At 49.6% G+C, this 71,601-nt stretch overlaps 2 protein-coding genes across 2 annotated transcripts; both read left to right on the forward strand.

Moving 5' to 3' along the window:
* Positions 1–7,461: 7,461 nt before the first annotated feature.
* Positions 7,462–25,489, forward strand: LOC147093422 (uncharacterized). Its single transcript, XM_085974319.1, has 3 exons — positions 7,462–7,548; positions 8,483–8,617; positions 24,219–25,489. Exon 3 carries the CDS (start codon positions 24,327–24,329, stop codon positions 25,362–25,364), a length of 1,038 nt encoding a protein of 345 aa, XP_085830445.1. The 5' UTR covers positions 7,462–7,548; positions 8,483–8,617; positions 24,219–24,326; the 3' UTR covers positions 25,365–25,489.
* A 3,912-nt stretch (positions 25,490–29,401) lies between these two features.
* Positions 29,402–31,517, forward strand: LOC147093423 (uncharacterized). Its single transcript, XM_085974320.1, has 2 exons — positions 29,402–29,928; positions 30,041–31,517. The coding sequence occupies exons 1-2, from the start codon at positions 29,754–29,756 to the stop codon at positions 30,850–30,852; spliced, it is 987 nt and encodes a 328-aa protein (XP_085830446.1). The 5' UTR covers positions 29,402–29,753; the 3' UTR covers positions 30,853–31,517.
* Positions 31,518–71,601: the final 40,084 nt, after the last annotated feature.

Below are 71,601 nucleotides of genomic sequence, written 5' to 3' on the forward strand. Positions count from 1 at the left end.
GTGAAGTGGAGAGATGCATAAAGACACAGTTTATATAGTCAGAGAATAATGCCAGATGATTACAGGTAATCTTTCTAACTGCCATTTATCACACCTCAGCAGAGAGATAATCACAGCAATCAAAGGTGTGAATGGTGTCCAAACAGGTTAGTCAGGAAAACATTACATCAAAGAACAATGAGGTGGGGTCACAAGGGGTCAAATGTTGCAGATGCTGGGGTCTGTATGAAAAACAAAAAACAGACAAAAAAACATTTTTTTTTTTGCTGGAAATCACAGCAGGTCCGGCCGCATCTGTGTAGAGAGAACAAGGCAATGACGACTTGACTCTGGGTGACCCTACGTCAGGTGGGGTTACATGTAGCGTGACATGAACCCAAGATCGCGGTTGAGGCCGTCCTCATGAGTGCGGAACTTGGCTATCAGTTTCTGCTCGACGATTTTGCATTGTCGTGTGTCTCGAAGGCTGCCTTGGAGACACACGCCATCCTCATACGTTGCAGGAAAGGATGCCCCGGAGCATGGTACATCAGTGAGACCATGCAGACACTGCGACAACGGATGATCGGACACCGCGCAACAATCGCCAGGCAGGAGTGTTCCCTCCCAGTCGGGAACACTTCAGCAGTCAAGGACATTCAACCTCCGATCTTCGGGTAAGCATTCTCCAAGGCGGCCTTCGAGACACACGACAACGCAAAATCGTCGAGCAGAAACTGATAGCCAAGTTCCGCACTCATGAGGACGGCCTCAACCGTGATCTTGGGTTCATGTCACGCTACATGTAACCCCACCTGACGTAGGGTCACCCAGAGACGAGTTGTTGTTGGCTTGTTCTCTCTACACAGATGCGGCCGGACCTGCTGCGATTTCCAGCAAAAAAAAATGTTTTTTTGTCTGTTTTTTGTTTTTCCATACAGACCCCAGCATCTGCAACATTTGACCCCTTGTGACCCCACCTCATTGTTCTTGGATGTAATGTTTTCCTGACTAACCTGTTTGGACACCATTCACACCTTTGATCGCTGTGATTATCTCTCTGCCGAGGTGTGATAAATGGCAGTTAGAAAGATTACCTGTAATCATCTGGCATTATTCTCTGACTATATAAGCTGTGTCTTTATGCATCTCTCCTATTCTGCCCTTGCAGCGCGTTCCTATGCAGAGCTAGACAGGTAGCTAACAACTTGATATCTTCCCATAAAAATCACAAGGCTTGACTTTTCTTGTAAACTTTACTGAAAGATTCTTATTGTGAAACTGAAATACAATACAGAAATGGAAGCACACATTAGTACACAAGCGCATAACTGATATACATACACAAATTTAGGTACGCCTGAGCAACATGGTACATTTGGCATGTAACTTACCAAAACACGTGGAAACACAGCCTACTGTGAATATACATTTAGCAAACTGAAAGGCATTCTCTTTAAATTAGCCCTGTACATAGTGCATCAAAATACAGGTACAAGTTAACCAGCTAGACAGAGAGTGAGCACTTCACGGCTAGCTGCATAAGTTTGCTTACAGAGAAAAGTTACAAACTAAACATTTTCTGCAAAATATAGTGTACACTAATCATCTATAACATTCTCAAGTACTTACAGACAAATAGTGTCCAAGGCTGGAGCGTGACAAGAATACAAAGGGATCTGGGGGTCCTGGTGATCTGGATCAGGGAATTGGATGCAATATTTCCAAATTCGCTGACGACACTAAACTGGGAGGAGGGGTGGGCTCTGATGAGGATGTCAGGAGGCTACAGTGCGATTTGGACAGGTTGGGGGAATGGGCGGATACGTGGCAGATGCACTATAATGTGGATAAATGCGAGGTTATCCACTTTGGGGGTAAAAACAGGAGGGTAGATTATTATCTAAATGGCAATAGATTGGGAGATGGGGAAGTGCAGAGGGACCTGGGTGTTCTTGTGCACCAGTCACTGAAGGAGAGCATGCAGGTGCAACAGGCGATTAAGAAGGCAAATGGTATGTTGGCCTTCATATCAAGGGGGTTCGAGTATAGGAATAGGGATACCTTACTACAGCTGTACAAGGTGCTGGTGAGACCGCATCTGGAGTATTGTGTACAGTTTTGGTCGCCCCATCTGCGGAAGGATGTTCTTGCCATGGAAAGAGTGCAACGGCGATTCACCAGGCTGATACCTGGAATGGCGGGAATGACCTACGAAGAGAGATTAAATAGTTTGGGCTTGTACTCACTGGAGTTTAGAAGATTGAGAGGGGATCTCATCGAAACATATAAAATTATGGCAGGCCTGGACAGGCTGAATTCAGAGAGAATGTTTCCAATGGCCGGGGAGCACAGAACCAGGGGCCACAGTCTAAAAATAGCGGGCAAATCATTTAAAACAGAGATGAGGAAGAATTTCTTCACTCAAAGAGTGGTGAGCCTGTGGAACTCCCTGCCACAGAGGGCTGTGAAGGCTAATTCAATAAATATTTTCAAGAGAGAATTGGATATATTTCTGAAGGCTAAGGGGATTAAGGGTTACGGAGAAAAGGCGGGGACGGGGTACTGAACTGGTAAGATCAGCTATGATCTCAGACGAAGATCAGCCATGATCTCATTGAATGGCGGAGCAGGCTCGAAGGGCCGAATGGCCTACTCCTGTTCCTATCTCTATGAATCTATGAAAACTCAAAAAGTTAGTATGCAGGTGCAGCAAGTGATAAAGAAGGCCAATGGAATGTTGGCTTTTATTGCTAGGGGGATGGAATATAAAAACAGGGAGGTATTGCTGCAGTTGTACAAGGTATTGGTGAGACCGCACCTGGAATACTGCATACAGTTCTGGTGTCCATACTTAAGAAAGGACATACTTGCTCTCGAGTCAGTATAAAGAAGGTTCACTCGGTTAATCCCGGGGATGAGGGGGTGGTCATATGAGGAGAGGTTGAGTAGATTGGGACTCTACTCATTGGAGTTCAGAAGAATGAGAGGCGATCTTATTGAAACATATAAGATTGTGAAGGGGCTTGATCGGGTGGATGCGGTGAGGATGTTTCCAATGATGGGTGAAACTAGAACTAGGGGGCATAATCTTAGAATAAGGGGCTGCTCTTTCAAAACTGAGATGAGGAGAAACTTCTTCACTCAGAGGGTGGTAGGTTTGTGGAATTTGCTGCCCCAGAAAGCTGTGGAAGCTACATCATTAAATAAATTTAAAACAGAAATAGATAGTTTCCTAGAAGTAAAGGGAATTAAGGGTTACGGGGAGCGGGCAGGAAATTGGACATGAGTCTAGGTTCGGAATGGTCATGGCCCTGTGGGTAGCGGAGCGGGCCCAGGGGCCGTGTAGCCTGGTTCTGCTCCTACTGTGTTCTAATTCTGTGTTAGATTTCAGGAGATGGTTTTATTCCTGTTCCTGGTTGGGGTGGAGATCGCCTTTACAGAAGGTAAGTACTATAGAAAATATAGGGACAGAGTGATCTCCTGGACGAATTTCGATCGCCTAGATGGGTCGAAGAGGAATTTCCCAGATTTTTTTCTCCCAAATTGGCCATTGGGTCTTTTATCTGGTTTTTCGCCTCTCCCGGGAGATCACATGCGTTCGGGTGGATGGAGAGTGATAGAAGATTTGAGGTTAGGATCAGATCAGCCATGATCTTATTGAATGGCGGAGCAGGCTCGAGGGGCCGATTGGCCTACTCCTGCTCCTATTTCTTATGTTCTTATGTTCTTATAACTTCCCAGACCATGTGTGGCTGCAGGTCTGTGATATACAGTCGTTTACTTTACTGCACTTTACTGTGCTTTACTGCACTTTACTGCGCTTTACTGCACTTGCTAGGTACCAAATATCCACTAGGTGGCGGCACACAATGGAAATCGACCCAAATTACTCAAACCCCTGAATTAACTGGAAAACTAACATAAATTCCTAAAGGAAGGCAGCACATCTCCACTTCACCTGACGAAAGAGCAGCGCTCCGAAAGCTTGTGATTTCAAATAAAACTGTTGGACTATAACCTGGTGTTGTGTGACTTCTTACATTTGTCCACCCCAGTCCAACTCCGGCATCTCCACACCATTGAATACAAAAACAAGGAAGTTACACTAAACATTTACAAATCACTAGTTAGGAACATAGGACAGGAGGAGGCCATTCAGCCCCTCGAGCCTGTTCCGCCATTCAATGAGATCATGGCTGATCTGTGATCTAACTCCATACACCCGCCTTTGGCCCATATCCCTTAATACCTTTGGGTAACAAAAACCTATCAATCTCAGATTTAAAATTAACAATTGATCGAGCATCAATTGCCGTTTGTGGAAGAGAGTTCCAAACTTCTACCACCCTTTGTGTGTAGAAATGTTTCCTAATTTCACTCCCGAAAGGTCTGGCTCTAATTTTTAGACTCTGCCCCCAGTCCTAGAATCCCCAACCAGCGGAAATAGTTTCTCTCTATCTACCCTATCTGTTCCCCTTAATATCCTGAAAACTTCGATCAGATGACCCCTTAACTTTCTAAATTCCAGGGAATACAACTCTAATTTGTGTAATCCCTCCTCGTAACTTAACCCTTGAAGTCCAGGTATCATTCTGGTAAACCTACACTGCTCTCCCTCCAAGGCCAATATATCCTTCCTAAGGTGTGATGCCCAGAACTGCTCACAGTGCTCCAGGTGTGGTCTAACCAGGGTTTTGTACAGCTGCAGGGTTTTGGCCTCAGCTGGAGTCTTGTGTACAGTTCTGGGCACCACACTTTAGGAAGGATGTCAAGGCCTTGGAGAGGGTGCAGAGGAGGTTGACCAGGATGGTACCAGGAATGAGGGACTTCAGTTATGTGGAGAAACTAGAGAAGCTAGGATTGTTCCCCTTAGAGCAGAGAAGGTTAAGAGGAGACCTAATAGAGGTGTTCAAAATGATGAGGGGTTTTGATCGAGCAAGTAGAGAGAAACTGTTCACTCTGGCAAGTGGGTCGGTAACCAAAGGTCACAGATTTAAAATAGTTACTAAAAGAACTAGAGGTGAAATGAGGAGAATTGTTTTCATACAGAGGGTTGTTAAGATCTGGAACGCACCATCTGAAAGGATGCTGGAATCAGGTTCCACAGGAACTTTCAAACAGTAATTGGACGAGTCCTTGAAGAGGACTAGTTTGCAGAGTTCTGGGGATAAAGCTGGGGTTTGGGACTAAATTGGACAGCTCTTTCAAAGAGCCGGCACAGACACGATGGGCCGAATCACCTCCTTCTGTGCTGTTAGATTCTATGATCAGTGTGAAGTTGCTGGTGTGTCAGCAGGTTGGATGACTGAGTGAATCCCTTCCCACACACGGAGCAGGTGAACGGCCTCTCCCCAGTGTGTAGGTGTTGGTGTAGCTTGAGCTCCCGGGAGCTTTTAAAACTCATCCCACAGTCAGAACATTTAAAGGGCCTCTCGTCAGTGTGAACTCGCTGATGTGCCAGCAGGTTGGATAACTGAGTGAATCCCTTCCCACACACAGAGCAGGTGAATGGCCTCTCCCCAGGGTGTAGGAACCAGTGTCCCTTCAGCTCCCGGGGGCTTTTAAAGCTCTTCCCACAGTCAGAACACTGAAATGGTCTCTCATCAGTGTGTAGGAGCCAGTGTCCCTTCAGCTCCTGGGGGCTTTTAAAGCTCTTCCCACAGTCAGAATACTGAAATGGTCTCTCATCAGTGTGAACAAGCTGGTGTCCCTTCAGATACTGAGCGCTTTTAAAGCTCTTCCCACAGTCAGAACATTGAAATGGTCTCTCCCCAGTGTGAACTCCCTGGTGTGTTTGCAGGTGGGATGAACAAACAAATCCCTTTCCACACACAGAGCAGGTGAACGAACTGTCCCTGGTGTGACTGCGCCGTTGAACTTCCAATGCAGACGGGGAACTGAATCCCTTCCCGCCGTCCCCACCTTTACCCGGTTTCTCCCCGGTGTGACGGTGCACGTGTCTCACCAGGTCAGGCGATCGGCTGAATCCGCGTCCACACACTGAACACGTGTGCGGTTTGTCTGCGTTGCGATCCCTGCTCTCTCCTTCCATGTGCAAAGGCCGATGATATTCAGGTCCTGATGAATCCAGCGACTCTGTCAGAGCTTGACGTGATGTTTGGTCTGAGCTTCCCGCCTGTAACTGCTCCACTTCTATAACCCTGTAAATTGAGATCAGAAAAGGATCAGAGGCAAACTGTTGTTTAATTTTCCCCTTTCCGAACCTAGGGGCAGTGAAGTTGATTTTCAGGCCCCAGCTGCTGCACAGGTTGGTTGAAAGGATCAGCAGTAATGGCGGCTGTAATACCCACAAGCCCCCGCGCTCCAGAAAGTGCTCTGTTGACTCCGAGTCCCGCGCATGTGCTCATGGCCCCCGCGCTCTCCCTCCTGCTCCACAATCGCCCGTCCCGATCGGTCCGCAACACGCATGCTCAGCACACAAAACCCCGCGGTTGGAACATCGGGCGTGCATGCGGAGCCGCAACATCTGGTACTGGTGCGCGGCTCAGGTGGGGGCGAGTCGGTGTTTCGCCTCAGCCGCCAGGGAGGTGCGCATGCGCAGGACGACCCAACATTCTTCCCGTCAGCAATCACTCCCTCGTTTCTTTAATAAAAACAGAAAATGCTGGAAATACTCAGCAGCTCAGGCAGCATCTGTGGAGAGAGAAACAGAGTTAACGTTTCAGGTCGATGACCATTCGTCAGAACTGCTTGCTCTTTAGTGTCAGCCAGTGGCTCAGTGAGTAGCACTCTCGCCTCTGAGTCAGAAAATTGTGGGTTCAAGTCCCACTCCAGAGACTTGAGCACAAAAATCTAGGCTGACACTCCAGTGCAGTGCTGAGGGAGTGCGGCACTGTCAGAGGTGCCGTCTTTCGGATGAGATGTTAAATTGAGGCCCTGTTTGCTCTCTCAGGTGGATGTAAAAGATCCCATGGCATTATTTCAGGAAAGAAAGACTTGCATTTATATAGTGCCACCAGATATCCTAAAGGGCTTTACAGCCAATGAAGTACTACAATGAAGTAGTCACTGTTGTAATGTGGGAAAGAGCAGGGGAATTATCCCCAGTGTCCGAGCCAATGTTTATCCCTCAATCAACATAAAAAAATGATAGATTATCTGGTCATTATCACATTGTTGTTTGTGGGAGCTTGCTGTGCGCTAATTGACTGCCGCATTTCCTACATTATACAACAGTGACTACACTGCAAAAGTACTTCATTGACTGTAAAGCACTATGTGACGTCCGGTGGTGGTGAAGGGCGCTATACAAATGCAAGTCTTTCTTCCTTCACTGGTCTCACCAGCGACCTCTTCTGGCGGTTGGTTGATTGACAGACGAGAGTCGGCGCATGCGCACGCGGGACGGCCGTTTGGGCCGAGTCCGGCACTGCGACCCCTCCAGGTCACCAAGGGTAATAACCGCGCATGCCCAGAGGGGACCAAAACCCCTCCCCCACTCGGAGCTGCGCCTGCGTACTCGGATGCTGCCGGACGGAGTCGGCGCGGGGCCATTCCGGGGAAAGGACTTGGTGTCGGTTCCAGAGTCGCGATCGGTGACGCGAAGTGAGTTTTCTCCGCTCCGATTGGGTGGAGAATCGCGCGGGGTGGATCGGGAGAGAATAAAGAGAAATAGAAAAACCTCAGAGTCCGCGAGGACCCGGACCGAACGGCGGCACTTGGACGGTGCACGTGATCTCCTCGGGGAGACGTCACCCGGGCCCGCGGCCTGATTGACGGGAGCTTCCCACCAATAGGGAGCGAGCGGGGCGGGGCTGAAGGAGCGAGCCTGCGGCGGGTTCTCCAACTAATCGGGGAGCCCGAGGGGCGGGGCTTGCGGCACGCTGGGCGGGGCTAAAGGAGCGAGCCGGCGGCGGGTTCTCCAACCAATTGGGGAGCCCGAGGGGCGGGACTAGCGGCACCCAGTGGGCGGGGCTGGAGGAGCGGGCCGGCGGCGGGTCCTCCAAGCAATCGGGGAGCCCGAGGGGCGGGACTAGCGGCACCCAGTGGGCGGGGCTGGAGGAGCGAGCGGGCGGCGGGTCCTCCAACCAATCGGCGAGCCCGAGGGGCGGGACTAGCGGCACCCAGTGGGCGGGGCTGGAGGAGCGAGCGGGCGGCGGGTCCTCCAACCAATCGGCGAGTCCGAGGGGCGGGACTAGCGCCGGCTGATTGTCTGATCCGCAGGGCAGCGAGTTTCTGCAGTCCCTTGTCCGGGGCCAGGGGAGGCTGTGGGCCTTTATTCCCCGCATTGGACACAAGGCTCTTTGGCTCACAACACACTGACTCAGGTTTTAATAGAGACTTTTTAAATTCATCAATAAAAGCAGACAAACCTGTTCTGTGGAACAAACTTTCTAATATTTTATAGAATCATAGAATGGTTACAGCACAGAAGGAGGCCATTCAGCCCGTCGAGCCCGTGCCGGCTATCTGCAAGGCCACTTTAGCTAGTCCCACTCCCCGCCCTTTCCCTGTAACCCTGCAAATTTCTTTCCTTCAGGTACTCGAGGGGCCGAATGGCCAACTCCTGGTCCTATCTTCTATGTATCTATTATCCGAGGCGCAGGTAGGCCCCACAGTGGCAGCGGACCTGTGAGGAGCGGCGGTGGTGATATAAGGCGAGGTGGTGGAGCAGGTAAGCCCCACAGCAGCGGACCTGTGAGGAGCGGCGGCGGTGATATAAAGAGCGAGGCGACGGAGTTTATAGGGTGTCTGTAATTCTTGTGAGACTTCCTGTGTCCCTGATAACCATGTGTGCGGGAAGTGTATCCAGCTGCAGCTACTGACAGAGCGCATTGCGGCGCTGGAGCTGCGAGTGGATACATACTGGAGCATTCGCGATGCTGAGGACATCGTGGATAGCACGTTTAAGGAGTTGGTCACGCCGCAGGTAAAGGCTGCACAGGCAGGAAGAGAATGGTTGACCACCAGGCAGAGTAGTAGGCGCAGGCAGGTAGTGCAGGGGTCCCCTGTGACCATCCCCCTCTCAAACAGATATACCGCTTTGGATATTGTTGGGGAGGATGGCTTATCAGGGGAAGGCAGCAGCAGCCAACTTCCTGGCACCGTGGGTGGTTCTGCTGCACAGGATGGGAGGAAAAAGAGTGGGAGAGCTATAGTAATAAGGGATTCTATTGTAAGGGGAATAGATAGGCGTTTCTGCGGCCGCAAACGTGACTCCAGGATGGTATGTTGCCTCCCTGGTGCAAGGGTCAAGGATGTCTCAGGGCGGCTGCAGAACATTTTGGAAGGGGAGGGTGAACAGCCAGTTGTCATGGTGCATATAGGTACCAATGATATAGGTAAAAAATGGGATGAGGTCCTAAAAGCTGAATATAGGGAGTTAGGAGGTAAATTAAAAAATAGGACCTCCAAGGTAAGTAATCTCAGGATTGCTAGCAGTGCCACATGCTAATCAGCGTAGAAATAGAAGGACATTTCAGATGAATACATGGCTACAGGAATGGTGCAAGGGGGAGGGATTTAAATTCCTGGGACATTGGAACCATTTCTGGGGGAGGTGGGACCAGTACAAACCGGACGGTTTGCACCTGGGCAGGACTGGGACCGATGTCCTCGGGGGAGTGTTTGCTCGTGCTCTGGGGGAGGGTTAAACTAAAAAGACAGGAAGGAGAAAAAGAAAGGTGGCAGTCAGAGAAATCATGGGTTTAAAGCAAACATGGCCACAGTAAATAATAATTCTAAAAGGTGTAAGAGTGTTAAAAAAAAAAGCCTGAAGGCCTTGGCCTAGAAATTCAGTGGGTTGCGCCAGCCGCTAACGCCATAAAAGGGCTATATTTCCGGCGCTAGACACTTAGCGCCTGAACGCAGACCGATCTGCGCCGATGCCCAAATTCAGTTGACATTTAGCGCCGGCGCAAAGTGTTTGCGCCCGCTCAGGTGCGCGCGCAGCTTATGACGTCATATCGTCGCACAACGCTGTTTGTGCGCCCCAAACCAGAAATTCAGTGGCGCCCGCCCAATGTGGGCATGGCGCTGCTAAGAACTGTGAGGTGGAACGCAATAGAGGCCCTGTGGGCCTCGGGGAGCGCAAATTAAAGGGCACTTACACTGACCTATAAAGCCCAGCCATTTTGCTGCAATGACTTTACTGCTTTGGATTTCTGGACAGAGACCAAGGGACAGAGGTTACAGATTTGGGACAACATAGGAGAGGTATTTTTGGCTTCTGGCCAGTGCTTTGACATTTGATTCATTGTGATTTATCTGTTCTCCACTTTATTATGGGGGCTGTATGGGGGGCCAACCCTCAGATGCAGCATTATGTGCGAAGGGCTCGCAGACGCTGTGAGAGAGGGCCAGCCATGCCTAGATGCAGAGGGGCCATCAGGCGTCGGCAACGTAGGCCTTACCCACTCAGGCAATACCGGCAGCAGGTGTCCTATCTCACCATGACTGCGGCGCATTGTGTGAAGAGGCTGCGCTTCAGAAGGGAGGTGGTTGCAGAGATCTGCCAGCTGCTTCACACAGATCTGCGTCCACAGCTGATGTACAGGACGTCTCTCTCGGTGGAAGTGAAGGTCACGGTGGCTCTGAACTTTTATGCAAGCGGCTCCTTCCAAGCCGCTGCTGTGGACATAGCGAACATCTCCCAGTTCGCCGCGCATCGCTGCATCCGGCAGGTCACCGATGCACTTTACGCGAGGAGACACCAATTCATCTCCTTCCCCATGACCCGACAGAGGCAGGAGCAGCGTGCAGTCGGATTTGGCAGGATCGCGGGCTTCCCCATGGTGCAGGGCGCCATTGACTGCACGCATGTGGCTATGCGGGCACCTATCCACAATGCCGAGGATTACCGCAACCGGAAGGGCTACCATTCCCTAAATGTACAGCTGGTGTGTGACCACAGGCAGCGCATCCTAGCTGTCAATGCCCGCTTCCCAGGAAGCAGCCACGATGCATTTATCCTGCGCCAGACTACTGTGGCTGACATGTTCGAGGCACAGCCTCCACCAAGGGGATGGCTTATCGGGGACAAGGGCTACCCTTTGTGTACATGGCTCATGACCCCGCTCCGCGCGCCCAGGACCCCAGCGGAGGAGGCATACAACGAAAGCCATCAAGCCACAAGGAACATCATCGAGCAAACGGTAGGCGTCCTCAAGCAATGGTTCCGCTGCCTGGATCGGTCCGGAGGATCTCTTCAGTATTCGCCGGATAGAGTCTCCCAGTTCGTCGTCGTGTGCTGCATGCTGCACAACCTGGCTATCCGCAGGACTCAGGCACTGCCACCTGGCATTGCACCACCACCTCAGGAGGACGAGCAGGAGGAGGAGGAGGACCAGCCCAGGAGGGAGCGACAAGGGCCAAGGGCCGTCCGCCGGGGGCTTATTGATCGACACTTCTAGGCCCCCTGTCAGGGAATGGCCTCTGGCAATGAACGCACCTGAGGCAGCCGCTCCGCAAGCCCTCAGCCGGTTAACGCAACAACCACTTCAAACATGACACCTGGACATGCTGAATAAATCAAAAGCTTTATTTCACAAACTCAGGGCCCTTCCCACATGAAACAGAAAAACAGACAAGACCCCCAAAAAACAGTCAAAAACATCTGTCACTCCCAAAACCTGGGGAGGACTAACAAAACTTGCCCATCCAAGAGGCCTTCAACAGCGGCCTTACAAAAATAAGCCCCCCCCACAACAGAGACACCCCCATGAAAACAAAAAATGCCTTGATCCTCGGCCTTAACAAAATAATGCCCCCCACAACACAAGCCCCCCAATATAAAAGAAACCGCTCTCACCACACTCTAATGGGTGTTCTGAGAGGGCGAGTCCTTAGACAGGCTTCTCCGGCCCCTGGCCGACCTGCTGCTCCGCCTCAACCTGGGCCCTGCGGGTGTGGCGAGGCTGGGGGAAGGCTCATGAGGGCCACAAAACGTGTCGGCAGATGCCCTTGGGGGCCGGCCTAGACGAGGCCTGGCCCGGGAGGGGCCGGCTGCTGACTGCTGCAGCTGTGGCTGGGCAGCATCAGTCTTAGCAGCAGCTCGTCGCACCTTGGCTGGGGGAGTGGCAGTGTCGGCAGCACCATTGGGGGCAAGCTGGCTGATGGCAGGTGGGCGCTGCTCGCCAGAGACACTGGCACTCGGCCGGGCTGGCAGTGTAGCAAGCGCAGCAATGTGGGGGAGGCCAGACCACTGTGCTGCAGCAGGGCGGCGGGTGCCATGGCGATGCCTCCGTGCCACAGCGAGTGTGGCAGAAGTGAGTGCCCAAACTGCCCTGGTATGTGCCCGCATCAGCTCTGCCAGTGTGTGGACGGCACCACTCATCTCGCGAGTCGCGTCCTGCGCTGCCGCCAGTTGCTGCACACCCGCGTCCTGCGCTGCCGTGAGTTGCTGCACACCCCTGTCGTGCGCTGCGGCCAGTTGCTGGACACCCCTGTCGTGCGCTGCCGTGAGTTGTTCGAACCCCCTGGCCTGTGATTCCCCGAAAGCCACCACACTCTGAGCCAGGGACTCAATGGCGTGAGGCATCTGTTCGACCACCCCCATGAACTCTTGGTGGCGCCGCTCAGACGCCGCCGACATCTCATCGAGGACGCGCACCTCCTGGGCGAGGACCGTGTCCGGACTGGAGGGCGGACTCTCCCTCCGGGGAGAAGGCCGCCGAGCTGGCCGACCCTTCCCGCGTGCGTCGACCCCACTTGGGCCAGGTTCTGCCCTCCCCTCCAACACCTCCCCCGTCTGGGGAGAAGGCTGGCGTGCTGCCGGAGCCTTCCCACGTGCGTCCACCCTACTGGGACCAGCTTCGGCCCTCCCCTCCAACACCTCCCCCTGGCTCTCCTGCAGGCCAGACGTCTCCCCTCCATTGCCATCCCCTGGCGCGGAGGAGGGTTCCCCCGATGTGCCGCCTTCCTCCTGGTCCTCGACGTCCTCCTCCTCCAAGGGCCTGGCTCTCTGCGCTTCAGGGACCACCTCCTCCTCACCAGCTGAAAGCAGGAAGGCACAAGAGTAGCTTTAGAGTGAGGACAGGCCGTCAGCGAGGGAGGCCTGAGTGGTGCATTATGCGCATTTGTCGGTCAGTGGGGAAGGATGTAGATCAGAAGCGCGAGGGCAACGAGAGAGGTGCAACCGGTCATGTCCTTACCAGTGGGTACCAGTACAGGGTCCGCCTCGCCGATCGCGACAGGGCCAGTCACCCGGCCACGCATGAGTCGTGCCACGCTCTCCTCCAGATCAGTGAGCGCCTGGTACTCGGGACGGCCTCCACCAGTGACAGCCTGGCTCCTTACATTGCTCGCCAGCTTGGCCTGCAAGAGAAAGGACGGCCTCTAAGTACAGTGTGGTGCCCTGTCGCTGTGTGCACTGCCTCCCATGGTGGAATAGCTTGGCCAGTGTGGTGCCCTGTTGCTGGGTGCACTGCCTCCCATGGTCGAATAGCTTGGCCAGTGTGGTGCCCTGTTGCTGGGTGCACTGCCTCCCATGGTCGAATAGCTTGGCCAGTGTGGTGCCCTGTTGCTGGGTGCACTGCCTCCCATGGTCGAATAGCTTGGCCAGTGTGTTAAGTGCAGAAAGTGCTATTGATGAACATGCAAGTGCCATTGCTGCGGGTGGAGGGCTGCCCATTAGGCCTTTGAGGTCCCTTTGCCCATAATGTGAGGTGCACATGCAAGGATGAGGGGGACACTGGAAAGGGTACTCACCTTCACCATCCGAGTGAGGTCGTTGAACTTCTTGCGGCATTGGTCCGCACTCCTGGGGACATCACAGGTGGATGACACCCTGCGGGCGATTTTGCCCCAGGCTCTCCTGTACTGGCTCCTGGGAGCCTTCCTGCCACTGTCCGGGCACAGGATCTCTCTTCTCTTCTCCACACCATGAATGAGCACACTCAGAGCATGCTCTGAGAAGCGCTGCGCTCGCTCACGGGCCCTCTCCATTGCTCCAGGCGCTATTTTGGCACACCAGTAGTGCTGAGGCCTAGCTGCAGGGCTCCAGTATGCAGGGCGTGGCAGCAGTCAAAGTTGACCCTTCCCCCTTTAAGAGCTGGCCGGCGTCAGGGTGTCTGCTGTCAATCAAAACATGACCGCACCTGCGCTGCGCCCGGCTTCGGCGTTATTAGGCCGCATCGCCGGCTTAGCACCGGAACACAGCATTTCAACGCCAGTTTCAGCGCTCGGCCAAACTTAGGGCCAACTCTACTGAATTTCGGCGATGTGGCCTACACTTTCCGGCGGGCGCTAACTTTAGCGAGCGCCCGACTTTAGCGCCCCAAAAGTGTCCAGACTGAATTTCTAGGCCCTTGTGTCTTAATGCGAGGAGCATTCGTAATAAGGTGGATGAATTAGTTGCGCAACTAGAGGTAAACGGACATGATATGATTGGGATTACGGAAACATGGCGCCAGGGTGACCAAGGCTGGGAACTCAACATCCAGGGGTATTCAATATTCAGGAAAGACAGGCAATAAGGAAAAGGAGGTGGGGTAGCATTGCTGGTTAAAGAGGAGATTAACACAATTGAAAGGAAGGATATTAGCTCCGATGATGTGGAGTCTGTATGGGTACAACTGAGAAATACCAAGGGGCAGAAAATGTTAGTGGGAGTGGTGTACAGACCTGCAAACAGTAATGCGGAGGTTGGGGATGGCATTAAATGGGAAATTAGAGATGCGTGCAATAAGGGCACTGCAGTCATCATGGGTGACTTTAATCTACATATAGATTGGGCTAACCAAATTAGTAACCATACTTTGGAGGAGGAATTCCTGTAGTGTATACGGGATGGTTTCCTGGACCAATATGCCGAGCAACCAACTAGAGGTCAGGCCATCTTAGACTGGGTATTATGTAATGAGAAAGGATTAATTAGCAGTCTTGTTGTGCAAGGCCCCTTGGGTTGGAACGATCATAATATGATCGAATTCTTCATTAAGATGGAGAGTGAAGTAGTTGACTCAGAGACTAGGGTCCTGAATTTAAATAAAGGAGACTACGATGGTATGAGGTGCGAGTTGCGTAGGATTGATTGGGGAATGTCACTCAAAGGGTTGACGGTGGATAGGCAATGGCAAACATTCAAAGATCGCATGGATGAACTACAGAATTTGTTCATCCCTGTTTGGCATAAAAATAAAACAAAAAAGGTGACTCAACCATGGCTAACAAGGGAAATTAGGGATAGCATAAGATCCAATGAGAGGACATATAAATTGGCCAGAAAAAGTAGTAAACCTGAGGATTCGGAGCAGTTTAGGATTCAGCAAAGGAGGACAAAGGGATTAATTAAGAGGGGGAAAATAGAGTATGAGAGTAAGCTTGCAGGTAACATAAAAACTGACTGTAAAAGCTTTTACAGATATGTAAAAAGAAAAAGATTGGTGAAGCCAAGCGTAGGTCCCTTGCAGTCAGAATCGGGGGAATTTATAATGGGGAACAAAGAAATGGCAGACCAATTAAATACATACTTTGGTTCTGTCTTCATAAAGGAGGACACAAATAACCTCCCAGAGATGTCGGGGAACATAGGGTCTGATGAGAGGGAGGAACTGAAAGAAATCAGTATTTGTAGGGAAATGGTGTTAGGGAAATTGACGGGATCGAAGGCCGATAAATCCCCAGGGCCTGATAGTCTACATCCTAGGGTACTTAAGGAAGTGGCCCTAGTAATAGTAGATGCACTGCTGGTCATCTTCCACAATTCTATGGACTCTGGCACAGTTCCCATGATTGGCGGGTAGCTAATGTTACCCCACTATTCAAAAAAGGTGGTAGAGAGAAAACAGGGAATTACAGACCGGTAAGCCTGACATCGGTAGTGGGGAAAATGCTAGAGTCCATTATAAAAGATGTAATAGCAGAGCACTTGGAAAACAGTGACAGGATTGGACAAAGTCAACATGGATTTACAAAAGGTAAACCATGCTTGACTAATCTACTGGAATTTTTTGAGGATGTAACTGGTAGAATAGATAAAGGAGAACCAGTGGATGTGGTGTATTTGGACTTTCAGAAGGCTTTCGATAAGGTCCCATATAAGAGATTAGCGTGTAAATTAAGGCACATGGGATTGGGGGCAAGGTACTGACTTGGATAGATAACTGGTTGGCAGACAGGAAGCAAAGAGTTGGAATAAATGGGTCTTTTTCCGAGTGGCAGGCAGTGATCGGTCCTAGGACCCCAGCTATTCACAATATATATAAATCATCTAGACGAGGGAATTGATGTAATATCTCCAAGTTTGCAGACAATACGAAGCTGGGTGGGCGTGTGTGAGGAGTGTTAAGTCTGTGAGTTGTTCAAGTAATTAATACTCAGACTTAATCAGTAACAATAAAACAGGTCTTTACTGGTTGGAGGTAGGGACTACACTGAATACAAGATTACTGCACAGTGCTTATATACCGGTGTGTTCACCCCCGGTATTACGTCTACAGCAGCCTGAGAAAGTAGTACATCTCTTAAGGTGGAACAGGCTTAAGCTCTCTTAAGGTGGAACAGGTTACATACACAACACTCCTCCCTTCTTAGCTTTATAGTCATCCCCCCATTTAACATAACGTAATAACATATATACATATATAACTTCATGTTTAACGTAACATATCACAGATTCAGTCTCTGCGGAAAACAGTTCACAGATTCAATCTCTGTGGTGTAGTTGGTTCACGTTACTCATTCAATAGTCCTTTCATGGATTTAACAGCTTGAACTTCCGAACTGATTTGGCTCCGTTCGGAGGGACCACGTGTGTGATCTGGTAGAGGTGATAATGGTTCAGATGGGTCATCTTCTGTTTTTACTTTTCCTTTTCTGCTTCTTGGAGACTCTCTGGGCTCCATTGTCAGCTGCCACAGCTGCCAGCTGCATGCGCAGTTCCTCCTTCTCTTCCTCCTGTTTCCGTCGTATAGCCAGCTTCTCCCGATGTTCCGTAGACTTTTGGTGCTCCTCCATGATTTCTGCACTTTGGGAGTCGAAGTTACAAGCTGGGCAGGACAGGACATCGTAATATTCGGTGTCGTCCACCAGGTCATGGTAATATTCGGTGTCGTCCTGAGCTAGACCAGTGAGAGGGTCGTCTATTTCCTCCATACCCAGCTGGACGTTAGCCAGCTCTTGTTCCAAATCCAGACATCTTTCCTGAAGAGACTTCTTCATGTGTACCTCTGCATCCAGCTTTTTCTGGGCTTTCAGCAAGTCGTTTACTAGTGACCTCATTTGTGATTTTGCTACTTCAACTTCTTTTGGAGATTGATTGATCGGACTATTCAATCTCTCTACCGGAGCAGCTGTTTCAGCGGTCTGTTGTTCTACGTTGACGTGAGTCAGCGTACTTTTGGCATCCAAGGGCTGCTCTGTTGCAGTCATCTCAGTCTGTGTTGCCACCTCAGCTCTTCCAATAACCTTTGAGAGCTCCGAACCCCTTTCGTTTGAATATTGAAGTTCGTGTTCAAGTTTTTCCCATTTCAGAGTCCTGTCCTTCAGCATATGCAGGAGTTGGCTGACCGTTAACTCCTCTGACATCAGATGTTTTGTGTGCTCCTGCTCCATTTGCTCCAGCAGCTGCTTCTGTTGTCTTTCCAGATGTTCCCACTCTATATCAAAGAACTCTTTCGTCGCATTCATCTCTTGCTCAAAATGGCGAATCATTTGTTCTAATTGCTGTTGCAGTTTGAAATGGAGTTGAGTTCGAGCCCGGTGTCCCTCAGAAATGTGCATGTCAGTAGACTGGACAGACTCAGAATTCTCTATCTCAGTGGAATTCTGTGCTGAAACTTTGTCTTTTGCACACGGGTTGGTCTTACCATCATCAGTTCCAGAGTCTGGGCTGATTATCTGCACCGAGTTCTCACTCTTTATGGCTTTTAGCGAATGCCAGTCCATATTTATGTTTCTAAACCACTCCCGGCCTAGTAGTGGTGGACCTCCTTCCGGTAGCACATATAAGTCCATTATTTGACTTCCTTCGCCCTTGTTGGCCACTGCAACCTTTATTGTCCCGATGGGGTACACTCTCTGCCCCGTGTAGGTTGTCAATATAATCTCCGTATCCTGTAGGGGAATATGTTGGAATAACCTTCTGTAATCTTTCTTATTCATGACCGACAATGCCGATCCAGTGTCCAATTCCATTTTTACTTGGACTCCTTCTATTTGAAGAGTAACCCAAATTGTCTGGAGGTCTGCACCCTTACCAACGTTGAGTACCCTTAAGCTAACCAGTTCAATACTGCTTAAGCCAGCCAGTTCATTATTGCTAGCGTCTGAATCGGACTCCTGTTCGGCCACCTTGTGTACTTTTGCGTATTTTCCTTGCGGTGACTTCTTGTTGCTGGTCTTCTTCCCTGACCTGCATACTCTAGCTATGTGTCCAAGCCTACCACAAGTTCTACATTCTTGGTTTTTAAACCAACACTGGTTCTGATCATGCGTTGTCTTTCCACAACGATAACATTTGCCAGAACTCACACCCGATTTGTGTGCACTGAGCTCCGGTGACCGTAGCTGCATTACTGCCGTGCCTCTCGCTGCGGCTTCGTGTGCTGCTGCCATAGTGACCGCCTTCTCAAGCGTCAGCTCATTCTCCTCGAGCAGTCGCTTTTGTGTATCCTGTTTAAATAAACCACACACAAATTTGTCTCGTAGTGCATCTGTCAGTCCCGTTCCAAACTGGCAATATTTCGCTAATTTACGCAATTCCAGCAAATATTCAGCATTGCTTTCATGCTGTAGCTGCCTTCTGTCGTAAAATTTAAATCGTTCCGCTAGCATCAGCGGCGTGGGGTTTAGATGATCTTTCAGGACAGTAACAATCTCATTGAACGTCTTATCCGCCGGTTCATCTGGTGATAACAGGTGTTTCAATTGCCCGTATGTCTTCGCACCCATTAAATTTAATAATGTTAGAGCTTTATCTTGGTCACGAATTTTATTGGCCTTACAATAATTTTTTACTCTTTCACCATATATGGCCCAATCTTCAAGGTCACTATCAAAGGTGCTAATATTCCCGTGTTTAGGCATTGTAGATTTGCAATTTCTCAGATTTTATTTTCTTTACTTGTTATCAAAGATGGCGGCTTCCCGCTCTTGCCGTCGTCCTCCGCCCACAAAATGGCGGTTTTCCCGCGCTTGGCGGTCTTCACCCGTCCCCCGACGCCGTCTCCCTTCAGCCCCCGAGTGCGGCCCTTATCTTCGCCGCGATCGCCCGAGTGCGGCCCTTATCAGTGGATGCGATCGCTGGATCGCGAAGTGGCTCCCGACCGAAGCGGCTCTCGGCCCTTATCTTCTGTGCGATCGATAGCCCGCGCTGTGCACCGCGGCTCTCGCACCTTGAGCTTCTGCAGCCGCTGCGCCTTTCAGTCCGGGTGCGGCCCTTATCTCCTCCAACTTCCCCAGCCCTGTCTTTGCAGCCAACGCTGCTCGGCTTACCCACCACCGAGGTTGAAAAAGAAGCTGCAGGATGTCTTCTGTCCTCCAGTTTTCAGTCGCTGATGGAGGCTTCAGGGTCCTAATGCCTGTCGCTTCCAGTGGGGTGGTGAGATTTGAAACCTCTCTTCAACGTCCTGTCTGTGGACGAAGCCGCCGTGGAATAACTGCCGCAGGGTAAGAATCTGACTCGTCGCCAGTGTTAAGTCTGTGAGTTGTTCAAGTAATTAATACTCAGACTTAATCAGTAACAATAAAACAGGTCTTTACTGGTTGGAGGTAGGGACTACACTGAATACAAGATTACTGCACAGTGCTTATATACCGGTGTGTTCACCCCCGGTATTACGTCTACAGCAGCCTGAGAAAGTAGTACATCTCTTAAGGTGGAACAGGCTTAAGCTCTCTTAAGGTGGAACAGGTTACATACACAACAAGGAGGATGCCGAGAAACTCCAGTATGAGTTGGGCCAGTTGTGTGATTGGGCAGGAGCATGGCAGATGCAGTATAATGTGGATAAATGCGAGGTTATCCACTTTGGTGGCAAAAACAGGAAGGCAGATTATTATCTGAATGGCAATAGATTGGGAGAAGGGGAAGTGCAACGAGACCTGGGTGTCCTTGTGCACCAGTCGCTGAAGGTAAGCATGCAGGTGCAGCAGGCGGTTAAGAAGGCAAATGGTTGGTTGGCCTTCGTAGTGAGAGGGTTTGAGTACAGGAACAAGGATGTCTTGCTGCAGTTGTACAGGGCCTTGGTGAGACCACATCTTGAGTATTGTGTGCAGTTTTGATTGCCTTATCTGAGGAAGGATGTTCTTGCCATGGAGGGAGTGCAGCGAAGATTCACCAGACTGATACCTGGGATGGCAGGAATGATGTATGAGGAGAGATTGGGTCGATTGGGCTTATACTCGCTGGAGTTTAGAAGAATGAGAGGGGATCTCATTGAAACTTATAAAATTCTAACAGGACTAGACAGACTAGATGCAGGAAGGATGTTCCCGATGGCCGGGGAGTCCAGAACCAGGGCTCACAGTCTAAGGATAAGGGGTAAGCCATTTAGGACAGAGATGAGGAGGAATTTATTTACCCAGAGAGTGGTGAACCTGTGGAATTCTCTACCACAGAAGGCAGTTGAGGCCAATTCATTAAATATATTCAAGAAGGAGTTGGATATATTTCTTAAGGCTAAAGGGATCAAGGGATATGGGGAGAAGGCAGGGACCGGGTACTGAATTTGGATGATCAGCCATGATCTCATTGAATGGCGGAGCAGGCTCGAGGGGCTGAATGGCCTACTCCTGCTCCTATCTTCTATGTTTCTATGTAATTCCCTTTTGAAAGCCGTGATTGAATCTGCCTCCACCACCCTCTCAGGCAGTGCATTCCAGATCCTAACCACTCGCTGCATAAAAAAGTTTTCCCTCATGTCGCCTTTGGTTCTTCTGCCAATCACCTTAAATCTGTGTCCTCTGGTTCTCGACCCTTCCGCCAATGGGAACAGTTTCTACTCTGTCCAGACCCCTCATGATTTTGAACACCTCTATCAAATCTCCTCTCTACCTTCTCTGCTGTAAGCAGAACCACCCCAGCTTCTCGAGTCTCTCCACGTAACTGAAGTCCCTCATCCCTTATCCCTGGAACCATTCTTGTAAATCTTTTCTGCAATCTCTCTAAGGCCTTCACATCCTTCCTAAAGTGCGGTGCCCAGAATTGGACACAATACTCCAGTTGAGGCCGAACCAGTGTTTTATAAAGGTTGATCATAACCTCCTTGCTTTTGGACTCTCTGCCTCTATTTATTAAGCCCAGGATCCCGTATGCTTTTTTAACCACTTTCTCAACCTGCCCTGCCACCTTCAACGATTTGTGCACACATACCCCCAGGTCTCTCTGTTCATGCACACACTTTAGAATTGTACCCTTTAGTTTATATTGCCTCACTTGGTTCTTCCTGCCAAAATGTATCACTTTGCACTTTTCTGCGTTAAATTTCATCTGCCACATGTCCGCCCATTCCACCAGCCTGTCTATGTCTTCTTGAAATCTATCACTATCCTCCTCACTGTTCACTTTACTTCCACGTTTTCTGTCATCTGCAAATTTTGAAATTGTGCCCTGTACACTCAAGTCTAAGTTATTAATATATATCAAGTAAAGCAGTGGTCCTAGTACCGACCCCTGGGGAACACCACTGTATACCTTCCTCCAGTCCGAAACACAACCGTTCACCACTACTCTCTGTTTCCTGTCGCTTTGCCAATTTTGTATCCATGTTGCCACTGTCCCTTTTATTCCATGGGCTTCAGCTTTGCTGGCAAGCCTATTATGTGGCACTTGTTGAACGCCTTTTGGAAATCCATGTACACCACGTTAACCACATTGCCCTCATCAACCCTCTCTGTTACCTCATCAAAAACTCAATCAGAATCAGAGCAGCCGGGCCCGGCGGACATGCGGCCAGAGCCCCGGCACCAGGAAACCCAGGGTGCAGCGCCTCTCCCATCCGAGCCGCCGCTTACCGGTTTCTTCAGCCGATTCCACTGAGTCTGACTTGGGACAAACGACAGGAGCCAGGCTCCCAGAATGGCCCGCGGCCCCGGGGAGCGTGCGCACTCTCAGCGGGGAAATCAGCGCGTTGGATAGAGCGGTTTCTGGGGCACGGGGGATTGTTGGTGCTGCGGCCGCCATTAGTCAGCGGCTGTCGGGAAGAGTTTTATTGCAGGCTGATGGAAGGTAGGTCCCTGGCCGCCTGTGCAGGTCTTTTTGTTGCTTCATTGTTGAGGATGTAACTAGTAAAATAGATAAGGGAGAACCAGTGGATGTTGTGTATTTGGACTTTCAGAAGGCTTTCGATAAGGTCCCGCATAAGAGATTAGCGTGTAAAGTTAAGGCACCTGGGATTGGGGACAAGGTATTGGCTTGGATAGAGAACTGGTTGGCAGACAGAAAGCAAAGAGTTGGAATAAACGGGTCTTTTTCTAGTGGGGTACCGCAGGGATCGGTCCTTGGACCCCAGCTATTCACAATATATATTAATGATCTAGACAAGAGAACTAGATGTAATATCCCCAAATTTGCAGACGACACAAAGCTGGGTGGGTGGGTGTGCTGTGAGGAGGATGCCGAGAAACTACAGGATGATTTGGACAGGTTGGGTGATTGGGCAGAAGCATGGCAGATGCAATATAATGTGGATAAATGTGAGGTTATCCACTTTGGTGGCAAAAACAGGAAGGCAGATTATTATCTGAATGGCAATAGACTGGGAGAAGGGGAAGTGCAACGAGACCTGGGTGTCCTTGTGCACCAGCCGCTGAAGGTAAGCATGCAGGTGCAGCAGGCGGTTAAGAAGGCAAATGGTATGTTGGCCTTCGTAGCGAGAGGGTTTGAGTGCAGGAACAAGGATGTCTTGCTGCAGTTGTACAGGGCCTTGGTGAGACCACATCTTGAGTATTGTGTGCAGTTTTGGTCACCTTATCTGAGGAAGGATGTTCTTGCTGTGGAAGGAGTTCAATGAAGATTCACCAGGCTGATACCTGGGATGGCAGGAATGACGTATGAGGAGAGATTGGGTCGATTGGGCTTGTACTCACTGGAGTTTAGAGGAATGAGAGGGGATCTCATTGAAACTTATAAAGTTCTGACAGGACTGGACAGACTAGATGCAGGAAGGATGTTCCCAATGGTCGGGGAGTCCAGAACCAGGGGTCACAGTCTAAGGATACGGGGTAAGCCATTTAGGACAGAAATGAGGAGGAATTTCTCCACCCAGAGAGTGGTGAACCTGTGGAATTCTCTACCACAGAAGGCAGTAGAGGCCAATACATTAAATATATTCAAGAAGGAGTTGGATATATTTCTTAAAGCTAAAGGGATCAAGGGATATGGGGAGAAAGCAGGGACCGGGTACTGAATTTGGATAATCTGCCATGATCGCATTGAATGGTGGAGCAGGCTCGAGGGGCCGAATGGCCTACTCCTGCTCCTATCTTCTATGTTTCTATGTTTCAGTTTGAGCTGGAGTGGAGATGGAGGAGAAGCTGCTGGGTTTAACCCCCAGTACTTCTGAGCCCAGGAGGACCCAACAATTTCCAATGTGAGACTGTCAAGGGAGGTGGATTCTAGGGGAGATTAGGTTGTTACACAGACACTGTCCGTACAATGTAAAAGAGTATTGTTTTAGGAACAAGTATTTCTGTACAGGCTTTTAATCCAGTTTACATCTACAGATTTGTTTTAGTTCATTCTTGGGATGTGGGCGTAGCTCGCAAGAGCAGCAAATATTGCCAATCCCCAGTTTCCCGTTGAGAAGGGGGTGGTGAGTCACCTTCTTGAACTACTGCAGTCCGTGTGGTGAAGGTATTCCCACAATGTTGTTCGGTAAGGAGTTCCAGGATTATGACCCAGCAACGATGAATATATCTGAGTCAGGATGGTGTGTGACTTGGAGGGGAACTTGGAGGTGATGGTGCTCCCATACAACAGCTGCCCTTGTCCTTCTAGGTGGTGGAGGTTGTGGGTTAGGGATGTTCTGGTCGAGTTGCAGATGTATAAAGTTCCTTTCCGTCGCCCCCTCCCCCTCCCCCTCCCACCTCTCTTTCCTTCTCTCCTCCCATAGAGGCCAGAGTCTTGTGTAGGCCCAGACCAGGTAGCGGATTCCCTTCCCTGAAGGACATCAGTGAACCAGTTGGGTTTTTATGTCAATCCGGCAGCTTGCATGGTCACTTTTTTCTAGTGCCGGCCCCACAATTGACCAGATTCATTGAGCTCAATTTCACAACCTGCCTTTGTTTTCTTGTGGGTTGTCTCTCACGCTCCCTGTTTTATATTAATTTTACAGGGCACTGAAAGGGGAGGATTTACAGATAGTAAGCTCAAACCAAACATCACTTCAAAATCTGACAGAGTCACTCGACTCATCGAATCTGAATATCATCGGCCTCTGAACATGGAAGCAAAAAGCACCGTTCATCGCAGGGAGAAACCGTACACGTGTTCTGTGTGTGGACGAGGCTTCAGCCACCCCTCTGGCCTATCGAGACACAAGCGCATTCACACCGGGGAGAGGCCGTTCACCTGCTCTGAGTGTGGGAAGGGATTCACTCAGTCATCCAACCTGCTGATACACCAGCGTGTTCACACCGGGGAGAGGCCGTTCACCTGCTCTGAGTGTGGGATGGGATTCACTCAGTCATCCAAACTGCTGATACACCAGCGAGTTCACACTGATGAGAGGCCGTTCACCTGCTCTGAGTGTGGGAAGGGATTCACTCAGTCATCCAACCTGCTGATACACCAGCGTGTTCACACCGGGGAGAGGCTGTTCACCTGCTCTGAGTGTGGGAAGGGATTCACTCAGTCATCTGACCTTCAGACACACCAGCGTGTTCACACCGGGGAGAGGCCGTTCACCTGCTCTGAGTGTGGGAAGGGATTCACTAATTCATCCAACCTACTGAGACACCAGCGAGTTCACACTGGGGAGAGGCCGTTCACCTGCTCTGTGTGTGGGAAGGAATTCACTGAGTCATCCAACCTGCTGAATCATCAGCGAGTTCACACTGATGAGAGACCATTTAAATGCTCAGTCTGTGGGAAGTGCTATAAAACTTCCTGGGATCTGACGTACCACCAGCGAGTTCACACTGACGAGAAACCGTTCAGGTGCTCTCACTGCGGGACTGGGTTCAGGCAGTCATCTGAGCTCACTATGCACCAGCGCACTCATACTGGGGAGAGGCCATTCACCTGCTCCATGTGTGGGAAGGGATTCACTCAGTCATCCGACCTGCTGAGACACCAGCGAGTTCACACTGACGAGAGACCTTTCAGGTGCTCTCACTGTGGGACTGGGTTCAGGCGATCATCTGAGCTCACTGTACACCAGCGCACTCACACTGGGGAGAGGCTGTTCATTTGCTCTGAGTGTGGGAAGGGATTCACTCAGTCATCCCACCTGCTGAGACACCAGCGAGTTCACAAGTGACTGCAGGGGGTGGATTCTGTTGTTGTTGCTGCTGTTAATCACATCCAGGACTGAACCATGTTCATTCTGACAATTGGGGATTGTTTCTGCTGATGTTAATAACTCCGGGAACTTGGCTGGAGTTTAATATTCTGGATATATGTCCAATAAATCAACTTTGTTTTAAACACATTGTTGTAGATTTTTGTCTTTCCCACCTGACTGTTTAGCATCACCTGGCTGGAGCTCAGAAAGGACAATCTGGGGGAGGATCGTACGGTGGGAACAGAACTCCAGCCTGGACACAGTCCTTCAGGGCCACACTGAGAGGGGCAAACGGCACTTTGGTCTTTCTCATCTCTCTTCACTGACAGCAAAGTCCCCGTACGGGTTAATCTCGAGGCGTGTGAGAAACGTGTCCCAGCCGCTCTCTGCCATGGTTCAGGGCTCCTAGGCACGGAACAGAAGGCTCCTTTAGGAATGTACCCCAGTGCTTTTTTTTTAATGGCCTTATTAACCTGCGTTGCTACTTTTAGTGATTTGTGTATCTGTATCCCTGGATCCCTCTGCTCCTCCAGCCCATTTGGACTCTTAGGAGGAAATTCGGTGGCGCCCCCTTTGGGTCGCTAATGTCACCGGGGCTAATTTTAGCCCCCTGAAAAAGTTAGCGCCCCTGCGAATTAAATTCAGCGGTAGTGCCCCAAGCAGGAGGCGGGGTGCTATTGGAAGCACTCCCCTCCCTCTTGAGGCACTACCAGTGAATTTCACGGTGCTTCGTGTAACAGCGCCACGCCCGTCGGCACATAGCACCGTGTCATAGCAGACCTCCCTCCCTGATTAAAGGGGAGGGGCCTAGCACTGCGCACACTGGGGCCCTGCATGGCGATGACGTAATTGCCGGCGGTGCAGTGCCACGGGGCGCTACCACCACCGCTAACCTCCCGCTGAATATCACAGGAGGCACAAAGCAACCCAATTTCACCCCCTTGTCCAAGTAGTGAGTGGCCTCCTTATTCTTCCCACCAGAACACACCACCTCACACTGATCTATAGTGAAATTCATTAACACACCACCTCACACTGATCTATAGTGAAATTCATTAACACACCACCTCATACTGATCTACAGTGAAATTCATTAACACACCACCTCACACTGATCTATAGTGAAATTCATTTGCCAATTACATGCCCATTCTGAAATTTATTAATGTCTTCTTGCATTTGTCTTCCTCAATATTAACTCTACCTCCCAATTTGGTGTAATTGACAAACTTTGAAATTGTTTTTCTGATTCCCGAGTCCAAATCGTTTATGAACAAAAGTGGCCCCAGCACCAATCCCTGCGGAACACCATTTCCCACCTTTTGCCAGTCTGAGTAGCTATTCCCAATCCCTACTCTTTGTTTTGTAACCAGCTTGCTATCCATAAACTGTATGTAAGATCGACAAGATGATCAAGGTCACGCCGTGTGGAGTGAAGGGCCAGGCAGCAGAATGGATGGAAAGCTGGCTACAAAACAGAAATCAGAGTGTTGGAGTTAAGGGAAGTTTGTTGCGATCTTTCCATCCATTCTGCTGCCTGACCTTTGACTCCACATGGCCTGACCGTGGTTATCTTGTAGACCGTACACACTGCAGACAGTGCACCAGTGGTGGAGGGGCTGGATATTGAGCCCTGGGGCAGGGGCGCCCCTGACAGGGTTACAGACCCTTCAGCCACTGGAAAAACATGGAGAGCTGAGCTTGGCAGCATTAGTCCTGTTTTGTCTCCTTTGGAGACCAGGTGTACAAGCAGAGTTAGTGCAGTCTTCACAGCAACCGTAATAAAATTGTTACAGTTGTGAAGGAACTTTGTGTCAGTTCACTGGACCACAAACAAAGTATGTGTGTCGATTATTGTCTGACTGCGTTACTGTGACATTTTAAAGGTGCTATATAAAGGTAAGTTGTGACTAGTCTGAGTTTACGGTGTGTAAATGCTGCCCTTCTCACAGCCTGTAAAAGGAGTTTGCAAAAGCCATCACTGTGAGTCCAGGATAGAAATTGACAAGATTCTCTTCACCTGGTTCCTGGCCAAGGGGGCTGCGCATGCGCCCTGCTGCCCCCTGAGCCTCTCAAGATGGCGGCCGTTACCCCGGGCCTGTCCCCGGGAGAAAGCTCCGCAGCTGCCGCCACGCTCGGGGCAAACACCCGGCTCTTGTTCGGGGCCTGAGGCCCACCCCGGGTGTGTGTGAAGTGGATAATGTTGAGTGTTTTAATAATGGGGCCTGGGGCCGCACTCGGGGTGTGAGCAGCCCGCGTCCCCCTGGGCTTCATTTTTAAAAAAATCAAACATATTTATTTAAATATGGTGGTACTTGTTACAACTCATCAATTACATAATAAATCCATTACATTCATTAGCCGCAATAAAACAAAGCCTTAAAAACAGCTTTAGGGTTAACAGTATAAATGCAGTGGTAAATTTTACAGCTAAACCAATAATATTAACAGTACAGGTACCCATAGTGAAGAACAATTTTATGCCAGTCCTATTGGCAATCTGGTAACTCTTCGTTTTCGCTTGGTATTACCTGTTGTCCTTTTTTTTACATTCAAGTACAACAGTGCTTATATAACTCATGAATTACATAGTAAATCTGTTACATTCATTGACCACAATAAAAAGGATAAAGCCTCAAAAAACAGCTTTATGGTCAACAATATAAATACAATAATACATTTTTACAAGTAAATCAATAATGTTTACAGTACAAACTGCCACTATTTAATAAACCAAGAAAAGAAAGTCCTACTGGCATCGCTCAATCATTCGGTCATTCATTCCTCCGTTTGTTCGTTCGCTCAAGCGTAAATTCCATTGTGCAGGTTTGCGTGTCATTTGTCTACCTGCGCGCATGTGTGCATTCGTTCATCTGTCCAGACAGGCCTCACGCTCACCCAATAGGGTGCCCACTTTCATCCTAGGGAGCGAGGACCCCTCATTCGATCGAACGTAAGTTCCATTGTGTATGCGTGCATAAGTATCATTTGTCTACCTGCGTGCATGCGTTCGTTCATCCGTCCGGCAAGCCTCACGCTCACCAAGCGGGCCTTCATCCTGGGGAGCGAGGACCCCTCATTCGGTCGCACGTAAGTTCCATTGTGTGTGCGTGCGTATTATTTGTGTCCGCATCCATGCGTTCACTTGAGCCTTCGTTCGTTCGATTAAGGAAGGCTTTAACACTAAATAACACCACGATATACAAAGTCCCATAACCATATCAGAAATCAATTAAAACTTCAAGTAAACTACTTTTAACCAGAACCCGAAACTTCTTCAACAAAACAAGTAAATACCAGTTCTACGCCAGTCCTATTGGCACTCTAATAACTCCTCATTTTCACTTGATGTTATCTAACCATATAATGGGCCAGAAATTCCAGAACGGGGCTTGCAGCGCGTGCAAGCCCCGTATTTGCACTTACCCCGCGCTCCTGCCGATCAGCTCCAGGGACGCCTGCACTTCCAGAAATTGAAACAAGAATCCCGGGCAGCGTATGACGTCACGCCGCCCAGGAGCGCAGCCAGCGCGGATCCAGGAGCGTGCAGTGTAAGTGAGACACGCCCCTTAAGGTCTCATTGTAGCAGGACACGCCCCCAATCGCTCCAAGCAGCTGCACAGGACTTTGGAGTTACACAGCTGCAGGGAAAGTAAGTTATCTGCTATTTTATGAATGTTTTGTGAACTTTTGTAAAATTTTAAAAACATTTAAATGATTTTGATGACTCTTACATAGTTTTAAAGACAATTGGAGCTATTTAAGCAATTTTTAAAGCCTTGAAAACATTCTATTAATTCTTTGCAGTTAATTAGCAAAGTGAAATGGCTGGAATTAGCACAATTAACGTGATTAAAAGTCAGAACTTCACTGATGATGACCTCAGCAATCTCCTCAACGAGGTGGAGGCAAGGCGCCTGCGCATCATTGGGAATGAGCAGTCGAGAGCTCCGCGAAAAGTTCAGACGGCAGCGTGGTCGGAAGTTGCAGAAGCGGTCAGCGCGACCTCCACCATTCCACATACAGCGGAACAATGCCGCAAGAAATTAAGTGACATTCTCCGATCTGTCAGGGTTTGTGCAGCTATAACTAAAGTGTACTGTAACATTGCTTAGAATTTAAGTTAGCCAGATCTATAAAGGCTTTCTTTTACAGCAGTCAATTTACTTCTTGGTAAAGTCACCTGAGGTAGCAATAAAACTTTATGGCTTTGGGGCCATCTCAAGGATACCTAATGTTCTGTTATCTTGATTGCATTGCTAGTAGCTGTAAAACTTCAATGAAAGATGTAAAGAAACACCCAGGCCAGTCTTCAAAGCCTTCGCTGTCCCATGTCAGAAATGCAGCTGTGTGATTCTCTTATTTATGCTGCAATTTCAGAGTAAAAGTGCTCACAACTCCAGGGAACGCACACTCACAGGAGGTGGTGTTGCTATGCTGAGGGTTTTGACCGAACATGAGGAATGGGTGCAGCAGATGTACGAATTTGCTAGCAATCGCCCCGCGGATGCATCTGAAACAGGCATTTCTGACCCTCAATGTGAGTTGGCCTGGGCAGCCATATGTTAAATAAGGTTCGGTGTGTGCTGAATATCTGTGATGTGGCACATCGTGTTTTACTTTAGCAAATGTTTTCTGCTTCCTTCCCACAGCTGGACCGAGTACCTCTCACACACGGGATGAGCAGTGCGTGGAGTCAGCGGCCACAGAGGGCATTGGGGAAGGTTTTTCTGATGCAATGGCAGCAGTTACTGAGGTGGCTGAGGTGGTTGAGGAACAGGTGCAACCTGTCCTATGTCAGCAAGTGCAGCAGGAGTGTACAGACCCTGTGTCGGTGGCCACTATCTCACCATCTCCTGGCCCTTGTGGTTCTGAGCTAGTCAATGGTGACTGTAGCTCCACAGGCAGACACCAAATGGGCACTTCAGTGCAGGTGGGAGTAGCTGAGGCACAGCAGCACCTGCAAGAGGACCAGCAAGATATTGCAGGTTTAAGCCAATTGCTGACCTCTCTCACTGAGAAGGAAGTAGATGATAGAGACCATTTCAGGCAGGGAATGGAGAACGTTGGCATTACACTAAATCAGATATCATCGCAGTTTGGGGTGCTTAATGATAATTATCTTACAAAGATATCGCAGTTGGATAATTCTATTCATCAGATATCTTCACATTTGGGGATACTTAATGAAACAATGATTGCAATGCTTAATTCGCTTGTATGTAACACTACTGGCATAACGCTGATTCCAGCACAAATGCCCTCCCCAGGTCACAGTGCAGAGCCACTGTGGTCCCAGGAGCAAGCAGCTGCGCCAGTCTTGATGCAGGGCAGCGTAGAAATGCCTCAGCATCAACCCTTTCCTCAAGCCGCTGCTGAAGAGCAGGATCAATCTGACAGGGCCATTGCAAGTAGATCTGGAGGGCTCCAGTCACGGGTACTGAAAAGGCGCAGGAAACGTTAGAGTGTCACTTTCAGCTCACTCACTCTGCCACCTTCAACCCTCTGTCACACAGGCCAGTTGGCAAATCGTTAAATTGTTAGATTTTTCACTTTATTTAAATGTTAAATTTTTAATTACATATTTAAATTCAAGTGTTTTTTTATGAAGGAAAGGACACCCAGTAAGCAATGTTGAAAGAATTTAAACATTTATTTAACTTCAAAAACTTTTTCAACAAATGTTACAAAACTGTGAAATAGCTAGTTTGCACTTTGAATGTTTGTATTGCAGTAAGGAGGTAAAAATTACTGTAAAATGTTTACACTTTATTTTTTAAAAGTTACCATTTTGCACGTTTGAAAACGTTGAAAGAGGTAGTTAGCATCTTTATTTTTGTTATATCACTACGAATCAAACACAAATAGTTAAACCTGTTTACAAAGTGATTTAAAAACTGTTAACATTAACATTTTTAAATTGCATTAAGTAGGTCATTAACATCCTTGAACGAAGAAAGACAAGTAACGACGAATTCTTTCCAGTTACACTTCCTCACTGTTCCTGTCCATAAATTTTTTTTTACGTTCATAAAGGTTACTTAAAATTTACAAGTTATTCACTTTATACATTGAAACTGAATGTGAAAAGTTTTTTATTATGCAATAAAAGGTCAATGTTGCACTTTATTATGTGTCTGCTTCTGTCTTTGCCTTGCGGGGGGAGGGTTAGGTACAGGGCATAACTACCGCGTGAAGGTGTTGGCTACCAGCACTTCGCGAGCAGCCTTACATTTGGTGGCACTTGGTTCCTCTCCATGAGGCCTGGCAGCATGCACATTGCCATCGCCTTCATCCTCCACTTCAAGAGGCAGCTGTTCCTCATTGTTAAGGGTCAGTCCTTCCTGCAGGGCAAGGTTGTGCAAAGCACAACAGGCCAGCACAATCCTTGACACTTTCTGGTGAGAGTACTGCAAGGTCCCCCCTGACCTATCCAGGCACCGGAAGCGTGATTTCAGAACTCCTATTGTCCTCTCCACCACTTGACGTGTAGTCACGTGTGCACGGTTGTATCTCTCCTGAGATTGATTAATGGTATTGCGGTAGGGGGTCATCAGCCATGGTTTTAGCGGGTAGCCCTTGTCACCCAGTATCCATGCAGATCCTGTAGGCAATTTCTTTAGAGCATCATACAATTTAGAGTTCCGGAGGACAAAGGAGTCATGATTACTTCCCCGGTGTCCAGAATTAACGTTTAGGATCCTCAGGTGCGCATCACATAATATCATTACATTCAATGAATGATACCCCTTCCTGTTAATGAATGTCACAGGTGCATCCTTGGGTGACTTCAATGCAATATGTGTTCCATCGACGGCCCCAATCACTTTGGGGAATCCAGCAATGCGATAGAAAGCTAAGGCCATCTCCTTCTGATGTCGAGTTGACAAGTCATAATGAGTGAAATCTGAAATCCTACGGCAAATGGCTGCTGTGACCTGGTGAATGCAGACCCTCGCAGCATTCTTGGAGATGTTGCTTATGTCACCGGTGCCTGCTTGAAATGATCCACTTGCAAAGAAGTTCAATGCTGTGGTTACCTTCATGTTCACTGACAAGGCAGTGTGGATCTTCGAGCGTGGCTACAAGTCTGCCTTCAACATGTCACATAGTCGACCAATTGCCTCTTTACTGAAGCGCAGCCGCCTGATACACAACTCCTCGGACAGCATTTCAAATGATCGCCTCTCCCTGTAAACTCTGTTTGGTGGGTAGTTGTTCTTTCTGATCAGGAGACGTTCCTGGTTCCACAATCTTCCACGTTGTTCCCTAGCATTCCTATTTCTTTGCAGCAAATGCAGAAGTAGCATCAGGGCTAAATTTCTACAACAGGGCATTTTCCTCGCTAACAGGACGACTCCTCACACAGACGTACCTGTACGGAGTAAATGGAAATAGTTGTTACACTTCTTTTAATAAACTGAGTGCCTATAACATCAACTCTGGCTATGCCAGGAAGCATGCTTTTACGGCTTGCAAACACATCCTTCCCGCCTGATGAGTATCACAGACCTACATCTTATTCACTGAAAGGAAAACATACAGAAATGCACATCCTAAATGGAAAATATGCAGACATACAATCATACATACATAATTACTAAATATTACTGATGACTATTTCATTCTGTAAGCATTTCATTATTTTAAAAATACATTTAACATTTTATGAAAAAAAATTCAATGAGGCCTTGCCCACAGCCACAACAATTGCTCGTTCTAAGTACAGTACTGCAAAACCGTTTTAAACAAAAAAAAAAAGTTTTAACTTACCTCAGCCTTTCTTAAAATAAGTTTCCTCCCTTTCCCAAACAGAAATAGAAGACTTTCAGAAGCTCCAGGATAAAATGTTTCTTCCTCCGCAGCCAATGAACCACTTTACACTTGCTTTTTTTACGTGTAAGTTCTGAGGACTTACCCTCACGGATTTCATGAATGAAATCCACGAAGTTCACTGCGCAAGCGCTGCCTGTGCAGTCGCACGCGCTCGAGGTCTGGAAATGCCGGCGTTCCCCGCATGCGCTGTTCCTGCTGAACGCCGGCATTTCCAACGGCCAGAAGCGTGAGTACCCCGAGCGCACTCACGCTTCTGGCGTGGAATTTCTGGCCCAATGTCATGATCCTTGTCCACAGTCTTCAACTTTTCCACAGAAAAGAAGCCGACCACTTTCTCAAATACGTAAAAGAGGAAAACGAGTACTCAAATTTCCTTCTTCTTGCTGTTATCACTCACAGGACCCAGCCATCAAGACATTCATTATTCCTTGCCGATATTACTTTGTTTTTGTAGTGTATGTACCTTTAAGAGCCCCTGTGTACTGTAATACCGGTAGTGACCACTCGGGTATATAAGCCTGTATATTGTCTTGTATCTTTTAGTTCACCTCCAGACGTTGTTCGGTAAACACCTGTTAAACCAACTCCTGCATTCCGTGTCTCCATTAACACATGGACACAACAGTGGCGACGAATTGGAAACGGACTTACCTGCAATTCGGCAGCACCTCAAGGAGACCAATTCTTCAGACGAAAGTCGAAGAAAAAAAGACAAAAAAACAATGGGGTTAAGCACTACACGTCCGCCCCATACCATCCCGCCACCAATGGATTAGCTGAAAGGTTTGTCCAGACCTTCAAGAAGGCCATAAAGGCCATGGGTAATGAAGACATAAATCTACAACATAAGGTAGATAACTTCTTGTTTGCGTACAGGAATGCAACACGTGGTTACAAACCAAACTCCCGCCATGATGTTTTTCAATAGAAGACTAAGATGCCGGCTGGATTTGATCAAGCCAAACATCAGAAGGGATGTAGAGAACCGGCAATTTCAAGGCATGAATGAAAGGCCAACTAGAACCTTCCAGATAGGTCAACAAGTTTTGGCCCGGGACTACCGTACCGAGAAATGGCAGCCTGGAACTATTTGCACACGACTAGGACTGCTGATGTATACCGTGGACATTGGTGAAAGCATAATAAGGCGCCATGCTGACCAGATCATAGAGTCATCCGAAAAGGGACAACCTACACCACAACTCTATACGCCTAATGATGAAGCAGAGATACCCATAGTATCTACCTCCGATCCGGTGATACTGGAACCAGATGAACCCGACACTGGCATTCAAGCCGAATCGACCTTGCCAAAAGAACCTACTACACCACCAGAAACTACTACACCACCGAGGCGTTATCCAGGCCGAGTCAGGAAGCCTCCAGAGAGACTGACTTATAATTGATTAACTGCAGCAAATGTGTAGATTATTGTTCTTGTAAACATGTTAATTAATGATTACTTAAAATGTTATGTACTAATTATCTAAAAGGGGAGGAATTGTAGTGTATGTACCTTTAAGAGCCCCTGTGTACTGTAACTTTCCTTATTGATTTTTTTTCTGTCAGTGGATTTTTTGTTTCCAGATCGGCATACACGTGCAATGTGTCCCATCCTTCCAAGGCGACGGGCTGGGTCTCTGTAATGGAGACACGGAATGCAGGAGTTGGTTTAACAGGTGTTTACTGAACAAAGTCTGGAGGTGAACTAAAAGATACAAGACGCTGTACAGGCTTATATACCCGAGTGGTCACTACCGGTATTACAGTACACAGGGGCTCTTAAAGGTACATACACTACAATTTTGCCTTTTATTTTCCTTTTTCACTTTTATCCCGTTCTCTTTTCCCATCTCATGGCCGCTCAAGCTCCATACTATAGATCGGAACAGTCTGTCTTTCCTCCACCAAAATGGCAGCGCACAAACCGGCCCCCGTTACCAAGAAAAAGTATCACAGCTGCCACCAAACGGAGCACAGGCGGGGCCGCTAGAACTCATTCAGGCCGGAGACCGTTCTTCAACTTTAGAAACCGTGCAGCATGCTCACCCATAGCATCTCACGACTCCGCTTCTGTCGACCAGCCGCTCTGCCCTTGGCCCCCTGCCTGGGGTCTCCGTCCTGGGCCCCCCACCTAGGACACTCTCCTCTGGGTCTTCCGCCCTGGGCCCCCCCGCCTGGGGTCCTCCGGGCTGGGCCTCCCACCTAGGACACTCTCCTCTGGGTCTTCCGCCCTGGGCCCCCCCCCGCCTGGGGTCCTCCGTGCTGGGCCCCCCACCTAGGACACTCTTCTCTGGGCCCTCCGCACTGGGCCCTCTGTCTGGAGTCCTCCATGCTGGGCCCTCCACCCTGGGCCCCCCACCGAGGGTCCTCCGTGCTGGGCCTCCTGCCTGGGGTCCTCCATGCTGGGCCTCCCGCCTAGGGCACTCGCCTCTGGGTCCTCCGCCCTGGGCCCCCTGCCTAGGGTCCTCCGTGCTGGGCCTCCCACCTGGGGTCCTCCATGCTGGGCCTCCCGCCTAGGACACTCTCCTCTGGGTCTTCCGCCCTGGGCCCCCTCCGCCTGGGGTCCTCCGTGCTGGGCCCCCCACCTAGGACACTCTTCTCTGGGCCCTCCGCACTGGGCCCTCTGCCTAGGGTCCTCCGTGCTGGGCCTCCCACCTAGGACACTCTCCTCTGGGTCCTCCGCCCTGGGGTCCTCCGTGCTGGACCTCCCGCCTAGGACACTCGCCTCTGGGTCCTCTGCCCTGGGTCCCCCGCCTAGGGTCCTCCGTGCTGTGCCTCCCACCTTGGGTCCTCCGTGCTGGGCCTCCCGCCTGGGGTCCTCCGTGCTGGGCCTCCCGCCTAGGACACTCTCCTCTGGGTATTCCACCCTGGGCCTTCTGCACTGGGCCCTCCACACTGGCATTCCCCGTGAGCAGCCGAGGTGTGGAGCAGCCCATTCACACAGCTCCGAGCAGAACTGAGCTGCTGAGAATCTCGCAGCCTCCCCCGGGGTTCATTAACCCGCTCCCTGAGCTCTCTCACCTGATGTGTCAGCGGCAGCTGCCAAGGTCCGCACATGCTCAGCTCACACTGCCCGGGTGATTGACGGGAGCTTCCGACCAATAGGGAGCGAGCGGGGCGGGGCTGGAGGTGCGAGCCGGTGGCGGGTCCTGCAACCAATCACCGTGTGAGGGGCGGGGCTTGAGGCACCCAGTGGGCGGGGCTCAGCCCAGAGCTCCCTCATTGGCTGAAACTCTGCATCATTTTCAAACCTGATTTCTCTCAAACTCCAGGAGAAAACTGGTCCTTTCTGTTGTGGCTTTAAACAGATGAAACCCTGTGGTGTGGATTTGGTATTTGGTAGTGAAATGGATTCATTCAGGACAGGCAGCAGGGATTATTTCAGGAAATAACACAGTGTAGTGAGGGAGGAAATGCAGTGGATGTTGTGGAGATGGATTGTCTGAAGATGTTTGATAAGGTGCCGGACAGGAGGCTTGTTGATCAAATTAAGGCTCACGGTATTAAAGGGAGTGAGGCAGCGTGGATAGGAAGTTGACTCCCTTCTTCATCGACCAGCCTCACCGTACAACCTCGCCATTTCTCTGTCTTTCATTATGTCACATGGTCTTGTTGAACTTTGCACCAGTTTTCACCTCCCATCATCAAGAAGTTCGAAACATTTATCTCTTATCTGATGTCCGCGGTCCCGAGACCAACAGGCTGGTGTTGAGGGTTCGCAAGGCTCAGAATGTATTATTCTGGTTAGTTACAGACAACTGAAGCTCTACATGTAAACAACGTGTAGCCTGGCTGCTCACGGCCTCCGGACAGAAATTGTACCGTTAACCGTCTGCAGAGTTCCAGGTTCAGGGTTTCAACGATGGAGGTTAATGTAAAAATAGGAGCCTAATACAAAGAGATACTTTTACTATCTCTCAATTCTGATCGCTAGAACACGGAAGCTCATCCATCATCTTTCTCCTACAATCATGGAATTTGATAGGACAGCAGGAGGCCATTCAGCCCATCTCACCTGTACTGGGTCTCTGAAAGATGAAGAGCACAGACCCGAAACATCAGAGCCTGTCTGTTCTCCTCACAGACACTGACTGACCTGCTGGGTATTTCCAGCATTTCTGGTTTGATCCCTGAAAGAGCTTTCCCCTTAATCCCATTCCCAGCCCTTTGAGATGTTTCTCTTCCCTCTCCCCCCACTGTTTCTGGTCAGACATTCCACGTCCGAATCCTCTGCTGAAACAAATCCTCCAAACCCCCTTCATTCTTCCGGTGATGATCTGAAATTAATTCCCTCTAGTTACTGACTCACCGACCAGTGAAATACTTTTTCCTGATCTTCCTGATCAGATTTTAAACACCTCCCTCAGATCTCTTCTCACCCTTCTTTGTTCCAATGAAAAGAGCCCAGTTTCTCTAATCTCTCCTGATAACTAAAGGCTCTCTTCCCTGGTATCCTCTCAGTGAATCTCTCTGCACCCTCTCCACGGCCTTGACATCCTTCTTCGAGTAAGATGCCCCAGAACCTGACACAATATTCTAACTGCAGCCTCACCAATGATTTTGTACAGGTTTACATGAGCTCTGCCCCTTTGTCCTTTACACCCCTATTTATTAAAGCCCACTATACAATTTCTAAAGCAGCTTCATCAACTTGTCCGCTCACTGTTAAAGATTTCTGTACCTGAACTCCTAAATCACTCTGCTCCTCTACTCCTTTTAAAGTTTTACATAAGAACATAAGAATTAGGAGCAGGAGTGGGTCACACGGCCCCTCGAGCCTGCTCCGCCATTCAATAAGATCATGACTGATCATCGACCTGAACTCCACTTTCCCACCCGATCCCCATATCCCTTGATTCCCCTAGAGTCCAAAGGCTGGATTTTGTCTTTGGGGCGGGCTGGGGTCGTGTCATCCACTTTTCGTGTTATCCACCCGATTCCAAATCGATGTGGGAGATTGATGCGATTTTCACATAATTGGGCAATTGAGTTCCAGCGTGTGGGAACCCATGGTCCAATTAGTTTTTTCAGTCTGAAACTTGCCTCCGATGACATCATCATTGCTGCTGCATTTAAGGTCCACAAGAAGCCTTGCTTCTTCTGCAGACTGCCAACCTTTTGGCCTTTGTAGTGAGAGGGACCTGGAGGCAGAATGAGCAGCGGGAGACCTAAGTCTGCTCCCAGATTTGATGACGTCGCCCTGCAAGCTTTGGTGGAGGGAGCAAGAGCTAGTAAGGAGGTGCTCTTCCCTTCTTCAGGGAGGAAGAAGCCTCCCCAGCAGACGAAGGCTGTGCAGATCCAGGTGGCCTAGGAGGTCAACTCGTTGTCCCTCATCCGCAGAACCCGGCTTCAGTGCAGGAAGAGGTTTCATGACCTTCTGCGCACTGGAAAAGTGAGTATGCCTTTGCCATCACCCTCAATCTGATCCCCATTGCCTCTCCTCACCAGCACTCAGCTTTAGCAACCTCTTCCTCCACATCCCACTTGACACTAACATCCCTGAGCCCTCACCCATTCCCTCTCTCTCTATGGTCACATTCACCTAACTATTCGACTATGCAGCCCTCACACTCCCTATCACTGTGATGCTATGAAAACAACTTACAACACACAGGGAGGGCCCTTGGTCTTGCCATCTCACTCCATCTTTGTCTCCTTCTAACCACCAATGATATGGATTCTCTACACTCACTCCTTCATTCTCACTCAAACTCCACTTGTCTCCCTCATTGCAGGAAAAGAGCACTCACAATAAGAGGGAAAGAGTGAGGACAGGAGGAAGGCCACCCTCAGTAGCCCAGCTCACCCCCTCGGAGGAGCCGGCCCTGGAGATCGTGGGAGTGGAGGAAGATGCACAAGTGGGGGACGGACAGACGGGTGCATCAGAGCAAGCTGGTGACAGAATAGTTTATCATCTCTCTCATTGACATTGCATGAGTGACTGATAATGATTCTGATGCTCTAACAGATTGACTTATGATCATCTGCACAATTAAATGTACATGTAACATTGGCCTCACACCTCTAACTATTTCCTTTACTCCCCCACAGGACCATCAAAAGCCCCCGTCCCCACTATCCAGGAGGAACAGCCTGAGCCTCCAGACTCCTCAGAGGAAGCTGCAACCTCTGAGGGTGCAGCGTCAGCAGAATTCAGCGCACCCAGCACCAGCGCAGACACTCACACCTCAGTGGTACCTTCGCGAGATAGTGCAGTGTTGTCACCTGGTGTATCACAGCTCACAAGTGAGCATCAGCAGATGGTGGAGACAGGGACAGCTGTGGAGAGTCCTAGTCGGAGGGCGCAGGACTCTGCCAGCTCGGCTCAGCAGCATGTCGACCCTCTGCCTCCGGGTCCATCCAGAAGAAGAGCGGTGCTGGAACTCGAGGAACAGGTGCAGGAGTCCCTGGCAGGTTTTGTCTCCAGGGTCGCTGTGAGTGTGGAGTGAATGGAGGAGTCCTTCACTAACATGAGCAGAGCCTTTGTGGAGGCGTTGGCACATGAATGCATCACCACAGAAAGGATGGCAACCTCCGCGGAAAGGATGGCTACTTCCATGGTAAGGCTGGCTACGGTAGAGGAGAGGATGGCAATGGTAGAGAAGAGGATGGCTACATCCATGGAGGAGCTTAGTCGCCAGGGTATGGAAAACATGGTATTTGTTCAGAATAGACTGATATCTCTTGAGGAGCAATGGTCAGCTCTAAGGTGCTGTCAAGCTACATGCTAGCTCTGAAGTGGGGCTGACCCATGAGAGGGATGTTGGTGGCATACAACAAGGAAGTGGGGGCTCCACTCCAAGCGCTCACATGACCATGCCACTGCAGAGACCTCGGTCAGAGCCCCACCAGAGTCCGCACCCAACTGAAATCGGCGTCTCAACCCCTGCACAGTCGCAGGAGCAGCAGACTGTTGCCGAGCCCTCACAGGTTCGCAACCCCAGAGGACGCCCGTCAAAGGTGTTGAGACAGGAGCAGCAAAAAACTGAGCAAGGGGCCTCCACATCCATTGAAGCCACAGGGGAAGCACCATGTAGGAGCATGCGTAAAAGGAAGATAATGCACAGTTAGTCACAAGGGTAGTCACTTGGGTGAAATATTGGCCCAGAAATTCGGGTCCCAGCGTGTGAGTACGCACGGGGTACTCATGCGTGGACGTGATGGAAGTGCCGGTTTCTTGCATGCACAGCGCATGCGCGGGAAACCGGCACTTCCGATCCTCTGAACGAAGGGGTTCAGAGGTGGAACGCGCGCGCAGGGGAGGCTGCGCGTGCGCTTTGAACTTAGGTTTTTTTTACAGGTTTTTTCGCGAGGGTAAGCCTGTAGGATTTACACATTTAAAAAGCAGGTGTAAGGCCTGCTTTTTACAAGGTAAGTGGTCAATTAATTAAAATTAAAACATTTTTTCCACAGGTTTATTATTTTTAAATAGTTTAAAGTAAGGTAAGTTTATTTTTAGCCCTGTTTTTTTATAAAATTATTTTTTCCAAAAATTTAAATGATTGTTTAAAATAGTTATTTAATGTAATTTGTAGTTTATTTAAAAAGTGTGATTTAAAAAAAAATGTATTTGAAGGTTAAGTACTGTTTTGGTCCCTCAACATTCATACGTTTTGACAGGTCTTTCTGTCAATCTTATGGATGGGCTTCTCCCTCCTCCGATTGGCTGCCCATGGCTCACGTGATCCCAGGGGACGCATCGCACTAACTACGCCCCTGGAACATGCAAGCACAGCGCGCCGGCCTCTGGGCCAGGCCTCGGAGAGGAAATCCACGCAGGCCCAGAGCTCAACTGCCGGCGCGCTAGGTAAGTGTAGGTCGGGGGGCTTGCACCCGCGGGAAGCCCCCGACCTGAATTTCTGGGCCGTTATGTTTAATGTTAAAAAGCCATCAGTTGGTTATTGTCATTAAAAATTCTGATGTCAACTGTTGCAGTTGTGGCGTGTGTAATATCGCTAATGGGACTTCCACATTGAGGGCTTAGGATGACTTGCAATTGTCAGTATGGTGGTCAGAGTGGTAGGAACTGCAGGTTCTTGGCCATTGTCGATGCTCTGGTAAGAAGCTGCGAGGCAAAAGTGCTTGATTGGCTAGGTTAAGCAAATCTGGCCAAGATGAGTGCGTGCCTTGCATCCCGGCCAGCAATGTGCTCGCATGCTGCTGCCGCTGGTTGATGCGCCTCTGCAAGCTGGTCGTTGTCACTCTCCTCCTCCTCCCCCTCCTCATCTGAGGAGGCTATGTGATGAGCCACTTGTTCCTCAGGCATCTGCAAGCCACGATGCTGTGCCATGTTGTGAAGTGCACAGCAAACCACGACGAATCTGGAAACATAGAAACATAGAAGATAGGAGCAGGAGTAGGCCATTCGGCCCCTCAAGCCTGCTCTGCCATTCAATGCGATCATGGCTGATCATCCAAATTCAGTACCCGGTCCCTGCCTTCTCCCCATATCCCTTGATCCCTTTAGCCTTAAGAAACATATCCAACTCCTTCTTGAATATATTTAATGAATTGGTCTCAACTGTCTTCTGTGGTAGAGAATTCCACAGGTTCACCACTCTCTGGATGAAGAAATTCCTCCTCATCTCAGTCCTAAATGGCTTACCCCTTATCCTTAGACCATGACCCCTGGTTCTGGACTCCCCCGCCATCGGGAACAGCCTTCCTGCATCTAATCTGTCTAGTCCTGTTAGAATTTTATAAGTTTCAATGAGATCCCCTCTCATTCTTCTAAACTCTAGCGAATACAAGCCCAATCGACCCAATCTCTCCTCATACGTCATTCCTGCCAGCCCAGGTATCAGCCTGGTGAATCTTCGCTGAACTCACTCCATGGCAAGAACATCCTTCCTCAGATAAGGCGAACAAAACTGCACACAATACTCAAGGTGTGGTTTCACCAAGGCCCTGTACAACTGCAGCATGACATCGTTGCTCCTGTATTCGAACCCTCTCGCTATGAAGGCCAGCATACCATTTGCCTTCTTAACCGTCTGCTGCACCTGCATGCTTACCTTCAATGACTGGTGCACAAGGACACCCAGGTCTCGTTGCACTTCCCCTTTTCCCAATCTATTGCCGTTCAGATAATAATCTGCCTTCCTGTTTTTGCCACCAAAGTGGATAACCTCGCATTTATCCACATTATACTGCATCTGCCATGCATCTGCCCAATCGCCCAACCTGTCCAAATCATCCTGGAGTTTCTCGGCATCCTCCTCACAGCACACACGCCCACCCAGCTTTGTGTGTGTGTGGGGGAGGAGGGGGGGGTCCGAGTCCATGGAGGAATTTGAAAACAAGGATGAGATTTTTTTAATCGGGGCGTTGCTTAACCGGGAGCCTCTGTAGGTCAGCGAGCACAAGGGGTAATGGTTGAACGGGACTTGGTGCACATGCGGACACGGGCAGCAGAGTTTTGGATGACCTCAAGTTTACGTAGGGTGGAATGTGGGAGGCCGGCCAGGAGTGCGTTGGAATAGTCAAGTCTAGAGGGAACAAAGGCATGGATGAGGGTTTCAGCAGCAGATGAGCTGAGGCAGAGGTGGGGTCGGGTGATGTGCCGGCGGTGGAAATAGGCGGTCTTAGTGCTGGCGTGGATATTTGGTCGGAAGCTCATCTGAGGGGGGTGGGGGTTCAAATATGACACCACAGTTGCGAACAGTCTGGCTCAGCCAGCTGCCCAGGGAGAGGGAGGGAGTCGGTGACGTGGGGACGCAGTTAGTGGTGGGGACCGGCCTTCCCAACATTCAGCTGGATCAATGTCGGGCAAACAGTCTGCAATTTAACAGGGCAACTTATGGTACCAAAAATATATTTTTCAACAGAAAATGCTGGAAATACTCAGCTGGCCAGGCAGCATCCGTGGAGAGAGAAACAGAGTTAACGTTTCAGGTCTGGGACCCTTCATCAAGTATTTCCAGCATTTTCTGTTGTTATTTCAGATTCCACAGTATTTTCCTATTGTAATATATTTTTCAAGCTGCAGCCAGGTGGAGACTCTCCCCCACGTGCCTGAAACCAGCTGCAACACCATGAGCATTTCTGATTGGCCAGTTGGCACCCCTTGTTCCTAACTCACAATAGATACTTATGCGCTGGTTCACCAATAGGAATCCTTCACTTTCTGATTCCTCATTTGCATACGGCTATCTATTAAATAGCGCGTCCGGGAGACTTTCTCCATCACAAACCCTCGTGTCCATTCACCATGCCTGAAGCGGTGTCCAGGGGCCGAAGAAAGCGGCCACCAAGAAGCGGGCCAAAGGCGACAAGAAGTGCAGGAAGACCAGGAAGCAGAGTTACAGCATGTACATCTACAAGGTGCTGAAGCAAGTCCACCCCGACCTGACACCAGCATCTCCTCCAAGGCCATGAGTGTCATCAACTTGTTCGTCACCGACATCTTCGAGCGCATCGCCTGCGAGGCCTCCCGCCTGATCCATTACACCAAACGCCAGACCATCTCCTCCCGGGAGATCCATACCGCCGTCCGCCTCCTGCTGCCCGGGGAAATGGCCAAGCACGCCGTCTCGGAGGGGACGAAAGCAGTCACCAAATACACCAGCTGCAAATAAAGCCTCTCGTTCCTCCCACCTTAAAAACTCAACCCAAAGGCTCTTTTCAGAGCCACTCACGAGATCCAGAAGGGACTATTTATTTTCATTTGACTAATGACATTTGAAATATGGACAGCATAAAGAATGAAACTCTTTTTAAAAATGTTTTATCATCCTTTCTTTATTTAACCCTCACTTTCATTTTTTGTCGTATGTTCAGATTTTGCTGGTGTGTTTTTATAATACAGTATATCGTTAATTTAAAATAGATTGAAATTTAACAAATATATAATAACAAAATGACACATTGTCACTGCCCTGTTTTGTACAAAGCACTCATTTATAAGTGGGTCGCTGAAAAGCTAAAATGAAATTAAATCTGTCAATTCAGGAACCAGCAATTTTAAAGGATCAATTTGCCATAATTCACAATTCAATAATGAATTATTCAGTCTCACAGACGCTATAATTTTAATTAAAATTATTCAGTCCCACAGATGACAATCTTTAGCAGTAATAAGAACATAAGAAGTAGGAGCAGGAGTAGACCATACGGCCCCTCGGGCCTGCTCCGCCATTCAATAGGATCATGGCTGATCCGAATCTAGACTCACGTCCACTTCCCTGCCCTCTCCCCGTAACCCCTAATTCCCTTATCTGCTAGGAAACTGTCTATCTCCATTTTAAATTTATTTAATGTTGCAGCTTCCACAGCTCTCTGGGGTAGCAAATTCCATAGATTTACTACCCTCTGAGTGAAGAAGTTTCTCCTCATCTCAGTTTTGAAAGGGCAGCCCCTTATGATGGTGGAGCCCAGCACGTGAGTGCAAAAGACAAGGCTGAAGCATTTGCAACTATCTTCAGCCAGAAGTGCCGAGTGGATGATCCATCTTGGCCTCCTCCTGAGGTCCCCAGCATCACAGATGCCAGTCTTCAGCCCATTCAATTCACTCCACGTGATGTCAAGAAATGGCTGAAGACACTGGATACTGCAAAGGCTATGGGCCCTGACAACATTCCGGCAATAGTACTGAAGACTTGTGCTCCAGAACTAGCTGTGCCCCTAGCCAAGCTGTTCCAGTACAGCTACAGCACTGGCATCTACCCGGCAATGTGGAAAATTGCCCAAATATGTCCTGTCCACAAAAAGCAGGACAAATCCGACCCAGCCAATTACCGTCCCATCAGTCTACTCTCAATCTTCAGCAAAGTGATGGAAGGTGTCGTCGACAGTGCTATCAAGCGGCACTTACTCAGCAATAACCTGCTAACTGACGCCCAGTTTGGGTTCCGCCAGGGCCACTCAGCTCCTGACCTCATTACAGCCTTGGTCCAATCATGGACAAAAGAGCTGAACTCAAGAGGTGAGGTGAGAATGACTGCCCTTGACATCAAGGCAGCATTTGATCGAGTGTGGCATCAAGGAGCCCTAGCAAAACTGAAGTCAATGGGAATCAAGGGGAAAACTCTCCATTGGTTGGAATCATACCTAGCACAAAGGAAATTGGCTGTGGTTGTTGGAGGTCATTCATCGCAATCACATGACATCACTGCAGGAGTTCCTCAGGGCAGTGTCCTAGGCCCAACCATCTTCAGCTGTTTCATCAATGACCTTCCCTCCATCATAAGGTCAGAAGTGGGGATGTTCGCTGATGATTGCACACTGTTCAGCACCATTCAAGACTCGTCAGATACTGATGCAATCCATGTCCATATGCAGCAAGACCTGGACAACATTCAGACTTGGGCTGACAAGTGACAAGTAACATTCGCACCACACAAGTGCCAGGCAATGACCATCTCCAACAAGCGAGACTCTAACCATCTCCCCTTGACATTCAATGGCATTACCATCACGGAATCCCCCACTATCAACATCCTGAGGGTTACCATTGATCAGAAACTGAACTGGACCAGCCATATAAATACTGTGGCTACAAGAGCAGGCCAGAGGCTGGGAATTCTGCGGCGAGTGTCTCACCTCCTGACTCCCCAAAGCCTTTCCACCATCTACAAGGCACAAGTCAGGAGTGTGATGGAATACTCTCCACTTGCCTGGATGAGTGCAGCTCCAACAACACTCAAGAAGCTCGACACCATTCAGGATAAAGCAGCCCGCTTGATTGGCACTCCATCCACCACCTTCAACATTCACTCCCTCCACCACCGGCGCACTGTGGCTGCAGTGTGTACCGTCTACACGATGCACTGCAGCAACTCGCCAAAGCTCCTTCAACAGCACCTTCCAAACCCGCGACCTCTACCACTTAGAAGGACAAGGGCAGCAGACGCATGGGAACATCACCACCTACAAATTCCCCTCCAAGCCACACACTTGGACCTGGATCACCGTTCCTTCACTGTCGCTGGGCCAAAATCCTGGAACTCCCTTCCTAACAGCATTGTGGGTGTACCTACACCATATGGACTGCAGCGGTTCAAGAAGGTGGCTCACCACCATCTTCTCAAGGGCAATTAGGGATGGGCACTAAATGCAGGCCTAGCCAGCGATGCCCACATCCCATCAATGAATTAAAAAAACAATTTTTTTTAATTCTAAGATTATGCCCCCTAGTTCTAGTCTCACCCATCAGTGGAAACATCCTCACTGCATCCACCTGATCAAGCCCCCTCACAATCTTATATGTTTCGATAAGATCGCCTCTCATTCTTCTGAACTCCAATGAGTAGAGTCCCAACCTACTCAACCTTTCCTCATACGTCAACCCCCTCATCTCCGGAATCAACCGAGTGAACCTTCTCTGAACCGCCTCGAGAGCAAGTATATCTTTTCTTAAATATGGAAACCAAAACTGCACACAGTATTCCAGGTGTGGCCTCACCAATACCCTGTATAACTGAAGCAAGACTTCCCTGTTTTTATACTCCATCCCCTTGCAATAAAAGCCAAGATTCCATTGACCTTCCTGATCACCTGCTGCGCCTGCATACTAACCTTCTGTGTTTCATGCACCAGGACCCCCAGATCCCTTTGTACTGTAGCACTTTGCAGTTTCTCTCCATTTAGATAATAATTTGCTCTTTGATTTTTTCTGCCAAAGTGCATAACCTCACACTTTCCAACATTATATTCCATCTGCCAAATCTCTGCCCACTCACTTAGCCTGTTTATGTCCCCCTCACTCACTGCTTTCCCTCCCATCTTTGTATCGTTGGCAAACTTGGATATGTTGCACTTGGTCCCTTCCTCCAAATCGTTAATATAGATTGTAAAGAGTTGGGGTCCCAGCACTGACCCCTGCGGAACACCACTGGTTACTGATTGCCAGCCCGAGAACGAACCATTTATCCTAACTCTTTGTTTTCTGTTAGATAGCCAATCTTCCACCCATGCCAGTATATTACCCCCAATCCCGTGATTTTTTATCTTGATCAGTAATCTTTTGTGTGGAACCTTGTCAAATGCCTTTTGGAAGTCCAAATACACCACATCCACTGGTTCCCCTTTATCCACCCTGTATGTTACATCCTCAAAGAATTCGAGCAAATTTGTCAAACATGACTTCCCCTTCATAAAACCGTGCTGACTCTGTCCTATTAAATTATGTTTATCCAAATGCTCTGTTACTGTTTCCTTAATAATGGACTCCAACATTTTGCCAACGACAGATGTTAAGCTAACTGGTCTATAGTTTCCAGCTTTTTGTCTACTACCCTTCTTAAATTAAGGGTGTTACATTAGCAGTTTTCCAATCTGCCGGGACCTTTCCTGAGTCCAGGGAGTTTTGGAAAATAATCTCCAATGCATCCACAATCCCTACCGCCACTTCTCTCAAGACCCTAGGATGTATGCCATCAGGTCAATTCAATTTCAATTTCAATTTTATTGGTCACATAACTAAATACAAGATGTGTAATCTAGTCAGTGAAGTGCTTCTTTCTTGACGAGCTGCCTGGTACGCACGGAGCTCGCAAGGATGGCAGCCATCTTCATCGGCGCCACCACAAAAAACCACATACCGACATATACACGCATACGTACTTTAAATATAAATACAGCAGACATAAAATAAATAAAAGACATAAAAAGACAGCACATAAAATGAACAAGCAATAATGTAAAAAAAGTAATTTCTACAGTAATTACATTGATATTTCTACCCAGGCTTCTAGAATAATCTCTGGTTGCAGGATGGCCGCGCTGGGAGAGCATCGTGAGGAACTCACAACTTATAATTAAATAAATTTAATTAATTAACGAATAAATTAATAAAATTAAATAAATAAAGTGCCCCCTCAGTCTTTCTCGATGTTTCCATCTTGGTCTCTCTCGATGTTTCCCTCTCTCTCTCTCGATGTTTCCTCTGACTTTCTCGATGTTTCCTCTCAGTTTTTCTCGATGTTTTCCCTCGGTTTCTTCCACACACCTGACCTGCACATTACCCCTGGCTGTCCAACTTGGCGTCCTGGTAACCGGGTTTCGCTCCAGCTCTCATACTTCAAACTGTCTCTCCAGCTCTCGGCCTTCAAACTGTCTCTCCAGCTCTCGACCTTCAAACTGTCTCTCCAGCTCTCGACCTTCAAACTGTCTCTCCAGCTCTCGACCTTCAAACTGTCTCTCCAGCTCTCGACCTTCAAACTGTCTCTCCAGCTCTCGACCTTCAAACTGTCTCTCCAGCTCTCGACCTTCAAACTGTCTCTCCAGCTCTCGACCTACAAACTGTCTCTCCAGCTCTTGACCTTCAAACTGTCACTCCAGCTCTCGACCTTCAAACTGTCTCTCCAGCTCTCAACTTTCAAACTGTCACTCCAGCTCTCGACCTTCAAACTGTCTCTCCAGCTCTCGACCTTCAAACTGTCACTCCAGCTCTCGACCTTCAAACTGTCTCTCCAGCTCTCGACCTTCAAACTGTCACTCCAGCTCTTGACCTTCAAACTGTCTCTCCAGCTCTCGACCTTCAAACTGTCACTCCAGCTCTCAACCTTCAAACTGTCTCTCCAGCTCTCGACCTTCAAACTGTCTCTCCAGCTCTCGACCTTCAAACTGTCTCTCCAGCTCTCGACCTTCAAACTGTCTCTCCAGCTCGCGACCTTCAAACTGTCTCTCCAGCTCTCGACCTTCAAACTGTCTCTGCAGCTCGCGACCTTCAAACTGTCTCTCCAGCTCTCAACCTTCAAGCTGTCTCTCCAGCTCTCGCTCCTTCAAACTGTTTCTCCAGCACTCGCTCCTTCAAACTGTCTCTCCAGCTCTGCTCCTTCAAACTGTCACTCCAGCTCTCATCCTTCAAACTGTCTCTCCAGCTCTCAACCTTCAAACTGTCTTTCCAGCTCTCGACCTTCAAACTGTCTCTCCAGCTCTCGACCTTCAAACAGTCGCTCCAGCTCTCACTCCTTCAAACTGTCTCTCCAGCTCTCGACCTTCAAACTGTCTCTCCAGCTCTCGACCTTCAAACTGTCTCTCCAGCTCTCGCTCCTTCAAACTGTCTCTCCAGCTCTTGACCTTCAAACTGTCTCTCCAGCTCTTGACCTTCAAACTGTCTCTCCAGCTCTCGACCTTCAAACTGTCTCTCCAGCTCTCATCCTTCAAACTGTCTCTCCAGCTCTCGACCTTCAAACTGTCTCTCCAGCTCTCGACCTTCAAACTGTCACTCCAGCTCTCGACCTTCAAACTGTCACTCCAGCTCTCGACCTTCAAACTGTCTCTCCAGCTCTCGACCTTCAAACTGTCTCTCCAGCTCTCGACCTTCAAACTGTCACTCCAGCTCTCGACCTTCAAACTGTCTCTCCAGCTCTCGACCTTCAAACTGTCTCTCCAGCTCTCATCCTTCAAACTGTCTCTCCAGCTCTCGACCTTCAAACTGTCACTCCAGCTCTCGACCTTCAAACTGTCTCTCCAGCTCTGCTCCTTCAAACTGTCTCTCCAGCTCTCGACCTTCAAACTGTCTCTCCAGCTCTCGACCTTCAAACTTTCTCTCCAGCTCTCGACCTTCAAACTGTCACTCCAGCTCTCGACCTTCAAACTGTCTCTCCAGCTCTCGACCTTCAAACTGTCTCTCCAGCTCTCGACCTTCAAACTTTCTCTCCAGCTCTCGACCTTCAAACTGTCACTCCAGCTCTCGACCTTCAAACTGTCTCTCCAGCTCTCGACCTTCCATCTGTCACTCCAGCTCTCATCCTTCAAACTGTCTCTCCAGCTCTCGACCTTCAAACTGTCACTCCAGCTCTCGACCTTCAAACTGTCTCTCCAGCTCTCGACCTTCCATCTGTCACTCCAGCTCTCATCCTTCAAACTGTCACTCCAGCTCTCAACATTCAAACTGTCTCTCCAGCTCTCGACCTTCAAACTGTCTCTCCAGCTCTCGACCTTCAAACTGTCTCTCCAGCTCTCGACCTTCAAACTGTCACTCCAGCTCTCATCCTTCAAACTGTCTCTCCAGCTCTCAACCTTCAAACTGTCACTCCAGCTCTCGACCTTCAAACTGATTTCAAACCCAGGGGATTTATCCACCTTAAGTCCCATTATTTTACCGAGTACCATCTCCTTAGTGATTTTAATCGTGTTTAGCTCCTCCCCCCCCACATTGCCCCCTGTTTGTCCAGTGTTGGGATATTTTTAGTGTCCTCTACTGTAAAGACTGATACAAAATATTTCTTCAGCGTCTTTGCCATCTCCATGTTCCCCACCACTAGTTTCCCGGTCCCATCCTCTAAGGGACCAACGTTCACTTTAGCCACCCTTTTTCTTTTTATATAGCTGTAGAAACTCTTGCTATCTGTTTTTATATTATTATTTAGTCTCACAAATGCCATCGTTTTAATTATTATTCAGTCCCAGATACCATAATTTTAACGATTATTATTCAATCCCACAGATGCAATAATTTAAACAATAATGATTATTATTCAAATCCACAGATGCAATCATTTTAACAATAATGATTATTATTCAATCCCACAGATGCAATGACTTTAATAACTGGTTAATATTCAGTCCCACAGAGGGCCATCATTTTAACAATAACGAGTCTGATTCACCGACGTGCTCTTTATTCTATAAGCAGCCTTTTTCGTTGGTGTCCATTTTCCCTCCTTTTTCTTTGGTGTCCGAGGTTGGAGCGGATTGAAAAACGTGCCAATCAGAGGCAGAGATTTGCTGGGTTTCAGCCAATCAGAAGGCGCAGCTCGGCTCGGCTCGGCCGGTGACTGCTGTAAAAGCCGCAGCCCGGAGCCCGGAGGAGCAGTTGGAGAACAGAGTTAGAGAGGAAATAACAACAGAAAATGCTGGAGAAACTCAGCAGGCCAGGCAGCATCTGTGGAGAGAGAAACAGAGTTAACGTTTCAGGTCTGGGACCCTTCATCAGAACTGGAAAAAGCTGGAGATGTAACAGATATTAAGCAGGTGCAGAGACAGGAGGGGGGTTCGGAGGGGAGGAAGGAATTGAAAGAACATCCTGTACTTTTGTCAGGCAGGAAAGATAAAATGTTGCAAATGGGAGTGGCAAAAATCACACTGCATGAAAAATGGGGGCAGGGATAATTATCTGAAATTGTTGAACTCAATGTTGAGTCCGGCAGGCTGCAAAGTGCCCAATCGAAAGATGAGGTGCTGTTCCTCGAGCTTACGTTGAGCTTCATTGGAACAATGCAATAGGCCGAGGACAGAGAGATCAGAGTGGGAGTGAAGCGGTGAATTAAAGTGACAGGTGACCAGAAGCTCAGGGTCACCCTTACGGACTGAATGGAGGTGATCCGCAAAACGGTCGTCCAATCTGCATTTGGTCTCCCCAATGTAGAGGAGACCACATCGTGAGCAGCGAATACAGTATATTAAATTGCAAGAAGTACAAGTAAATCGCTGTTTCACCTGGAAGGGGTGTTTGGGGCCCTGGACAGTGGGAAGGGAGGAGGTAAAAGGGCATGTGTTGCATCTCCTGCACTTGCACGGGAAGGTGCCAGGTAAAGGAGAAGGGCTGTTGGTGATTGAGGAGTGGTCCAGGGTGTCGCGGAGGGAGCGGTCCCTTCAGAATGCTGAAAGGGGAGGTGAGGGGAAGATGTGTTTGGTGGTGGGATCACGTTGGAGGTGGTGGAAATGGCGGAGGATGATCCATTGAATGTGGAGGCTGGTGGGGTGAAAGGTGAGGACAAGGGGAACCCTATCGTGGTTCTGGGAGGGAGGGGCAGGGGTGAGAGCAGAAGTGCGGGAAATAGAACGGACACGGTCAAGGGCCGTGTCAACCACGGTAGAGGGGAATCCTCAGTTGAGGAAAAAGGAAGACATGTCAGAGGCACTGGTATGGAAGGTGGCATCGTCAGAACAGATGCGGCGGAGACAGAGAAACTGGGAGAATGGAATAGAGTCCTTACAGGAAGCAGGATGGGAGGAAGTGTAGTCCAGGTAGCTGTGGGAGTCGGTGGGCTTGTAGTGGATGTTTGTTGAAAGCCGATCACCAGACGGAGAAGTCAAGGAAGGGAAGGGAAGAGTCGGAGATGGACCATGTGAAGGTGAGGGAAGGGTGGAAATTGGAAGTAAAGTGAATGAACTTATCTAGTTCAGGGTGAGAACAGGAAACGGCACCAATACAGTCATCGATGTACCGGAGAAAGAGGTGAGGGAGGGGACATGAGTAGGACTGGAACAAAGAATGTTCAACATATCCCATGAACAGGCAGGCATAGCTAGGGCCCATGCGGGTTCCCATAGCAACACCTTTAATTTGGAGGAAGTGAGTGGAGTCAAAGGAGAAGTTGTTCAATGTGAGAACAATTTCGGCCAGGCGGAGGAGGGTGGTGGTGGATGGGGACTGGTTGGGCCTCTGTTCAAGGAAGAAACGGAGTGCCCGAAGGCCGTCCTGGTGGGGGATGGAGGTGTAGAGGGATTGGACGTCCATAGTGAAAAGGAGACGGTTGGGGCCAGGAACTGGAAACTGTTAAAGTGACGGAGGGCGTCGGAAGAGTCGCGAATGTAGGTGGGAAGAGACTGGACAAGGGGAGAAAAAATAGAGTCGAGCTAGGAAGAGATAAGTTCCGTGGGGCAAGAACAGGCTGAAACGATGGGTCTACCAGGGCAGTCCTGTTTGTGGATCTTGGGAACAGGTAGAAGCGGGCTGTGCGGGGTTGGGGGACTATGAGGTTGGCGGCCATGGAGGGAAGATCTCCAGGGGAGATGAGGTCAGTGACACACTTGGAAACAATGGCTTGATGTTTGCTAGTGGGGTCATGGTCCAGGCGGAGGTAGGAGGAGGTGTTGGAGAGTTGGCGTACAGCTTCCACACGGTAGAGGTTAGTTCACCAAACAACAACAGCACCACCCTTATCAGCAGGTTTAATGATAATGTTAGGGTTGGATCGGAGAGAATGGAGTGCTGCAAATTCAGAGGGAGTTAGGTTGGAGTGAGTGAGGGGAGCAGAGAAATGGAGACGGCCGATGTCACGTCGGCAGTTAGCAATGAAAAGATCTAGAGAGGGTAGAAGGCCAGAGGGAGGGGTGCAAGGAGGACGAGAATTTAGAAAGCGGGAAGACTCCTGGCCAGAGAAGTGGGCACGGAGACGAAGGCGACGGAAGAAGAGCTCAGCATCGTGCCGAGCTCGAAATTCATTCAGATGGGGGCGTAAGGGGATGAAGCTCAGGCCTTTGCTGAGGACTGATCGTTCGGGGTCAGAGAGGGGAAGGTCAGAGGGGATAGTGAAAACACGGCAGGGGGTGAGATTGGAAGAAGGGATCGGATCGGAGGAAAGTAAAGGGGAAGAAGGTTCTGGGGGGGCGTTGGTGTCCACGAGTTGATGAAGTTTGCGATCCTTGACATCAGAAAGGAAGAAAAAAAGTTTTTTGTTGAAGCGTCGGATGAGTCGAAGGATGAAATGGAACTGTGGACCTGGACAGCATTGAAATAGAGTGCGCCGGTGCTGCTGAAGAGAGAGGTCGAGGTTCTTCATGTGGCGGCGCATGGCGTTGAGCGTGGATCTCAAGATGCGGTGAGAGCAGTAATTCAAAGAACGATGAATATCGAGGAGATATTTGTAATCCTGGGTGGATCCGAAACATGAAGGGTGGAAGTTTAGTTGGAATCCACGTGGAATAACTCTGAACCGGAGACAGTTACTGAGGAAAGAGATGTGGCTGTGAAACCGAGTCTTGGCAGATACCTGATCAAAAACGAGAAGTGAAACTGAAAGCAATGAAGATGAACAAGGTTGAATAGATAAACGGAACTCCCGTCGGAGGGAAGAGCAGAACTTCTTCAAGGTAGGCATTCCTCGAAGAGAGGTGGCAGTGAACCAAACACTAATATAATTGCAAAATACTGCAGATGCTGGAAATCTGAAATAACAACAGAAAATGCTGGAAATACTCAGCAGGCCAGGCAGCATCCGTGGAGAGAGAAACAGAGTTAACGTTTCAGGTCTGGGACCCTTCATCAGAACTGGAAAAAGCTGGAGATGTAACAGATATTAAGCAGGTGCAGAGACAGGAGGGGGGGGTTAGGAGGGGAGGAAGGAATAGAAAGAACATCCTGTACTTTTGTAAGAGGCAGGAAAGATAAAATGTTGCAAATGGGAATGGCAAAAATCATACTGCATGAAAAATGGGGGCAGGGATTATTATCTGAAATTGTTGAACTCAATGTTGAGTCCGGCAGGCTGCAAAGTGCCCAATCGAAAGATGAGGTGCTGTTCCTCGAGCTTACGTTGAGCTTCATTGGAACAATGCAATAGGCCGAGGACAGAGAGATCAGAGTGGGAGTGAAGTGGTGAATTAAAGTGACAGGCGACCGGTAGCTCAGGGTCACCCGTACGGACTGAACGGAGGTGTTCCGCAAAGCGGTCGCCTAATCTGCATTTGGTCTCCCCAATGTAGAGGAGACCACATCGTGAGCAGCGAATACAGTATATTAAATTGCAAGAAGTACAAGTAAATCGCTGTTTCACCTGGAAGGGGTGTTTGGGGCCCTGGACAGTGGTCTCCAAAGTGATCCCACCACCAAATGCATCTTCCCCTCCCCTCCCCTTTCAGCATTCCGTAGGGACCGCTCCCTCCGAGACACCCTAGTCCACTCTTCTATCACCCCAAACAGCCCTTCCCCTTTGCGTGGCACCTTCCCGTGCAAGCGCAGGAGATGTAACACCTGCCCCTATACCTCCCCCCTTCCCACTGTCCAGGGCCCCAAACACCCCTTCCAGGTGAAACAGTGATTTACTTGTACTTCTTGCAATCTAGTACACTGTATTCACTGCTCACGATGCGGTCTCCTCTACATTGGGGAGACCAAACGCAAATTGGGTGACCGCTTTGCGGAACACCTCCGTTCAGTCTGTAAGGCTGACCCCGAGCTTCCGGTAGTCTGTCATTTTAATTCACCGCTCCATTCCCACTCGGACCTCACCGTCCTTGACCTCTTGTATTGTTCCACGGAAGCTCAACGTAAACTCGAGGAACAGCACCTCATCTTCCAATTAGGCACTTTGCAGCCTTCCGGACTCAATATCGAGTTCAACAATTTCAGATCATAACCTCGGCCCCTATTACTTTTTTACTTATAATTTTTTCCACCCCTTTGTTTTGGGTCTTCCTTTCCTCCCCCCCCCACTTTCCTTTTGTTTCTCTCAACTACCTGGCAGCTATCTCTTATCCTGCCAGTACACTTCACACCTAATCTCAGCCTATTACCATCTCGTCTGGTTTCAAATACCTTTTATTGTCTCTTTTACTTCTTTTGTCCGATCGCAGCCCTGCCTTCGATCTATTTTATTTTCTTTCCAGTTTTGAAGAAGGGTTTTGACCTGAAACGTCAACTCAAATTTCTCTCCATGGATGTTGCCTGACCTGCTGAGTTTTTCCAGCATTTTCTGTTGTTATTTAAGAAAGGATATACTTGCCTTTGAGGGAGTGCAGCAAAGGTTCACCAGACTGATTCCTGGGATGGCAGGACTGTCGTATGAGGAGAGATTGGGTCGACTAGGCCTGTATTCACTAGAGTTTAGAAGAATGAGAAGGGATCTCATTGGAACGTATAAAATTCTGACAGGGCTAGACAGACTGGATGCAGGGAGGATGTTTCCCCTGGCTGGGGGGTCTAGAATGAAGGGTCACAGTCTCAGGATACAGGGTAGGACATTTAGGACTGAGATGAGGAGACATTTCTTCACTCAGAGGGTGGGGAACCTGTGGAATTCTCTACCACAGAAGGCTGTGGAGGCCAAATCACTGAATATATTTAAGAAGGAGATAGGTAGATTTCTAGACACAAAAGGCATCAAGGGGTATGGGGAGAGAACGAGAATATGGTATTGAGATAGAGGATCAGCCATGATCATATTGAATGGTGGAGCAGGCTCGAAGGGCCAAATGGCCTACTCCTGCTCCTATTCTTCTATGTTTCTATGATATGGGCTTGGCTATATGGAGCACAAGATCAAACTCTCCAGATGAGAACAAAATAGGGATTGTGGGAAGCTGTGAAGAGGACTGTAAGTGACTTCAGTGTGAATACACAGGTTAGTAAATGGGGCATGTAGATGTCAGAGGAAATTTAACGCAGTGAATTATAAGGTGATGCATTTTGGCTGGAAGAAAAAAGTAGGAAATCTACATTAAATGGTAAAACTTTAAAAGGTATAGAGGAGCAGAGGGACTTTGGGGTGTAAGATTCTAGTTAATGCCTTGTCTTATTAATTAGCAGAATTGAGAGTCTCATGTCACCAACTTTAATACCTTATTTGGAAATATAAGGTCAGCAGATCCTCTGTCCTCTACCGTACCTTATATTGATCCTCTATCAGAGTAAACATGCAAGTCCCGCGTGTCCACAGTAACTTAGAAACATAGAAGACAGCAGCAGGAGTAGGCCATTCAGCCCCTCGAGCCTGCTCCGCCATTCAATGAGATCATGGCTGATCATCCAAACTCAGTACCCTGTCCCTGCCTTCTCCCCATATCCCTTGATCCCTTTAGCCTTAAGAAATATATCTGGGGCTAGATTTTCAGTTGCTTGCGCCAGCAGTTAGCGCCTTAAGAGAAGTGATTTCCGGGCGCTATGCGTGTAGCGCCCGGGCGCAGCGCAGTTTGCGCCCCGCCCCAAATTAAGTTGCCCGTTAGCGCCGGCGCAAAGTTTAGCGCCCGCCCGGATGCGCGCGCAGAAAATGACGTCACATCCTCGTGCAACGCCCTTTGGCCGCCCCGATTGCAAACTTCAGTCGGACCGCCCCATTGTGCGGCGGGCGGCCGGAGCGTTTGGAAAAAGGAACGCAACACAACCAGCGCGGGCCCCGGGGGGCGCTAATTAAAGGGAACGTCCTCTCCAGTATAAAGGCCATCCATTATTTCAGAAAACAGTCTTGTGCAACGCATTTCTGGAGACACAACAAGGAGGATAGCTAACTGGTTTCAAGCAGCAAGAGCCAGGTATTTTTGGACTCAGGCAACAGCGCTGCAAGTGGCCATTTGGAAATTAGAGTGTTTGCCAGGATTTGATGGGGGTTGCATGGGGTGCCAACGCGGAGCTGCAGCTCCATGTCCGTAGGGCTCGCAGACGTATTGTGAGAGGGGCAGCCCTGGCTAGAGGCAGAGGGGGCTACAGGCGTCGGCCACGTAGGCCTTACCCAGTCAGGCTATACCGCCAGCAGCGCTCCTACCTAAACATGAGTGCCGCGCGATGTGTTAAAAGGCTCCGATTCCGGAAGGGGGTGATTGCAGAGATCTGCCACCTGCTTCGCCGAGATCTGCGGCCAAAGCTCAGGTGCAGGACGTCTCTGTCGGTGGAAGTGAAGGTGACAGTGGCATTGAACTTCTATGCCACCGGCTCCTTCCAATACGCTGCTGGGGACATAGCAAACATCTCCCAGTACGGCGCGCATCGCTGCATCCGCCAGGTGACCGAAGCACTGTTCAGAAGGAGAAGCCAATTCATCTCCTTCCCCATGGCCCTGGAGAGCCAGCATCAGCGCGCATTGGGATTTTCCAGACTCGGGGAATTCCCCTTGGTGCAGGGCGCCATTGACTGTACGCATGTGGCTTTGCGGGCCCCTCTGGAGCATGGCGAGCAGTATCGCAACAGGAAGGGCTACCATTCTCTGAATGTGCAGCTGGTCTGTGACCACAAGCAGCGCATCATGGCAGTCAATGCCAGCTTCCCAGGCAGCAGCCACGATGCCTTTATCCTGCGGCAGAGTACTGTGCATGACATGTTCCAGGCACAGCCTCCCCCAAGAGGATGGCTACTCGGGGACAAAGGCTATCCTTTGTGCACCTGGCTCATGACCCCGCTCCGCGCGCCCAGGACCGCTGCTGAAGAGGCCTACAACGAGAGCCATCAAACCACCCGCAACATCATCGAGCTAACTATTGGGGTCCTCAAGCAGCGGTTCCGCTGCCTTGATCGCTCCGGAGGAGCTCTCCAGTATTCGCCGGACCGGGTCTCCCAATTTGTGGTGGTTTGCTGCATGCTACACAACCTGGCTATCCGCAGGACTCAGGCACTGCCACCTGACGTTGGACCAGCACCTCAGGAGGAGGAGCAGGAGGAGCATGAGGAGGAGGAGGAGGAGGAGGAGGAGGAGCAGGAGTACGTTCCCAGGAGGGAGCGACCAGGGCCAAGGGCCGCACGACGCCACCTTATTACACGGTACTTCTAAGCCCCCTGTCAGGGAATGGCCAGGGGCCATGAGGGAAGATGAATGCAGCCGCTCCGCAAGCCCTCAGCCGGCGAAGCCAACAAACACTAAGAAGAACAACCATGGAGACTGCATGAATAAAGATAATTTTTTATTAAACAAAAATGAAAAGCCCTTCCCACATGAATCCCCAAAAACAATAAACGGGCCCCACAAAAAGCCCAACAAACGACTCACTCCCACAAACTGGGGAGGAGCCACTCCACCTTTATTGAAACCGGGCCTCAACGTCGGCCTAACGCAAAAAAAAAGCCCTCCAAAAGCACAACCATGGGCAAAATAAAGATGGCCACCGCCATATTAAAGGAAAGCTGGCCACACCCTCTACTGAGTGGCCCGCGAAGGCGAGACCTTGGCCAGCATTTTGCCTCCCCTGCCCTGCCTGCTGCTCCTTCGCAAGCTCTGCCCAGTGGCTGCTGCGAGGCTGGGGGAAGGCGCCTGAGGCTCAGATGCCCTTCCGCCAGATGCCACTGGGGGGCGGCCTACACGGCGTTTGGGCCTCGAGGGGCCGTCTCCTGAGTGGCGCGCCTGAGCCTGGCCACCATCAGCTGCAGCCGCTTGCCCTTGACGCCCCAGAGGGGGAATGGCGGCGACGGATGGTGCAATGTGGGCCAGCTGGCGTCTGGGATGCGCTGGCTGGTGCTGTGGCGCGGTGGCACTCGGCCGGGCCCGCACTGCAGGATCCGCAGCAATCAGCCGACGGCCGGCTTGCTGGGATGGTCCAGCGCGGCGCCTGCCCTGGCGATGCCTGCCTGAGACAGCGCGTGTGGCAGCAGTGAGTGGCCCTCTGGTCCTGGTGTGCGCGCGCATCACATCCGCCAGGGTCTTGACGGCATCAGTTAGCATGCGGCCAGTCGCGGCAGTTGCTGCCCCGAACTCGCGCACACTGGTCGCCAGCGACTCGATGGCCTCAGGCATGCGCCCCACCACGCTCATGAGCTCCGTGTGGCGCCGGTCCGAGTCGTCGACCATCTGATCGAGCTTCCGCACCTCCTCCGAAGTGAAGGTGTCCGGACTGGAGTCGCGACTCTCCCGCTGGGGAGGAGGGGGCCGAACTAGGGGACCCTTGCCGCGTTGGTGACGGCGAGTTTGCCGAGCAGCAGCACTCCCCTCTGATCCTTCCCCCCTTTGGGGGGAAGGCCGCGGGCCACGCGCACGGCTGCTGGGTGGCTGGACGCCACTGGTCCCAGAAGCTGCATTGCCCTGCGACAGTTCCTCCAGGCACTCGTCCAGTGAGGAGGTGTCGAGCATTTCCTCCTCTCCTGCGGGACGTGACTGTTCCCCCGAAGGTCCGGCTTGCTCCTCCTCCTCCTCCTGGTTGGAGGTGCTGTCACTGGCAGCCTCAGGGTCCTGGTCGTCACCAGCTGAAAGCAGGAATGCACAAGAGTAGCTTCAGAGTGAGGAGACGGCGTCAGCGAGGGAGTTAGGACTGGTGGGATTCAGCGCATTGGTGGGACAGTGGCAAAGGAGGTAGCTCGGATGGGCCAGTGCGACGCGAGAGGGCCAAAAGGCGAGGTCCTTACCATTGCCGGGCAGTGGAGGGTCGGATACACCGCACGCTGTGGGGACAATCACACGTGCTCCCATGAGCACACACACGCGCTCCTCCAGCCGAGTGAGCTTCTGCAGCTTGGCGCGGCCACCCCTGGCACGGGCCTGGCGATTAAACGCTACTTTAGCCTGCAAGAGAAAGGACGGGCTGTAAGGGCGCAGTGAAGCCCTGATGTAGTGTGCACTGCCTCCCATGGTGGAATAGCTTGGCCAGAGTGAAGCCCTGATGTAGTGTGCACTGCCTCCCATGGTGGAATAGCTTGGACAGAGTGAAGCCCTGATGTAGTGTGCACTGCCTCCCATGGTGGAATAGCTTGGCCAAAGTGTAGAGTGCCGAATGGCCATTTGATGCTCATGACTGTCCCAATGCTGCTGGCTGAGGGCTGGCCAAAAGGACTTTCAGGTCCCTTTGCCCATCATGTCAGGTGTACATGCAAGAATGAGGAGGAGACTGGAAAGGCTACTCACCCTCACAATCCTGGTCAGATCGTTGTACTTCTTACGGCATTGTGTGTGGGTCCTGGGGGCCTCGCCGGTGAATGTCACCCTCTGGGCGATCTGCTTCCAGGCTTTGGTGTAGTCGTGGTGGGTTGGATTCCTCCCACTGTCTGGAAACAAGATCTTGCGCCTCACCTCCAGAGCTGTGAGCATGATGTCCAGATCACCCTCTGAGAAGCGCAGGGCACGCTGACGGGCCTTCTCTGGCGTTGCCATGACTCCCTGGGGCTGAGCAGTAGTGTTGAGGCCTCTTTGCAAGGCTGCAGTGTGCAGGGCGTGGCAGCAGACTAATTCGTCCCTTCCCCCTTTAAGAGCTGGTCGGCACCACGGGGTCTGCTGTCAGTGCAAAAATGACCGCACCCGTGCTGCGCCCCGCCTGGGCGCTATCCCTCTGGACCGCCGGCTTAGCGCCTAAAGAGAGTAGTGGAACGCCTCTTTTAGCGCTCCACCAACCTCTTAGGGCGAAGCCACTGAATTCCCGGCAACGGGGCGCTACTTTGGGGCGGGCGCTAACTTCGGGCGGGCGCTAAAGCTAGCGCCCCAAAACTGCCTAAACTGAAAATCTAGCCCCTGACTCCTTCTTGAATATATTTAATGAATTGGCCTCAACTGCCTTCTGTGGTAGAGAATTCCACAGGTTCACCACTCTCTGGGTGAAGAAATTCCTCCTCATCTCTGTCCTAAATGGCTTACCCCTTATCCTTAGACTGTGACCCCTGGTTCTGGACTCCCCGGCCATCAGGAACATCCTTCCTGCATCTAGTCTGTCTAGTCCTGTTAGAATTTTATAAGTTTCAATGAGATCCCCTCTCATTCTTCTAAACTCCAGTGAGTATAAGTCCAAACGACCCAATCTCTCCTCAAAGGTCATTCCTGCCATCCCAGGTATCAGTCTGGTGAATCTTCGCTGCACTCCCTCCATGGCAAGAACATCCTTCCTCAGATAAGGCGACCAAAACTGCACACAATACTCAAGGTGTGGTCTCACCAAGGCCCTGTACAACTGCAGCAAGACATCCTTCTTCCTGTACTCGAACCCTCTCGCTACAAAGACCAACATACCATTTGCCTTCTTAACCGCCTGCTGCACCGGCATGCTTACCTTCAGTGACTGGTGCACAAGGACACCCAGATCTCGTTGCACTTCCCCTTCTCCCAATCTATTGCCGTTCAGATAATAATCTGCCTTCCTGTTTTTGCCACCAAAGTGGACAACCTCGCATTTATCCACATTATACTGCATCTGCCATGCTTCTGCCCAATCACCCAACCTGTCCAAATCGTACCGGAGTTTCTCCGCATCCTCCTCACAGCACACATGCCCACCCAGCTTTGTGTCATCTGCAAACTTGGAGATATTACATCTAGTTCCCTTGTCTAGATCATTTATATATATTGTGAATAGCTGGGGTCCTAGGACCGATCCCTGTGGTACCCCACCAGTCACTGCCTGCCACTCGGAAAAAGAGCCGTTTATTCCAACTCTTTGCTTCCTGTCTGCCAACCAGTTCTCTATCCAAGTCAGTACCTTGACCCAATCCCATTTGCCTTAACTTTACATGCTAATCTCTTATGCGGGACCTTATCGAAAGCCTTCTGAAAGTCCAAATACACCCCATCCACTGGTTCTTCCTATCTATTCTACCAGTTACACCCTAAAAAAATTCCAGTAGATTAGTCAAGCACAATTTACCTTTTGTAATTCCATGTTGACTTTGTCCAACCCTGTCACTGTTTTCCAAGTGCTGTGCTATTACATCTTTTATAATGGACTCCTAGCATTTTCCCCACTACCGATGTCAGGCTATTTTCTCTCTACCACCTTTTTTGAATAGTGGGGTAACATTAGCTACCCTCCAATCCATGGGTACTGTTCCAGAGTCTATCGAGTTCTGGATGTTGATCAGCAATGCATCTACTATTTCTAGGGCCACTTCCTTAAGTACCCTAGGATGTAGATTATCAGGCCCTGGGGATTTATCGGCCTTCAATCCCGTCAATTTCCCTAACACCATTTCCCTACAAATGCTGATTTCTTTCAGTTCCTCCCTCTCATTAGACCCTATGTTCCCCGACATCTCTGGGAGGTTATTTGTGTCCTCCTTTGTGAAGACAGAACCAAAGTATGTATTTAATTGGTCAGCCATTTCTTTCTACTCCATTATAAATTCCCCTGATTCTGACTGCAAGGGACCTACGCTTGACTTCACCAATCTTTTTCTCTTCACATATCTATAAAAGCTTTTACAGTCAGTTTTTATGTTCCCTGCAAGCTTACTCTCATACTTTATTTTCCCCCTCTTAATTAATCCCTTTGTCTTCTTTTGCTGAATCCTAAACTGCTTTCAATCCTCAGGTTTACTGATTTTTCTGGCCAATTTGTAAGTCCTCTCCTTGGATCCTATGCTATCCCTAATTTCCCTTGTTAGCCACGGTTGAGTCACCTTTTTTGTTTTATTTTTATGCCAAACAGGGATGAACAAATTCTGTCGTTCATCCATGCGATCTTTGAATGTTTGCCATTGCCTAGCCACCGTCAACCCTTTGAGTGACATTCCCCAATCAATCCTACCCAACTCATGCCTCATACCATCATAGTTTCCTTTATTTAAATTCAGGACCCTAGTCTCCGAGTCAAATACTTCATTCTCCATCTTAATGAAGAATTCGATCATATTATGATCGCTCCGACCCAAGGGGCCTCGTACAACAAGATTGCTAATTAATCCTTTCTCATTACATAATACCCAGTCTAAGATGGCATGATCTCTAGTTGATTCCTCGACATATTGGTCCAGGAAACCATCCCGTATACACTCCAGGAATTCCTCCTCCACAGTATTGTTACTAATTTGGTTAGCCCAATCTACATGTAGATTAAAGTCACCCATGATAGCTACTGTGCCCTTATTGCATGCATCTCTAATTTCCCATTTAATGCCATCCCCAACCTCTGCATTACTGTTTGGAGGTCTGCATACCACTCCCACTAACATTACACGAGGTCAGCCCACTGGATGGAACCTCAGGTGCCCTGAGCTTAATCTCTAGTCCCGACTGCCCCCTTTCATCAGTTTCCCCTCACTTTTATATGCTACAGTGATCCATCTCTGGCACCTGACTCTTCTTTGTCTTCTCTGCTGGGTTTTGGCAGGAAGCAAGGAAAAGACAGCTGGAAGTTCGCTAATCTGTGATTTACAAGGACACATTCTCTGGTTCCCAACAGTTACTTTTCTTCAGTAATGTTCTCATCATCCCTAAACTACCGTGCCTGCTGTTAATTATGTTATTTCTTATAGTTTCACAATTATACGTATGAACAGCACACATTATAATTTAATCTATTCTACTACTCACTCTGCTTTAAGCTTATAATGGGCCAGTAATTCCGGTCCCAACGCGTGAGTACGGATGGTGTACTCATGCGTGGGCCCGTTGGAAGTGTCGGATTTCAACATGCACAGCGCATGCGCGGGAAACCGGCATTTCCTCTCCATCGAACCAAGGGGTTAAGAGGTCCAACGCGTGCATGCAGGACTCTGCGCGCACGTGTTGAACTTCCTTCTTTTTGACAGGTTTGCGCATGTGCAAGGGCCTGAACTTTTTAGAAATGAAAAAAGGAGGCGTAAGGAGTGGATTCTTGCAGGTAAGTGGTCTATTATTTAAAATTATTACATTTTTTCCACAGCTTCATTGTTTTTAAGGACTTTACAGTAAGGTAAGTTTATTTTTAGACCCGATTTCCTAAAAAATTACTTTTTCAAAAATGTTATTAATTGTTTTAAATAGTTTTTTAAAAGTTATTTATAGTTTATTTAATTATTGGGATGTTTTAAAAATGTTTAATTAAAGTTAAACTCGTCTTTTGGGCGCCCGTACTTTTCATGAGTTTGACAGTCTTTACTATCAAACTCATGAATGAGTTTCCCCTCCCCTGATTGGCTGCAGAGTGCTCACCTGATCCCAGCCGGCACATCGCACTAACTACGCCACTGGATCAGGCAAGCACATCGCGCCGACATCTGAACTGGGCCAGCGACAGGAAATGCAAGCAGGCCCGGGCTTCAGATGTCGGCGCGCTGGGTGAGTGCACATCGGGGGCTTGCACGCGCGGCAAGCACCCGATCCTAATTTCTGGCCCATTGTGTTTAATAACAGACACACCCTGTTCTTTCCCCTGATCTGATTACAGATTCCAACCAGTCGATTCAGTGAATGGAATGTCTTATCAGTGTTGCCATAGCGACCTGTCTGCAGTGAAACACCTGTTTGAGTTTCTAACTCAGACTAAACTTCTCTTTCCCATAATGCATATTACATAAGACATTTGATGTCAATGAATTTTAGCCTTGTTATGTTAATATCTCTAAAACCTACAAGAAAGAAAGACTTGCATTTATATAGCACCTTTCGCCACCTCAGGACGTTGCAATGTGCTTCACAGCCAATGAAGTACTTTGGAAGTGTAGTCACTGACAGTGCTGTATTGTAGGAAACAAACGGCACAGATACACAAACCTTTAAAAGTGGGAGGACAAGTTAAGGCTCGCGGTATTAAAGGGAGTGGGGCAGCGTGGATAGGAAGTTTTGTAAAGGACAGAGAGTAGTGGTTAATGGATGTTCAGACTGGAGGGATGTAAACAGTGGTGTCCCCCAGGGTCAGTGTTGGGACCATTGCTCTTCTCAATATAGACAAATGATCTGGGCTTGGGTTTATGGAGCACAAGATCAAAATATCTAGATGAGTCTACAATAGGGAGTGTGGGGAATTGTGAAAAGTGATTTCAATGTGATATACATGGGTTAGTAGATTGAACAGGTATAGATCAGATGAAATTTAGTGCAGAGATATGTGAAGTGATACATTTTGGGAGGAAAAATGAGGGGAAATGTACATTTTAAGTTGAAACATACAAGATTTTGAGGGGTAGTGACAGGGTAGACGCTGAGAGGTTGTAACCCCTGGCTGGAGTGTCGAGAACTAATGGGCATAATCTCAGGAAAAGGGGTCGGCCATTTAAGACTGAGATAAGGAGGAATTTCTTCACTCAGAGGGTTGTGAATCTTTGGAATTCTCTGCCCCAGAGGGCTGTGAATGCTCAGTCTTTGAGTATATTCAAGGCTGAGATAGATAGATATTTGGACTCTAGGGGAATCAAGGGATATGGGGATCGGGTGGGAAAGTGGAGTTGAGGTCGATGATCAGTCATGATCTTATTGAATGGCGGAGCAGGCTCGAGGGGCCGTGTGACCCACTCCTGCTCCTAATTCTTATGCTCTTATGTAAAACTTTAAAAGGAGTAGAGGAGCAGAGTGATTTAAGAGTTCAGGTACAGTGGTGTTCCTCAGGGATCGGTGCTGGGATCACTGTTGTTCATAAACAATTTGGACTTGGGAATCAGAAGAACAATTTCAAAGTTTGTCGAAAACACCAAAAAAGGTAGAGTTAATACTGAGGAAGACAAAATGCAAGAAGCCATTAATAAATTTCAGCATGGGGGTGTAATTGGCAAATGAATTTCACTATAGATCAGTGTGAGGTGGTGTGTTAATGAATTTCACGATAGATCAGTGTTGGCCGCGATCGCACAGCCCGGCGCTCCTCTTGATCCGACACCCCGCTCCCCGGTGGTCCAGCAGGGCTCCGGTGTGTGCAGTGCTAGGCCCCTACCCTTTAATCAGGGAGGGAGGTCTGCTATGACGCATTGCTATGTGCCGACGGGCATGGCGCTGTTACACGAAGCACCGTGAAATTCACTGATAGCGTCTCAAGAGGGAGGGGAGCGCTTCCAGTAGCATCCCGCCTCCTGCTTGGGGCGCTACCACTGCATTTAATGCGCAGGGGTGCTAACTTTGTCAGGGGGCTAAAATTAGCCCCGGTGACATTTGCGACCCAAAGGGGGCGCCACCGAATTTCCCCCTAAGAGTCTAAATGGGCTGGAGGAGCAGAGGGATCCAGGGATAGATACACAAATCACTAAAAGTAGCAACACAGGTTAATAAAGCCATTAAAAAAAAAGCACTGGGGTACATTCCTAAAGGAGCCTTCTGTTCCGTGCCTAGGAGCTCTGAACCATGGCAGAGAGCAGCTGGGACATGTTTCTCACACGCCTCGAGATTAACCCGCACGGCAACTTTGCTGTCAGTGAAGAGAGAGAAGAAAGACCAAAGTTCCGTTTGCCCCTCTCAGTGTGGCCCTGAAGGACTGTGTCCAGGAAGTTCTGTTCCCGCCGTATGATCCTCCCCCAGTTTGTCCTTTCTGAGCTCCAGCCAGGTGATGCTAAACATTCAGGAGGGAAAGAAGAAAATCTACAATGTGTTTAAAACAAAGCTGGTTTATTTGACATCTATCCAGAATATTAAACTCCAGCCCAGTTATAGGGGTTATTAACATCAGCAGAAACAAACCCCAACTGTCAGAATGAACATAGTTCAGTCCTGGATGTGATTAACAGCAGCAACAGCAGAATCCAACCCCTGCAGTCACTTGTGAACTCGCTGGTGTTTCAGCAGGTGGGATGAGTGAGTGAATCCCTTCCCACACTCAGCAGGTGAACGGCCTCTCCCCAGTGTGAACTCGCTGGTGTGTCAGCAGGTTGGATGAGCGAGTGAATCCCTTCCCACACACGGAGCAGGTGAACGGTCTCTCCCCAGTGTGAGTGCGCTGGTGGACAGTGAGGTCAGATGACTGCCTGAACCCAGTCCCGCAGTGAGAGCACCTGAACGGTCTCTCGTCAGTGTGAACACGTTGATGGCGTATCAGTTCCCAGGAAGTTATATAGCACTTCCCACAGTCCGAGCATTTAAAAGGTCTCTCGTCAGAGTGAACTCGCTGGTGATTCAGCAGGTGGGTTGATTGAGTGAATCCCTTCCCACACACGGAGCAGGTGAACGGCCTCACCCCAGTGTGAGTGCGCTGGTGTACAGTGAGCTCAGATGATCGCCTGAACCCAGTCCCGCAGTGAGAGCACCTGAACGGTCTCTCGTCAGTGTGAACACGTTGATGGCATATCAGTTCCCCGGAAGTTTTAAAGCACTTCCCACAATCCGAGCAGTTAAAAGGTCTCTCATCAGAGTGAACTCGCTGGTGTCTCAGCAGGTTGGATGGATCAGTGAATCCCTTCCCACACTCAGAGCAGGTGAACGGCCTCTCCCCAGTGTGAACTCGCTGGTGTGTCAGCAGGATGGATGCCTGAGCGAATCCCTTCCCACACTCAGAGCAGCTGAATGGCCTCTCCCCGGTTTGAATGCACTTGTGTCTCGATAGGCCAGAGGATTGGGTGAAGCCTTGTCCACACACAGAACACGTGTACGGTTTCTCCCCGCTGTGAACGGTGCTTTTTGCTTCCATATTCAAAGGCCAATGATATTCAGTTCCTGATGAATCGAGTGACTGTCAGATCTTGATGTGATGTGTGGTTTGAGTTTCCCGCCTGCAAATCCTCTCCTTCTAATACCCTGTAAAATGAATTTAAAACAGGGAGCGTGAGAGAGAACCCACTAAAGAGGCAGGTTGTGAAATTGAGCTCAATGAGTCTGGTCATTTGTGGGGCCGGCACTAGAAAAAAGTGACCATGAAAGCTGCGGGATTGTCATAAAAACCCAACTGGTTCACTAATGTCCTTCAGGGAAGGGAATCCACCACCTGGTCTGGGCCTACACACGACTCTGGCCTCTATGGGAGGAGAGAGAGAGAGAGAGAGGTGGGGGTGGGAGGGGTCGAAGGAGATGGACTTTATACATCTGGAACTCGACCAGAACTTTGACAGAACCTCCAAAACCCACAACCTCCAGCACCTAGAAGGACAAAGGCAGAAGGTGCATGGGAGCACCATCACCTCCAAGTTCCCCTCCAAGTCACACACCATCCTGATTTGGACATATATCGCCGTTGCTACATCATCACTGGGTGAAAATCCTGGAACTCCTTACACAACAGCATTGTGGGAGTACCTTCACCACACGGACTGCAGCAGTTCAAGAAGGCGACTCACCACCACCTTCTCAACGGGCAACTGGGGATTGGCAATATTTGCTGCTCTTGCTAGTGACGCCCACATCCCAAGAATGAATTAAAACAAATCTGTATATGTAAACTGGATTAAAAGCCTCTACAGAAATACTTGTTCCTAAAACAATACTTTTTCATTGTAGGGACAGTGTCTGCTTAGCAACCTAATCTCCCCCAGAATCCACCTCCCTTGACAGTCTCACATTGGAAATTGTTGGGTCCTCCTGGGCTCAGATGTACTGGGGGGTTAAACCCAGCAGCTTCTCCTCCATCTCCACTCCAGCTCAAACTGAAGCAACAAAAAGACCTACACAGGCGGCCAGGGACCGACTTCTGCATTCAGCGCCCGCCCTGATACAAGCCAGCTCTGGATTGGCGGCTCTGCTGTGTCGATCCAGTTGTGGTTTCTCCTGTCTGGGGGAGGCGCTGCACCCTGGGTTTCCTGGTGCCAGGACCCTGGCCGCACGTCCGCCGGGCCCGGCCGCTCTGATTCTGATTGAGTTTTTTGATGAGGTAACAGAGAGGGTTGATGAGGGCAATGCGGTTAATGTGGTGTACATGGATTTCCAAAAGGCGTTCGACAAAGTGCCACATAATAGGTTTGCCAGCAAAGTTGAAGCCCATGGAATAAAAGGGACAGTGGCAGCATGGATATGAAATTGGCTAAGTGACGGAAAACAGAGAGTAGTGGTGAACGGTTGTTTTTTGGACTGGAGGAAGGTACACTGTGGTGTTCCCCAGGGGTCGGTACTAGGACCACTGCTTTTCTTGATATATATATATATTAATGACTTGGACTTGTGTGTACAGGGCACAGTTTCAAAATTTGCAGATGTCACAAAACTTGGAAGTATAGTGAACAGTGAGGAGGATAGTGATAGACTTCAAGAGGACATAGACAGGCTGGTGGAATGGGCGGACACGTGGGAGATGAAATTTAACGCAGAAAAGTGCGAAGTGATACATTTTGGTAGGAAGAACAAGGAGAGGCAATATAAACTAAAGGGTACAATTCTAAAGTGTGTGCATGAACAGAGAGACCTGGGGGTATGTGTGCACAAATCGTTGAAGGTGGCAGGGCAGGTTGAGAAAGCGGTTAAAAAAGCATACGGGATCCTGGGCTTAATAAATAGAGGCAGAGAGTCCAAAAGCAAAGAGGTTATGATCAACCTTTATAAAACACTGGTTCGGCCACAACTGGAGTATTGTGTCCAATTCTGGGCACCGCACTTTATGAAGGATGTGAAGACCTCAGAGAGAGGGTGCAGAAAAGATTTACAAGAATAGTTCCAGGGATAAGGGATGAGGGACTTCAGTTATGTGGATAGACTGGAGAAACTGGGGTGGTTCTCCTTAGAGCAGAGATGGTTGAGAGGAGATTTGATAGAGGTGTTCAAAATCATGAGGGGTCTGGACAGAGTAGAGAGAGAGAAACTGTTCCCATTGGTGGAAGGGTCGAGAACCAGAGGCCACAGATTTAAGGTGATTGGCAGAGGAACCAAAGGCGACATGAGGAAAAACTTTTTTATGCAGCAAGTGGTTAGGATCTGGAATGCACTGCCTGAAAAGGTGGTGGAGGCAGATTCAATCACGGCTTTCAAAAGGGAATTGGATAAGTACCTGAAGTAAAGAAATGTGCAGGGTTACGGGGAAAGGGCGGAGAGTGGGACTAGCTGAAGTGGTCTTGCAGAGAGCTGGCACGGGCTCGACGGGCCGAATGGCCTCCTTCTGTGCTGTAACAATTCTATGATTCTATAAAATATTAGAAAGTTTGTTCCACAGAAGCACGGGGTTTATCTGCTTTTATTGATGAATTTAAAAAGTCTCTATTAAAACCTGAGCCAGTGTGTTGTGAGCCAAAGGGCCTTGTGTCCAATGCGGGGAATAAAGGCCCACAGCCTCCCCGGGCCCCGGGCCCTGAACAAGGGACTGGAGAAACTCGCTGCCCTGCGGATCAGACAATCAGCCGGCGCTAGTCCCGTCCCTCGGGCTCCCCGATTGGTTGGAGGAGCCGCCGGTGGCTCGCTCCTCCAGCCCCGCCCACTGGGTGCCGCTAGTCCCGCCCCTCGGGCTCCCCGATTGGTTGGAGGACCCGCCGGCGGCTCGCTCCTCCAGCCCCGCCCACTAGGTGCCGCTAGTCCCGCCCCTCGGGCTCCCCGATTGGTTGGAGGACCCGCCGCCGGCTCGCTCCTCCAGCCCCGCCCACTGGGTGCCGCTAGTCCCGCCACTCGGGCTCCCCGATTGGTTGGAGGACCCGCCGCCGGCTCGCTCCTCCAGCCCCGCCCACTGGGTGCCGCTAGTCCCGCCCCTCGGGCTCCCCGATTGGTTGGAGGACCCGCCGGCTCGCACCTGCAGCCCCGCCCCGCTCGCTCCCTATTGGTCGGAAGCTCCCGTCAATCAGGCCGCGGGCCCGGATCGCGTGACCCCGAGGAGATCACGTGGACCGTCCAACTGCCGCCGCTCGGTCCGGGGCCTCACGGACTCTGAGGTTTTTCTATTTCTCTCTATTCTCTCCCGATCCACCCCGCGCGATTCTCCACCCAATCGGAGCGGAGAAAAGTCACTTTGCGTCACCGATCGCGACTCTGGAACCGACACCAAGGCCTTTCCCCGGAAACGCCCGCGCCGACTCCGTCCGGCAGGATCCGACTGCGCAGGCACAGCTCCGAGTGGGGGAGGAGGTTGGTCTCCTCTGGGCATGCGCAGTTATTACCCTTGGTGACCGGGAGGGGTCGCTGTGCCAGACTAAGTCCAAACCGGCGTCCCGTATGCGCATGCGCGGACTCTCGGCTGTCAATCAACCAACCGCCAGAAGAGGTCGCTGGTGAGACCAGTGAAGGAAGAAAGACTTGCATTTTTATAGCGCCTTTCGCCACCACCGGACGTCCCAAAGTACTTTACAGCCAATGAAGTGTAGTCACTGTTGTAATGTAGGAAACGCAGCAGCCAATTAGAGCACAGCAAGCTCCCACAACAGCAATGTGATAATGACCAGATAATCTATGTGTTTTGTTATGTTGATTGAGGGATAAACACATTGGCTGGGACACCAGGGATAACTCCCCTACTCTTATTCAAATAGTGCCATAGGATCGTTGACATCCACCTGAGAGAGCAGACGAGGCCT

This window comes from Somniosus microcephalus, unplaced genomic scaffold (genome assembly GCF_052327205.1).
Source record: "Somniosus microcephalus isolate GS21.2 unplaced genomic scaffold, FLI_Smic_1.0 unresolved_chr1, whole genome shotgun sequence".
In the NCBI taxonomy this organism is placed as follows: domain Eukaryota; kingdom Metazoa; phylum Chordata; class Chondrichthyes; order Squaliformes; family Somniosidae; genus Somniosus; species Somniosus microcephalus.

Bases quoted from the DNA above. Each gene is read 5' to 3' on its own strand.
- LOC147093422 (XM_085974319.1), top strand. From the start codon at position 24,327: ATGGAAGCAAAAAGCACCGTTCATCGCAGGGAGAAACCGTACACGTGT.
- LOC147093423 (XM_085974320.1), top strand. From the start codon at position 29,754: ATGCTGCAATTTCAGAGTAAAAGTGCTCACAACTCCAGGGAACGCACA. The intron at 29,929-30,040 runs GTGAGTTGGCCT...TCCTTCCCACAG, and splicing joins AGGCATTTCTGACCCTCAAT to CTGGACCGAGTACCTCTCAC.